A 60,948-nucleotide genomic window follows, 5' to 3' on the forward strand; every position below is an offset into this window, starting at 1 on the left:
TTAGCTAAAACACTTGTGCATAATTATTTTGATTCTTATACATATCCTTCACAGATTTCCACAGATTGTGTGAGGACTCGGAAAAGCTGAAGATTTCAGTGATATGTTTCTCCATCGAGTTGAGAAACATTGACATGACTTGTTGGTCCTTGCACAACCATTCTTCATATGCTTGGGTAGAAAGCTCAGGTGCTTCAACTCTTCCATTGATGAACCCTAACTTTCCTCTTCCACCGAGAGCAAGAAACACTGCTCTAGACCATGGAAGAGAGTTGAATTCATTCAACAAAATTGAGCATAAACGCATATTTGTATTCATCTCAGTATTTGGAACAAAAGAAGGAGAACTTTGTGAGTTTTCTCCCCCAAGGTTTACTAAACTTTCTTCAGCCATAACTGAAGCTTGAAGATGAACAACAGCGGAAAAAAAAAATGGGCAGAGACAAGTCAAGGACGACACTGCTCTGATACCATGTGGAAATTTTAAGTTTGTTTGAATGTATTTTTCATAGATTGATTGAATGTACAAAGGGGGATAAATAATGAGGTAGAAGGTTACAAACAACCCTACCTTGGCAAATCCTACTAACCTGGGAAACCCTAAAGCTGTCACTCCTTAAATTAAGGGAATGCAGCAAGTAGCTAGCACACAACTATCAACAAGTCATCTAGATGCCAATCTTCCTTAAATTAAAGGATTAGACTTAATAGAGAATCCCATGGAAAGAGGGAACATAAAATCTGGCAGCATCAATCACCCCATATCGCCTAATATTACCCTTAAGAAAATTAGAGAATCCTTGTGCTGAGGCACTAGGGTTATAGAGAGTATTGTCAATATGAAAAGTGTGTAGTACAAATCGTAATAACTAAAGTTTCTGATGATTCAAACTGCAGTGGCTTCTAAGGTTGCAGGGATGTTCAAGAGGCAAAAAAGCTTGAAGTTGTTGCACTTTTTTTCAATTGAATCATTCTTCTGGTTAAGATCATCGGTGGTAGTTGGTGGAGGTGGTAGTGTTGAGGTGGTGGACGACCTTTGAACGGTCCCACAGCTAGCTATTTTGACCCCAAAAAAATGTGGTGTCTAATTTGAATTGATGGGATTAGAAAGAAGTAATACTTGCTGATGTTTTGGATTGAAATTTCCCAATAATATATAAGAAAGTTTAGAAAGGGTAAAATACATATATTTATGTGCATACACACACACACACACATGATAAGAGGTCCGGACGGGACTTTTAAAGCATAGTGACGATTACAACGACATTTTTTTGTGTCCAATCTACAAAATGAGAAGTTTGGCGTGACTAGCTTGTTCAACGCATTCTCTTGTTTGTTTCTTCATTTTTGGCTCATTTTTATTGATAAGAATGAAGAAAACAATTGGGAATGAAACAAAATAATATACAATTTAGAGTCTATTCAATAGCTATTTGTTTTTCAATTTTCAATTTTTGTGCTTGAATTATGAAGTATAAATGAGAAAGGGGAGAAGAAGAAGAAGAAGAAAAGTGGTGAGGGAGGGAAAAGAAATAAATTAAATAAATGAAAACAAAATCTTAAAAGTAAAAACAACTTAAAATAGGCACTTTTTGTACGATCAGGAAAAAAAAAATGTTCTAGTGAGATCAAACAATCAAATTATAGTAAATTAGATTAACTAGCATTCATATAACTCCCTTGTTTTCTTTACAACTCAGGTGCTGATACTAAATTTGTTCTATAGCTTATCTTCCATACTGTATTGCATCGTAATAAGCAACATGATTGATGTCATTAGGCTTGACTGTTTTCTGGGTAAGTATCAGGTCTGTTGAGGGGTCGTGGTTGTTAAAGATCTTATAACAATGTATCGATTATCATAGCAAATAAGAGTTAAATTCATCTTTACAAGATTATAGTTACCTCCTCGTCAAAGTCGCGAGCATTAGCAGCCTAGCCAAATTCTATAGATGACATCTTTGTTTCTTACATTTCGATGGACATAAACCTTGGGCTCTTTAACCTAGAGCGAGGATGAAGTAGTTGCCATCTGATTATACAAACATGCAACTACTTTTGTGAAATTATATAGATTCCATACCAATAGAACGGGTGGCAATCCATTTCTCAAACGAACCCGAGTGAAGCCATTTACAGCAAATAGGCACTTGAACCCATCAATGGTAGGATGTTCATTATTATATATGAAATCAGACACAACATAAATGTGACCAACAACAACAAAAGTTTCAAACCTTTTGGTGGAACAACATTGAGGAAGGGAAAAGAATTCATTGGCTCTCATAGGAAAAACTCTGCATCCTGAATGTTGATGGTAGCTTGGGCTTGCGAAATTTGTACACAATCAATCTCAGCCTTCTGGCTAAACAAGGATGGAGGATCCTCGTGAATCCCAACTCTTTGGTTTCGAAGGTTTTTAAGGCCAAGTATTTTCCCAAACTCACCTTCTTTGAGGCTTCGATGAAGGCTGATGGTTCCTACTCCTGGAAGAGCATCTGCTCAACTCAAAATATACTATCTCTAGGTTCCAAGTGGCAAGTGGGTATTGACGCTTCGCTGAAAATATGAAAGGATCCATGGATTCCATTGCCAGCCCATTTTCGAATTTTTACTCCCAAGCCGGTTGCCTCGCCTCTTCGGACGGTTAACGAACTGATTGACCCTATCTCTAAATCATGGAAGCTCGATCTGGTGTCTTCCCTACTCTCTGAGTCAAAAGTCAACGTTATTCAGGCTACCCCTCTGAGTTTCCGCAGCACCGCTGATATGCTAACCTGCCACTATGAGAAGAATGGAAGATTTACGGTGATGAGTGTCTACCATCTCGCGAAATAGTGGTTATATCCGAGCAGCTTGGGATCTTCCTCCTTCTCCAATTCCAACCGTAGATCCATCTTTTGGTCCAAGATTTGGCGTGCCAATGTGCCTCTAAAGGTCAGAGTTTGTATGTAGTGTCTCTGCAACATCATCATCCCCACTAAAGTGAACCTCACCAAGCGCCATATCACGACTGATATATTGTGCGTGATGTGCAACCACCCTGAGGAATCAATCCTCCACTTAGTGAATGACTGCCCTTTCACTAAATGCACTTGGTTATCTTTTCACTCTGGCTGTTTGTTACGGGGATCCTCCCCCCCCCATCCTTCCTCTTTTGGGCCATGGAAATCGCAGAGCTTATCAAACCTGCCGTGTTTGAATCCTTCACAGTGATATGTTGGGCAATTTGGGGCACTAGGAATGAGAAGCTCTGGAATAACAAATGCAATTCACTGGATGCTGTTATGGCACGAGCAATTCAGTGGTGGCTATCTTTCATGACAGCCAATGAAAGAACATCCCCTAGCTCTTAAAAGGGAATCTCCTAAAATCATGGAAATAACCTTTCCACTAGATATCAACAATTCAAATCAGGGTTGACTATCTTTTTATTTACTAGAAGATTGTAACTGAATATTCTTTTGTTAAATGTCTTGTATTTTCTTAATTTGGCCCAATTCAAAAATGTATATAACACATGTAAAATCCCTTTGTGAAATATACAAGAATATACATTCCATATTCACTCTAATTCGGTATACATAGCAATAAAGCTCCATCAAGATTTTTTTTTTTTTTTCCCGATCCTTATGGCTGAATCCACCAACACAATCACACCCCTATTGTCCACCTTTGTCACCATTAACATTGCTGCTCAGTTGCCTCTCTAACTCACACTAACCAACTTTCCTTCATGGCGAGCTCAATTCAATGTCCTACTTCTTGTATATAACTTAATGGATTATATTGATGGATCAAAACCATGTCATGTTGCCTTCTCTGTTGTGTCCTATAATTTTTGGATTTGTCAATATCAGCTACTCCTACACGTTGTTTTAGCCTCTATCTCTAAACAAGTCATATCTCTCATTGCCTCCTCCAAAACCTCCAATGAGGCTTAGGACAAGCTGATCAAGCTCTACACCAACAAAACACGCTCTTAGGTTCTAACTCTAAAAGAGCATTTTACACTCATGTGTCATGATACACAACCTATGTCTGTTTTTCTACAGGCTGTCAAACCCATCATTGATGAGCTTGCCATTATCGATGTTCCACTCTCTGACGATGATATTGTTCTACATGTTCTCAATGGTGTTGGACTCGACTTCAAACAAATTAATGTCGTTGTTCAGGCTAGTTATACCTCCATCTCCTTTGATAATTTGTATGACAAACTCATTGAGCATGAAGCTTTCATCAAACGGGATGCTACAACAGACGATGTCGCTCCTATAACTGCCTTTGTTGCTCAAAATTCCCCTTCTCCCACCATGGCTCAAGATCCACACAAGCCTCCAACCAATATCCAAATAATGCCACTAACAATTCTCACCGTGCTAACCACTACAACAACAACACCAATAATTGGTGTTCTGGCACGGGATATCGTGGCTTTTGTCAATGGTGTGGCACTCAAGAGCATAGTGCCAAACGTTGCCCTCGTCTTTCTCCAAACTTCTCCGCTTCACCTATAGTCAACCACACCACTACCCGCTCATCCACATCTTCTCCTTGGCTGGTAGATTCAAGTACCTTTCACGATGTCACTTCTTATTCCAGGAATATCCTAGATTCCACCTTTTATGATGGCCCAGATGAGATTATTATCGGTAATGAAAAAGGTTTGAGTATTACACATGTTGGTTCCACATCACTCTCCTCTCCCTCTACCACACCTTTTCGATTACATGATGTCCTGTGTGTTCCTTCCATTTCGCGTGATATAATTTCAATTGCTAAATTTAACAAACAAAATGCAACCTCTATTGAACTTTTCCCTGATTTCTTTCTTGTCAAGGATTTAAACACAAGGGCGGCACTTCTTTGAGGCCCGCATAAAGATGATATATATGAATGGCCTTGCTTGATGCCCATATCATAATCTCAAATACAAGCTATGGTGGGTATGGTGGACTCCTCCAATTTGTGGCACCGTTGGCTCGATCACTCCAATCATCAAACTTTTCTCCAAATTTTACGTACCTCCTCCATTACTATGTCTTCAAATCCATCTATTTGCACTTCATCTCATTGTAATAAGAGCCACAAGCTCCGTTTGGTCATTATTCGCTTGTTAGTAAGCGTCCCCTTAAACTAATTTATAGTGATGTTTGGGGCCCTGCCCCTTATTTATCTACTGATGGTTTTTCATACTATGTTATATTCGTAAATCATTTCACAAAATATATTTGGTTTTATCCCATAAAACACAAATCTGATGTTTTCTCAATTTTCACAACCTTTAAGGCTCTTGTTGAAAATTACTTCCACACCAAAACAATCACCTTATACTCTGATGGTGGCGAAGAATATGTTAAACTCAAAAGTTTTTTAGCCACCAATGGCATCACTCATCTCACCACTCCTCCACACTCCTGAACACAATGGTGTTGCTGAACGCTGTCACTAACATGTTGTCAAAACAGGGTTAACATTTCTCTATCAAGCATCCTTACCTCTCACTTATTAGTCATATGTTTTCAAAACTGCTTTGTATCTTATTAATAGGATGCCCACTCACTTTCTCAATAATATTTCTACCTACAAAGCTCTTTTTGGTGATCTTCCTAACTACACTAAGCTTCGGGTTTCTAGTTGCTTATGTTTCCTATGGTTAAGACCCTACAATTTTAACAAGCTTCTTCCTCGGTCTATTCCATGTCTCTTTCTTGGTTACTCCTCTACTCAAGGTGCTTATTTATGTCTTGATTTTTTTTCATGTCATGTGTTTGTTTCCCGTCACATCTAATATGACAAAAACACATTTCCATTTTCTTTTCTTGACTTCGTTGTTCCTCAAGTCTCCCCCCCCCCAACTCATTATCATGGTCTACTATCACTCCCGCCGTCACCATTATTCCTGTTCAGGTTGCCAATGTACCACCACCCACTTCCACTTCTCAGCATGTTGTTACTCATACGTTATTAGAGGTTTCAACGTTGTGCCTCTCCCTCACACCATCACCACATGCTACTACTCACCCACTAAATTCCTCATTCCCTATCTCCTCACTAACACACCATATCAACCTCATCTCCCTGCCAACACGACCTGCCAATCTGACTAACCTACTAGCCCCTGGACCCACCCCATCCTCAACCCAACCCTTTTTGACTACATTACCACTGTCGAGTACTTCCTCCCAACCAACATCACCCACACCTCCTAGCTTCACCTACTCATCCTTACACCACAATTTCACCATACCTGCCAACCCCACCTCTTCATCGTCACCATGCACTCTACCTGTCAATCCCTTACCCCTACCACCACCACCACCAAATAATTTAAACAATCACCCCATATTTTTAAACCTAAACAACTTTGCATTGCCACCAAACATCCACTTCCCTCTCCCATTGAACCAACATGTGCTTCTCATGCTGTCAAATATCTGTTTTGGCGTGCAGTCATGCCAAACGAGTTCAATGCTTTAATTCGTAATGGTACTTGGAAGTTTGTTCCTCCTCAACCCACACATAATCTTATTGGGTGCAAATGGCTATTCCGCATAGAAAGGCATTATGATGGCAGTATTGATAGGTACAAAGCACACCTTGTTGCTAAAGGCTTTCACCAGCGTCTTGGAGTGGATTTCTCGGACACATACAACCCGATTGTCAAACCTACCACAATCCATCTTGTTCTTCATTTGGCTCTTACTCATGGTTGGCCTGTTCGTCAATTAGATATGAACAATAATTTTCTACATGGCTCACTCTCTGAGGATGTTTATATGTCACAACCTCCCTGGTTCGATGACTCTAATTTTCCAAGTTATGTTTGCAAACTTTGCAAAGCTTTATATGGCCTCAAGCAAGCACCTCAATCATGGTATTAGGAGTTGAGCTCTTTTTTTGCTCAGTCAAGGATTTGTTAATGCTATCTCAAATGTCTCTCTCTTGCTCTCTTTATTTTTCGTTGGGATGGTGATGTGCTATTATTTCTAGTTTATGTTGATGATCTCGTTATTACAGGAAATAAAGAAAGACTTCTCTCTACGTTCATGCAAGCCTTGGCCAATCATTTTTCTGTTAAAGATTTGGGGACCCTTTGTTATTTCCTTGGAGTTGAGATGATACCCACCACCACGGGTTTGTTTCTTTGTCAACATAAATATATTCATGATCTCCTAGTTAAAGCTAAAATGGAAGGTGTCAAGGATGTGAGCACACTAATGGCCACCTCTGATCATTTGGTTCTCTCTAATGGCTCTCCCTTCACTGATGCTACTACTTTTCAACAACTTGTTAGAGGCCTCCAATATCTGAGTCTCACCCGTCCTGACATTTCATTTACTATCAACAAACTCTCACAGTTCATGCATCAACCGACTGAATCTCATTGGCAGGCCCTGAAACGTCTCATCCGCTATCTAAAAGGGACTATCTTTCATGGTCTTCTCCTTCGCCATAGTGCCTCATCCCGTCTCTATGCTTTTTTAGATGCTGATTGGGCTGTTGATCGTGAAGACCGTAAGTCCACTACTAGTTATGTTATTTATTTTGGTGGTAATTTAATCTCCTTGTAATACCCAGTATTTAAAAAAAATGGTTATGTATGTGTGTGTGTGTGTGTGTGTGTGTGTGTGTGTTTGTTAGGGGGGGGGGGGTTGGGTGGTAAATTATTTTTATGTAATGATTTTATTAGATTTCCTTTATGTAAGAACCTACTTTCAATATGTAAATTAGTCTCAATATAAAATCCTTTTTGCTACAAGATTATTTCCAAAACTAGCTAGTGTTATTTCATGTTCATTGTAATTAGAGATATTTTTAGTTTGAATTGGAGAAGGAAATTATGATGAGTTTGGCTTATTTTTTTTCTCACAAAGGGCCGAGAGTTTGAGGTCGGACTAAATGAGTAGTTTTGCCTTGATATTTTCTCTCAAAGATGAGGTGGAAAGTTTGTAATCATTAGGAGTTAATGAATGATGATTATTCACCACTCTAAATGTGGAGGTGGGAAGTCTATAGCATGTATACGTTGGCTTATTAGCATGCATGAGGCAATATTTTGTGGTATTAGGAGTGCTTACTCACTAGCCTAGGGGAATCTCAATCATTTGAAAATATTCTCTCTTCAATATTACTCAACCAAGCTTCAAAATACTCCAATGAGATTGGAGTTTTTACCAAACTCCATTTGTATGCTTATTGATTGAAGACTTACCCATGTGTTTTGATGTAGGAATAAAACTTAAGCTAAAGCACAACAAGGCCTTAGATGCTTGTATTCACCTTGCATGATATTGATTAACTTAACACATGTCTCTTTGCCATTTGAACACATACCATTATCAATGATTAGGTTAACATTTGGTTTGTTTCTATTGGAACACATAATAGGGCTAATGATTAGTTTAACATTTGTTTTCTTTCTATTGGACCACATATCATGGTTAATGATTGGTGTGATTCATTCCCCAAATTTGGGGAGGTGGGATTCTATATCCCTTAGAGTTTGGATGTGGCCTTTATGTATTTGTCCACATGCATTGTAATGATGATCAATTACTAATGTTTCCAATGATTGATGTCCAAGTGTTGCAAAACAATTGAAATGTGTCCTTAAAGGCTTAATTGAGGATTCCACTTCTTTCTCCAGAAAGGCAGAGGGAGGAAAGAACACGAAAGGAGGAGAAGACACACCAGCAAGAACTTAGCAACAATAAGAAAGATCTCTCCTTCTCATACCACTCTTCCCACCATCCCTTTCTTTTACCTTATGTAAAGGCTCTAGGTCATCTTCATTGTATTTTGTAAATCTCTCTTACATAGTGAAAATAAAAATGCATATGCAACTAGAGTAGACGTAGCTGATTTGGTGAACCACTTAAATCTTTGTTCATTATTATAATATTTGCAAGTTTTCATTCTCCAAAGTTTTCATTCTCCAAACAAAATTCTAACAAACCAGTATTAATAGAACAATACTGAGTTTCAAAATGAACTACAACTTTATATATAAACAATCCAGGCATGGATGCCTTCTACATCTTTTCACCTTTGTTTGACCACCACCACGATTCAACAACTGCTACGCTTGGCCAATTACACCCACCAATGGCAGCCATGACGAACAAGATGATGGATGATGCCGTTGTGGCTAAGCTCTCATGAGAACCACTCCATGTGTAACATTTGTTCCATCCAAAATGTCTATTACCACACCTTTAACTATGGAGTTGATAAAGGGATGATGATGTTTTTGGAGAAAGAGAGAAGAGGAGGAGAAGGGGGGTTGATTTGTAGAAAATAAAGGAGATAGAAATTTGAAAAAAAAAAGATTAAGCAGTGGTTCTTAAGGGAATAAAAAGGAGAAGCAAAAAGATGATAAAAAAACATAAAAGGTTAGAGTGTTGCATGGGAGGAAGAGGAGAGTCAGGTGATCAGATTTGTGGGTGAGAAAGTAGAGGAAATAAGATAAGATGAAGTAGAAGTGGTGGGTTGAAATAAAAATAAAAATGAGGTTTGGAAGGGAAAAGCTAGAAGTAGAGTTTCATGCCTTGTTGCTTTTGAGATATTTATTTCACTTTCAATTTTCTTCACTAACATGGACGTCTAATTCTTGTCTAAATAATAATAGGTACCAGCCAAACGAAAGTGAACAAGACGATGGTAATTCTATAGAGTGTACATATACATATGCATTGCAAAGCAAGGAAAAGAGTTATGTTGTGTCAAGTTCTCACTTGTGTAAAGTGTTTTGAGTTGTGAAGATATTCAAAGGCTAAAGTTTTCCTTGAATATAAAATAATAAACCTTATATACGTCAAGCATCAGGGGAAGGGCTTGAATACACAATTGGGTGTTGGGGGAAGTGTCTGTATAATAAAGTGGAAATTGAGAATTTAATTACAAAAATTGGGTTTAAGGGATCAACGGGAGTTAACTCATATTCTAAGGTATTCGAAGCCAAGTGGTATAAGCATGGTATCGGACGTGCAGGCTTGGGTGCCTTAGGTATGTGTTAGCAGGATTAGAAGGGAGTGAGTACATTCATCCATCTCATTTGCATATATTTCATGCATTTGAAAGAATTGTTACAATTTAATTATTATTTTGTTGGTACTTTTCGTTGTGAATTAATTTGTGTACTATTCTATTTCCGCTACGTATTCAATAAATTTTAATAATTTTATTTTAATTTTTCCACCATGTCTTGGTCGTAGAATTTATTTCTATAGCTAAGATATGGCGCACACCCTAACTCGTGAATAGTTTTTATTCGCAGGTCGGGGCGTGACACTCCTAGAGTTCTCACAAACAACGTTATGTCGCTCGATCTACGGAAGCAGAATACCGCACTATAGCCTCCACTACTACTAAACTAGCTTGGGTTCAATCCCTCCGCCATGAGCTTGGTGTCTCTTTAATGGATAAACCAACAATTCCTTGCAACAATATTGGGGCTACTTTCTACTGTGTCAATCTCGTCCTTCATTTTCGCATAAAGCACATTGAACTTGATTTTCAGTTTGTTCATGATCGTGTCAATTGCGGCCTTCTTTAGGTGTCACATGTTTCTACTCAGGATTAGCATGCAGATGTCCTCATAAAAGCCCTTCCTCGTTTGCGCTTCCAATTGTTACGATCCAAAATCGATGTCTCTAATGAGACCACCTTCTTGCGGGGACGTAAAGGGGAATCTCCTAAAATCATGGAAATAACCTCTCCATCAGATGTCAACAATTCAAATCAGGGTTGACTATCTTCTCATTTACTAGAAGAATGTAACTGAATATTCTTTTGTTAAATGTCTTGTATTTTCTTGATTTGGCACAATTCAAAATTGTATATAACACATGTAAATTCCTTTTATGAAATATACAAGAATATACATTCCATATTCACTCTAATTGCTCTCCCTTTCAAGCTCCGACAAAATGGTGCTGCCCTCCATCGGGACATCTTAAACTCAACATCGACGGCTCCTGGAACCGAGAGAAGTGCTCTGGGGGTTATGGCTTAATTGTGCGAAATGCAACAGAAGGCTTTTTGGCTGCAAAGTGCGGGAGCTTCTCTGATGTTTCCTCACCGCTCCAGTTGGAAGTTATGGCTGTTAGAATTGGTTTGATCTGGGCGTTCGAAATGGGTTTTTCTAATATCCTATGTGAGTCCAATTCGCTTCAGATTGTCAAAGCTTCGCGAGATCCTTCAATTAACTTGTCGTCTCTTGGACAACTAATCGAAGATATCAAGTCGCTGGCTCCGGCAGTCACTAAAGTTCCTATCACCCACGTTCGTCGTCAAGCCAATGGTGTGGCCCATAGATTAGCTCGTCTCGGTCTCTCTGTAGATCAGTGCGTTGAATGGCTGGGGTCTCCCCCTAGTATTATCATTGATGTACTAGCTGCGGATTGTCCCCCTACTGTGTAATCCTTTATGTTACTCTGTCGACATTGATCTGAATGAAATACACTATCATTTCCTTCAATAAAAATAAAAATAAAAAAAAATAAAAAAAATAAAAAAATAAAAAAAAACAACAACAACAACAATTCAATCAGAGGACATTCAGATTGCCATACATTATATAACATAATTGATGATATATAAAACGACTCATGGCGTTTTATAAACAGATTGCCATACAAAGCTTCTCATCCAGAGCACTCAAACGGTTTGACACTCAAATAAACGGTTTTCTTGGAAACTGTCTTGTTGGCATAAACTCTGGATGGATGGTCAATGTTAAGGCAAAAGCAAAGATTTCTCCTCCAAATACAATCGCACATTTGATTCTCAGACGCAAAGTCAAAAGAGCTGAGACTGTAGTATCCCTAGACATTACACCATGTTCATGTAAAAAGACAAGTACAACTAATCCAAGTACATGGACGATTTTGACATTCACCACTATTAAATTCAGTAGATGATGCACAATCTGATTTTAGCATATAGCGTCGTACCAGGCAGTTTGCAGCTTCATAATATTTCTCCTTTAACCATACCCATACGCCAAATTGACTACAAGAAGAAAACACGAAAATAAGTAAAGGGCGCATGACACATGAATAATCCGTCAGAGTCGATTGATATTGTAATCAGAATGCAAACTAGCATGCATCTAAGACCAAGCACAGTAAGGGCTGCTGAGGTTCTAATCATATAAAAACAAATACAAGGTCATACAAATAATGTTATCTTCGTCTTCTAGTATTCACGGAACTCTTTCTCGTTGTTTTTCAATTCGGAGTTCTATCCAATTGTAATATGTATGTTAACAAAACAAAATGATATATTCTTCTTAGCCCCTCTGTCACAAGAAGAAGAAAAATAAGACCTACTCCTTCCCAACTCTTGTGTTTTCTATTTGTGCCATTTGACCTTTAAGTATTAAAATTACAAACATACAGCGTTTAAAAATCAACGAAAAAGATGCAAAATAACACTTCTCCCCTCCATATCCAGCTCATACCTGTCATGTATATCCCTTTGTACTCTCATGTCAAACTTGTCAAAATGATAAAAGATACATATTTGGAGTATCGAATACATATCTACCAGCAGCAGGTGAACTGAACTAATCATGTAGTAAGAAGCAGAAAGAAGAATTGCAAGACAAAACAAATCGCTTGCAGAGGTTCATTAAATAGCCAGTTTTGAACCAGTAGCTTTGAAAATCTACACCTACAAGGGAAAAAATGCATATGAGAAGTGTTACCTACACCCAAAGCTAGTATATTTGGAAGTGGACGAGTATAACAGACCAAGGGGTGGAACTGAACTGCAGTTACTGTCACAAAGAAAGCTTCCACTTGAAACCCAAACTTATGTCTAACCTTAAAAAATGAAATAAATAAAAGGATTACTAATATATAATTATATAGAGAAGTGTTATTGGCACTCCAAAAATCTCATTCTACACTCCTCACAAGTGTATTTTTCTTTCTAAATATAGAAAGTTTGGAGTGTAGAATGAGAAATTTGGAGTGCCAATAACAATTCCCATTATATATATATATATATATATGTGTGTGTGTGTGTGTGTGTTTGTGTACCTTTCAAAAAACACAACTTAATGACCTGAACAAAATATAAGGAGCATAGTGTAAGAGAAGAAAGCAAGTATAAAACAATAGCATACATGAAGACGAAAGAAGCGTAATGTAGATGATATGATACCACCTAATACCAAACGAACTGGCATACAGCAACTAAAACAATTTAGCAATTGTTAATATGAAACACATGATATAACATAATAAAAAGTTAGAATCATAGAGATTTAAACGGAATGAAAGGGAATTCTCAAATAGGTCATGGTTTCCACCTAATTATCGGCTCCTCATATAGGTTACTGTTCATTTCCAAGTGCCTGATAAGTATACACCGCAGAATGCACAAACAAAGTGCTCTTCAAACAAATCCTCTGTGAGACTAGATGACCTTCAAAATTGTCATTCCAGCAAGCAAGAAGGTCAGCCACAAATCGAACACTGGTCTATATGAAGAGCCGATAGTAAGGTGGAAACCATGGCCTATTTTCTGCCACTCGTAAAACAAAGCTCCAATGAATGTGAACTTTCAAGAAATTTGAAGTACTAACCTGCTAAAAGGCTATAAATCTTTGGCACATGCAACAATCCATTGCTAAAACAGAAGGAGATGCCGAACTTGAAACAAACAATGCATCTAGAAGAATGGCATACGGTACAAATGAGTGACGTTAAACACTTTGGAACAATTAATAATTCATCAACGAATCAGAACAATTTTCAACAGTAATATAAGGATTTTTCCAGCCAAGTTACTTGTTAATATTAACAGCGTAAACTTCACAAACGTACCCATGAAAGTGCGAGGAACCACTCCAGGGAACTCCAAATGATCATACTAGCGGGTACCCATATAAAACTATTAGCCAAAAGGACCAGCACTTTCCAGAGCATAACAGCTTACACAATCTTAAGAAGAAACAGATAACTAAACTCACATTATCAATTCGATGTTGATGATATAGAATATCATGCATTGCCTTTGGCGAGAATCGGACCAAACACCTCTCATTTACAGATGAAGAGGGATATCATTACAACGTAATACTAAGTGGCAGAAATAGTAGGTATTTTTAATCTGAAGTGAAGCATATGGGTCTACTTATGGGCCGGGCCGGAGCGATGTTTTATTGGGCTTGGGCTTTGCGTCAGATCAAAATTTGAAACGAAACAACTTCAGAAGAACCTTGTAACAGCCATAGCCATAGCTGATAAACCATGGAAGCTGTAACAGTAACTTCACCGCCTCTCTCCCTGCACCACTGCTTCCCGCCAAACACCCGCATCGCCGCCAAAATCTCCAACAACTGTAATAAGCACCTCCAAACCTTCAAGCGGAATGCTTTCTCATCTCAGCGGAAATGAAAGACTCCGATTTTCGAAGAAAACGACGCCTTTCCCGACTCCTTGCCGCTCCACACGAAGAACCCACATGCCATCTACAAGGTCATACAGAGCTTCGCAAGGACTAATAAGATCGAGAAGACCCTGGCCATCTTGGACTACCTAGACCAGCAGGGCATTCCGGTTAACGCCACCACATTCTCCGCCCTCATTGCCGCTGCGTCCGTACAAGGTCGTTGGATCACGGCAAGCAAATCCACACGCATATTCGGATTAACGAGCTCGAAAACAATGACTTTATACGCACGAAGCTAGCGCATATGTACACTAGTTTTGGGTCAGTGGATGATGCACAGAAGCTGTTTGATGAAAGTCCTAGTAAGAGCGTGTATTCGTGGAATGCCTTGCTTAGAGGTACTGTCATTGCCGGTGGGAGGCGGTATCATGATGTTCTTGATACTTATTCGGAGATGAGGGCATTGGGGGTTGAGTTGAATGTGTATAGTTTCTCTAGTGTGATTAAGAGCTTTGAGGGTGCTTCGGCGCTTTCACAAGGTTTAAAGACGCATGCCCTTTTGGTTAAGAATGGTTTCATTGATAGCGCCATTTTCAGACGAGTTTGGTTGATTTGTACTTTAAATCTGGCAAGATTAACATTGCCCAACGTGTGTTTGAAGAATTTGGTGATAGAGATGTTGTATGGGGCGCCATGAGTGCGGGTTTTGCGCATAATAGGCGGCAAAGGGAAGCTTTGGAGTATGTTAGGATGATGGTAGATGAAGAAATAAGGCCGAATTCTGTTATATTGACTAGTATTCTTCCTGTGATTGGAGATGTTGGGGCTCGAAAGCTAGGGAGGGAGGTTCATGCTTTTGTGGTGAAGATGAAAAGCTATTCGAGGCAGATTTTCATTCAGTCTGGCTTGATAGATATGTATTGCAAGTGTGGAGACATGGATATGGGAAGGCAGGTATTTTCGCACTCAAAGGAGAGGAATACAATTTGTTGGACTGCCTTGATGTCAGGCTATGTTGGAGGCCTGAGCAGGCATTGCGATTAGTCATATGGATGCAGCAGGAAGGGTTTACGCCGGATTTGATCACGATTGCCACCATCCTTCCAGTTTGTGCGGAATTGAAGGATTTGAAACGAGGGAAGGAGATTCATGCTTACGGTGTGAAAAATTGTTTCTTGCCTAATGTATCTATAATTTCTTCTTTAATGGTGATGTACTCAAAGTGTGGCATCTTTCAGTACTCCATAAGACTATTTGATGGGATGGAGAAGAGAAATATTATTCTGTGGACGGCCATGATTGATTCCTATATTGACAATGGATGCCTCTACAAAGCACTTAATCTGGTAAGGCCAATGCTCTTATCGAAGCACAGGCCAGATTCAGTTGCAATGTCTAGGATTTTGAATATTTGCAATGGCCTAAAGAATTTGAAGCTTGGAAAGGAAATTCATGGACAAATTTTGAAGAAGAATTTTGAGTCCATCCCTTTTGTTACTGCTGAAATAGTGAAAATGTATGGTCAATGTGGAGCTGTTGATCATGCAAAGTCAGTTTTCGGTGCAATCCCTGTCAAGGGTTCTTTGACTTGGACTGCAATCATAGAGGCTTAGGCATCCAACGACATGTATCAAGATGCCATCAATCTTTTCGATGAGATGAGATCGAAAGACTACACTCCCAACGCTTTCACTTTCCAATTGGTTCTATCTATTTGCGATCGAGCTGAATTTGTTGATGATGCTTGTCGTATCTTCCATTCAATGTCCCGTGTGTACAAAGTTAAGGTGTCTGAGGAACAATATTCTCTAATCATTGGACTTCTTGATCGTTTTGGCCGCGTTGAGGAGGCTCGAAGATTTAGAAAATGGAGTTCGTCTCTGTTGTAGCGCGGGATGATTGGACGTTCTTTCTTTCATGTATAAATTCAGTAAGCTCCTGAAACTTCCTTATGATTACGAGTTTTCACAGATGTATAGACCCATTGTATCTTCATGTACGAGTAAAATGGTTAATTTAAATTTACTTCAATGTGATATATTGTTTCCGAGTTGCAGTTTTATTACAACCTCCTTGAATTAAGAACTTGATTAGGAATCTCATCAATTGAATCGAAATAAAATTCCAATCCAAACTCAAATGTGGATTAACGGTTTTCTGTAGTTCCAAAAATCGGAAAATACTTTAAACTCAAATGTGACCAAGAATTTTTGTGGTTTGAGGAGCCTCCTGATGTGATTACAGATGTATTAATTGAGGGGGTTTTTAATTGTTGCATTATTGTTCATTTGAGGATAGGTTTCTCTGTTGTGCGTAACTCTTTTTTCCTGCAACCGTGTTGAAATCCCGACAAGGTTTTTATCGAGGCTCATCATGCACACTATTCTTAGTTTGTTCGTATTCTGAATTGCTTAATGAATATCGTACCTTAAAAAAATAATAAAAAAAAGCATGTACGGTTGGGCTGCAATATTGTGAACCAAAGTACTTCCGACAACGGTGAAATAAGCTCAAAATATCGAAAACTTTCTTAAATAAATAAATAAAAAATAAAATTACAATAACTGAAAAAAATAGTAACTTATTTACTGAGAATCACACCAGTTAAGCTCAAAAAGGTGATTAATGGATCCATCGTCAAGGGGATTTAAAAACACATACATATGTGATCCGTCACGGACTCCATAATCTACGAGCAAAACTCCGTCTACATCGTCATTCATGAGACGGCTACAATGACGATTATCGCTATCAGTGTCGAGAATCAAGGTCAGACGGTCGTAAGGGAGCTTCTGCTGGGCTTCGATTTCCCTTTTGAGGTCAGCAACCGTGGCCTCGTTTCCGACTTGAACATAGAAGATAGTTCCTGTCAAATTCTCCACCACTACCTTCATTCTAATGTCGAAGTTTATTGTTAATTAATACAAATTAAGGTCGCTTTTTTTTCGATTACAAAATTAAGCTCAGTTTATCTAGGCAATATTCATGCAGAAAGTTTGAGAGAGGTGTTCACGTATGCTGCATTCTCGGCAGTTTGTTACATGCACATGCTGACATGATGATGTGTTAGCTAGGCTGATTAATTAGAGTTTTCGGGAGCGAAAATTGCCGGAGCTCGGGACAGGAGAGTTACCAAGGGCTCTCCAACGATCAAGATAGTTGAATATTGTGTTACCTACAAAAAGCGATGAGATGTCGAATGTTCATACTTTTTGTAGTGTGTCTAATTTAGGAGAGTTGATAACGATTTAGGAATGTATTGTGAAAGAAGACATGGTCCATTAATAGAACCCCCTTGATTTGAGGTAAATAAAACTTGATAATTAAGGAAAGAAAAAGTACGGTTAGGAAGTATCAAAACAGATTATAAAAATTGTTTCCAAATAAAAAAAATTAGGAAGTTTAACAAAAACAAATTAGGAAATATGTGAATATATAACTCTTCCTAATTGCTAAACAAATTGTTTGGCTTCTTTCCTAAACAAAAAAAGGCAAATGTAGATGCGCAAAAAAGAAAAGAAAAGAAAAACAAGGCAATTAAGCAAATGTATATTGTACCAATCGAAAATAGTTAGATGGCTTCATTCCCAAAATTAATGACATCAATTGACAATTGATTATCTTCACAACAAACGTCGGGGACAAGATTGTGCACTTGCTTTTGAATTGGATCTCAGTAAGGCCTATGATTGGATGGAAAGGAGTTTTCTAGAGATTATGTTGACTAAGTTGGGTTCTGCTACACAATCGATTGCGGTGGTGATGATATGTGTGAAGTCAATCTCTTACTCCTTTTTGATAAATGGGGAAGCACCGGACTTCGGCAAGGTGATCCGCTATCTCCATACTTATTCCTTCTTTGCATTGAAGGTTCGTCGATGCTCATTGCTAGGAAGGAGTAAACTAGGTACTTATTGCAATTCGGATTTGTGAAGGAACACCGAGTATTCATCACTTATTGTTTGTGGACGATAGTTTCTTATTTGGTAAAGCTAATCAGGAAGAGTGTGCAGTGATACAAAATATTTTGGATGTGTTCTCTCAAGCGTCAGAACAAGAAATAAACTTTGGGAAGAGTAGCATTGCATTCAATGCTAATGTGCTAATGTGTTCTCTCAAGGTTTATTGTTATTTGGATAGATTTTTTTTGTTTATTTTGGAAGAGTCGACACATTGAAAGCTAAACCATTTATAGAACTTCTAGTGAAAACTGAAAAGCAACCTTGTCTTCAGATTGGTAGACACTCGACTGAGAAATGTTCCTTCCTTGGCAGTAGTCGCTCAAGTGCAAAAATCAGCAACACGTTTGACACCACCACCACATCTATTCTACTCGCTCGACTGAGCTCGGTCGCGAGTTGGCATGCCCACATTCACAAGAAGGACATAGTTAGCTTATAGTTACTCAGCACGCGCACCACGTAGACTTTGGAATCTTAGGGTCGACATTTTGGCACGCTCAATAGGACCAAGTGCAAAAAAACTACAAAGTTCGTATAATATTTCAATATTCTAATCCAGCCTTATTCGACTAATTAGACAAGCTCTGAATTCAACATGAGACCAAAAAGATCTTTGATGCACATAAACAGAGCGTGAAATCTTTCTCCCAAATGACAAAAGGGAAATCTCGTAGCACCCTACAAGAACAATGGACAAAAGAAGATAGAGCCCGATTTAATGTGTGGCTAGATGAGCAAACATTTCCTTTTGTTCTTGGGTTCAAATCAGTTCCATTTAAAGTGTGGTTGGATCAAAAGATCAGGGGGACATTTTTTGCTCAACCACAATAAAGCTTCGACCTAAGAAAGGTCAATTTGGCCGAAGACAAAGTTCAGATACCTATTCACTCGGCTGAAACAACGGCCTAGAAGAGAAAGCTAGGCCACTTATTTTTTTGGTCGAGACTGAAATTTTGATTGGCTTAGAAGAAAACGTTTCCGATTATTTGCCAGAGGAATTTTACAATAATAAACAAGGCCGAAACACGAACTCAGATGCAAAAACCATGTCCATGAATATGGTCATTGAAGATAAAGACGATCCCATTCGGCTGAGTTGTTTGAATTAAAAATCAAAGTTGGTTAAGTGATTTAGCTCGGGAGGCATAATAACTTGGCCTATTTTGCAGCCGAATATCAAGAATATTTGCCAAAAGCCATTGTGATTTCATTCCAAACTTGAAACAAAATCTGGTTGGTGACAGTTATACGAAAAAAATTTGTGTGGAATAAAACATCGTTGATCTCCTCATCATTATGGTTCGTCACTTTTATTTTCATTTGCTAGGGAAAAATAATATTTTTATTTCCTCAACCATTCAGCAGTACAAGCTGATACCGGAGGAAATAAAGGGTGGAGAGAAAAAGAGAGAAGGATAATGAGCATTCGGTGGGGATGTGCGAAGGTAATGTGGGCCTCCTTCTTACCGAATTGGCCCAGTTGACCGACCTGAGATATTTGGAATTTTTTCGGTGGAACTGAAAGCAAGGTAGGCACATGTAAATTGCTCGGCCATGGGTTTTGCATTTGTTTTACTTGCCGTTGGGATTTGCAAATTGGGCCCATAATTCTTGGATGGGGTATATTGTTTGAGTCGAGAAAGTTTCAACGACCAGGGTTGAAAAAGTTTAATTTTCTTAGCCATTCAGCTTTATGTACCGAAGCTCAAAAAAATTGGGAGGTAATGTTTGGATCTAATACAGTATCGTCGATTCGTGAAGTCGACGTCATTAAATGAATAGAATTCTAGACCGTTAGCATGAGTAAAATATTAAGATGATTTTCAATTATTTTATATTAGTGTAGTTGTGATAACTATAAAAATTATCTTTCAAATAATTGGAACTATACTGATATTTTGAATACAATCACATTTAATTTAGGATATTGTTTGGACCTGATTTTACACCATCGGCCCGAATAATCGAGGCCATTGAGTGAGCATGGTTCTTAACCGTCAGATAAGAAAGTTAAGATAATTTGCTATTGTTAAGAGATAATATTATGGTTTTTAATCATAATAATTATCTTTCAATAAATTATCTCGATTTTCCTATACAAAATAAATGGGATAAAAATCATAGCCCTAACGTAGAGACAGGCAGAACAGTCTGATTTAATTTGGATTTGTTAGCAGTGTACCGTGTGGATTAGAGCAACTCGGCTTGGATTCTTATCATGCGGCATAGCATGGGATTTGCAAGGCTTGGATAATGGTGAGATAGGAAACCTAAGTAGGCTAGCTTATTTATGGATATTGTCCGAGGCTCAAGTCAGTGGAAGAGTTTTTATAGCTTGGGAGTCTTTATCAGCTTATCAACCAGCGCGTACTCGTCCTTATAAATACAAGACAACGTGCAACATATGAGAACCCCTCCAATTCAACACACAAACTGCCCTGCGCAAACTTTCGCTCAACGCGAAACCTCTCAACAACCTTGAGATTTTTATTTTCTTTTTTCGCCGACACATCTTCAGTTTGGATAAACAGTACTGGAGCCGTAGAATTAGCCGATCAAGGAGCATCTTCAATTTGGATAAACAGTACTGTTTCTCGGCCAACTGGTTACCTATCCAAGTCTCGGTTGAGAAAGATTTTTGAATCCTTATTGGCAGAGGTCCATCTCATTAGCCTTCTTAGCGAAGTGAGGTGTTAAAGGTTACTACATTCGGCACATTGAAAGCCGAATTTGATATTGAACTTTGCAGAACTAGTAGCCTTGTCTTCAGGCTCTAGAACCCAAAGGCCGAGACGTGTTCATTCCTCGGCCGCAGTCGCAAGATAAAGAAGTTAACACGCGACATCAACATATTTTACTCCTCGGCCGACGAGTTGGCACGCCTCACACATAATCGAAGGACGTAGCATGTGCGCCACGTAGGCTTGATAGTTTTTAGGGTCAAGATTTTGGCATGGCCAGTGGGACCAATGCTAAAACTACGAAGTTCACAAGATATATCAAGATATCAATCAGGCTTCAATGGGTGAGATTTGGTGCCTATACAAGGAAAGTGTCGAGAAGCAAGGACAATTCCTTGACTGGATCCTTGAAGCATATGAAGAAAGGCAAAAATCTTTCTTTCAAATGATAAAGGTGAAGGTTCATCACAGCTTACAAGATCAATGGTTAAATGAAAATAGAGCTCGATTTTATGAGTGTCTTGATAAGAAATCGCCTTTTTGTCTTGGGTTCAAATCAATTCCATTTGAAGAATGGTTGAATCAAAAGGCCGAGGGGGGGGGTGCAATTTTTCGCTCTAGCCACAATCAAAATTCGGCCTAAGAAAATTGTCAAGATGGCCGAAGAAGAACCTAGGCCACCTGTTTTTTCGGTCGACACTGAAAGTTTGGTTGGCCTAGTAGAAAAAGTTCAAGTTTCTGAGCCAAAAATTGACTCAGAAAATGATTCATCAAATGAGTATTCTAATGACAAACAGGGCCAACACATGATTTTAGACGCCGAAACCATGACAGTCGATATGGTTATTGGCGATAAAGTCGATATGGAGAAATCTCATTCGGCTAAATTGTTCGAGTTAAAAGCCGAAATTGACGAAATTATTATGCCTAGGGGGCTTCATAATTGTTCAGCGCATTCGGCGGCAGAGAATAAAAAATATTTCGCCAAGTCAAAAGTATTTGGAAGTGATTCTTTATTCGGCGTAAAGCGAAATCAAATTGAAAATTTTGATATAAAAAGATCTCGACTGGGAATAAAGCATCATTGGCCTCCTCCTCTTTAGAGTTAAGCCATTTTCGTTTGCTTAAAAAAAAAAAAAAGGATGAATAAATTGTTTTCTTAACCATTCGACCTTTCAGGTCGATGCATAAGCAAATAAGGGGGCAACATTATTAGTCGTCGGCGACCATTGTTTGCTCCAATTGTTGACTTTGATTGGTGATAGGCCGAGCTGCCATTTTTCTCGACCTCCAAATTTTTTTGAGAGCTACGGCAGCTCTCTCATTTTCTACATTAAATAGAATGCATGTTTGTGCATGGAAGGGGCAAGTGGCTAATTCTCCCGCTTAGATTTTCCACCTTGACAAAAATTAGGACTGGTGGTTGCAGATTTTTTCAATAAAGCGGTTTTCCCATTTTCTTTTGACCAAAAGAAAAGAAAAGTGGGGGATTGGAGGACTATATATATATATATATATATATATATATATATATATATATATATATATATATATAAGAGTCGGCCATGGGGTTTTGTATTGGAAGTTCAGCTGTCAAATCCAAGAGTCAGGATATTTAATAAGCTTCCGTAGGGTTAGGAAGTGCTAACATGTAAGCCACTTCCTAGTGGCCAGCACCATGCTGCATTCTTTCTTAGGATAGATAGGCAGAGAGATTTGATGGTGATTGGTTTTCGCTGAATTACAAGACAAAATTAAAAAGTTCTGTATATTCGGTGAAAGGCAGTGCATAGAGCAAATATGGTGATATTATCGTGACTCATTCGGTGGAATTTGTCGTTGAGGTGTACTTCCTGTTCAATAATCTCTATTCAGTAGAATTATGGAATGCTGTAAAGTTTAATTTCCTTAACCATTCGGCTTACGAGCCGAAGCTCAAAGAAACTGGGGGCCAATGTTTTACACCATCACCCCGAGTAATCAAGGCCGTTGAGTGAGCATGGTTCCTAACCGTTGGATAAGAAAGTTAAGATAATTTGCTATTGTTAAGAGATAATATTATGGTTTTTAATCATAATAATTATCTTTCAATAAATCATCTCGATTTTCTTGTACAAAATAAATGGGATAAAAATCATAACCCCAACGTAGATACAGGCAGAACAGTCCGATTTAATTTGGATTTGTTAGTAGTGTACCGTGTGGATTAGAGCAACTCGGCTTGGATTCTTATCATGTGGCATAGCATGGGATTTGCAAGGCTTGGATAATGGTGAGATAGGAGACCTAAGTAGGCTAGGTTATTTGTGGAAATTGTCAGATGAATTGAGTTAATGATGAACTTGGCCTGCATGTCGTGTGAAAGGCTACCAACTATATAATTATATATATATATATATATATATATATAATTAGTGGCTGTTTAGATGAACGTTATTTGTTCAAATCCAAGCATGCAGGTTATCTTGGGATTCGATGTGATAAGACTAAACACCATTTTTGACTAAGTTCAGAGTCTTGGGAGTAGAAAGGCTTATCCGAGGTTCAAGTCGGTGGAAGAGTTTTAGTAGCTTGGGAGTCTTTATCAGCTTATCAACCAGTGTACTCATCCTTATAAATACAAGACACCTTGCAACATTTGAGAACCCCTCTAATTCAACACACAAACTGCCCTGTGCAAACTCTCGCTTAACGCAAAACCTCTCAACAACCTTGAGATTTTTATTTTCTTTTTTCGTTAACACATCTTCAGTTTGGATAAACAGCACTGTGAAGGCAACCGACGACATCTTCAATTTGGATAAATAGCACTGGAGCCGAAGAATCAACCGATCAAGGAGCATCTTCAGTTTGGATAAACAACATTGTTTCTCGGCCGACTGGTTACCTATCTAAGTCTTGGTTGAGAAGGATTTTCGAATCCTTATTGGCAGAGGTCATCTCATTAGCCTCTTGGCAAAGTGAGGTGTTACAGGTTACTATATTCGGCACATTGAAAGCTGAATTTGATATTGAACTTCGCAGAACTAGCAGCCTTGTCTTCAAGCTCTAGAACCCGAAGGCCAAGACGTGTTCCTTCCTCAGCCGTAGTTACAAGATCAAGAAGTTAGCAACGCACCCAATGGGACATCAACACATTTTACTCCTTGGCCAAGCTCGACTGACGAGTTGGCACGCCCCACACACAATCAAATGATGTAGTTTGCTTATTAATTACTCAGCCTGCGCGCCACGTAGGCTTGATAGTTTTTAGGATCAATAGATTTTAACACAATCTACATTGAGTTGTGGTTGGAACAAAACATAATATGCCGAGGCCACCTAATTAGGAGCCTAATTGGGATTGCATGCCAACATTTCGTTGCTTACTATTTAAATGAAGATTCCATGCAATAAAGATTGTTTTGTTTGGTCAATAAAGTAAGGATGGGATTACATCAAAAGGTTTGCACGTGGTCCCTTATTAGCATGAGATGATTAGCATGCTGGAAGTGAGATAAAGTTTCAGAGACGTCATGCGATCAAAATTGCTTCTACAATTGATTATCCTAGGCTTGTCCTATGAATACATTATTTATGCATAAGGTTTTGAAACGTGAAAGCCCCATTCAACTCAACACAAAAATCAAAACGCTCTACGCGAAAACCTTCGCTTTATGTGAAATCCTTCTCACACTCTTAAGCAAATACTAACTATGCTAACCTTCTTGTCAACATACCTTAAGTTTGGATAAGTAAACAACATTGTATTGACAATTGGTAACATCTTCAGTTTGGACAAGTAAACAGCACTAGAGCCATAAAACTAGACGATTCAAGAGAACCTTCAGTTTGGATAAGTAAACAACATGCTTCTAGTCGGTTGGTTATCTATCTAAGGCTCGACTAGTGAAGAATTCTCATTTCTTTCGTCTAAAGAGGTCACTTCATTAGCTTTCCGGCAAAGTGAGGTGTTAACAGGTTACTTCGTGTTTGGGACATTGAAAGCTAAACCATTTATCAAACTTCTTAGTGAAAAGCAACCTTGTCTTAAGGTTGGCACAACCCTAGGCCAAGAGGTGTTCCTTCCTTGGCCGTAGTCGCTTAATTGCAGAAGTTAGCAGCGTATTGGACATTGCCACCATTTTTGTTCTACTTGCACAATCGAGCTTAGTCTCAAGTTAGCACGCTCGCATTCACAAGAAGAACATAGTTAGATCATAGTTACTCGGCATGCACACCACGTAGGCTTGTAATTTTTAAGGTCAACTGAGAGTTTGAAATGGATTACTTGCTTCATTTTTTTTTTTTTTGAAAAAGCAATATTTTATACTAATTTACACAAAGGGGAGGAGAAGAGTTTAAATGTGGTATACAATGGATTGAAAATGAAGATCCTAACCTTTAGGGCAATCCGTCATTTACATTTTCTTTTTTAAGAGAAACACCAAGAAATGTAAAGGTAAATTATCATTCATCATCCTTAAAAATCATCAACAAATTTTAATATTATCATTTCAAAGTCTATTTGTGCTTAGGGGTTTTGTGTCAAAGACTGTGATGGCTTGTGTTGCAAAGAGACAATAAAAAAATTTCACGTCCCCCATTTGTGAGTTAGCGAGGACTAGGCCCAAAGCATCTTGAAGGAAAAGCAAGTCCTCGTATGCTTTGTTGTTTTTTTAGCAGCTCCTGAATGCTTGGTTTAGCGTTGAATGCTTTCAGCACTGATGAAGTATTCCCTTGGTGATGACAAATTATTTCCCTCAGCACTGACAAAGTGTTTCCCTACGCGCTAATGAAGTGTTTTCCCCTGCTAGCTCCAGCGGCTTGGAGAGGTATTTGTTAAACTAACACTAGAAGTTAAAACAACTAGGCTTGGCATGAGAGTTTAAGGTGTGGGAGTTAAAGACCCATAAGTTTAGCAAATGAGGTGGTGTGATTCGTTTCGGTGTAGTTAGACTGTGATTTTGGAGAAGGATTCGTAAGAGATATCGCGTAGTGGTTGAGCTTTTAGTCATGGTGTCGGGTTGAAGCTTTTAAGGTAGAAGATGAGTGGTGAAAGGTGAAAGCTTAGAGCTGGAGTTGGCTTACTAGAATTTGCAGTAGACAAGAAGAGGTTGCTACAGCAGGAAGAAGGATTTCCTGCGGCAAGAAGAATCTCTTCTTCCCTAAGCATGAGGTTGAATAGACATGTTGGAAGGGGTATGGTTTGTAGAATTGGTATTTTTGCAGTAAATAAAGGAAGACATTGGAGGAAGGAGAATGGAAAACTTAGGGCTAGGCTTGTGACTGGTGCAGGAAGCTTGCAGCGAGCAAAAGTGATTTCCAATAGTTAGGGGAGATGATCGTCCTCATTGCTTGCAGTTGAACATAATGTGTCTCTCCTGACTGTGAATTAGTCTATTCCATTCTTTCTTATATGGGTTTCCAATTTATATTAGGTGATGGTTATCTCTATTTTCTGTTGAATAAAAGGATGTGTTGGAAACAACTTGTCCCTAGCGGGTAAAACAAAGAACTGAAGTTGCATTATGTCCAGTAAACAAAATAGGGCCCTAAAAGTAACTTATTTCTAGCAAATAAAGGGATGTAAAGGTCAAGATGATAAATACACTTTTGGTAGGAAATCATTAGATCTTTCCCTAATGGTGAAAGCCAAGAGTTCATTTGGTGCTTACTTTTTCATTGAGCTAAAAAGTGAAACAGTCCGGTGAAAAGATTGGTTAACAGGAAGACAAGTTTTGGTGCTGGGAAAGGGTGACATACTTTGGTGAGGGAAATAGCGAAATACTTTGGAAATATAAGTTGTTGTGGAGTTAGGCTAATGACAGTGCACAGCTGAAATAACGCCCAGAGATATACCACATTGCTTACCCAGCATGGGATCATTCTAAATTAGGCTTGGACTAAGTAGGCCAAAGTCTCAAATATTGAAATGTTTTCCATGGGCCTTGTGGACCTCTGTAACCTTCCACACCTAAACCCTCGAGTAAGCCCTATTAAGCCACATGTCTAAGGTCCATGTGAGCTTGGTAAATGTTGGGTTTAAAGGAATGTGCTTGGTGCGGCATGTTAATTAAATAAAACATTGCTTAGCATGTTATATAAATTGGATTTGGCATGAAATTGCATGGATCGTATAGAACGTTTAGGCCTTCAATCCTCTTGGGCCTTGCATGATATTTTTTAGCCCCAATAATATCTAACTTATACGATATTATGTGGGACTAATATTATGTGGATTATTGAATTCAGCTAGAATTTAAATTGAGTTTGGGTTGACATGGATGGATAAGGCATGAACCCAACCTAATAAATATTGGGGGTTGAGGTAGGACTGGGCTCGGTCTAGGGTTTACTTAATCTTACATGTCCAATCAAATTTAAAATTGAATTGAGCCTGTATAGAGTTGTCGAGTTGGATTGGTCGAATTTAAGTTATAAACGCACACAATAACATGAGGGTAGCGTTATGAACACACCTATTTTTTACTTCGGATTGTACTATCTACACACTCATTTTTAATTCTCACACCCTTTGTTAATTTCTGTCATTTGATCTTCTTCAATTTATCTGATCCGACGATCGAAAATTAAAAGAGTGTGTGAGAAGTAGAAAAGGGTGTGTGGTTATCACACACCTTTTACTTCTAGATTTCTAATACACACTCCTTACAATGTTTGGGACCAAATAAATTAAAGATCAACAATAAAAATTTAATAAGAATGTCTAAAATGTAAAAATGAGAGTGAATTTTGAGAAATTTTAACAGGTCACATATGGTGATATGGAAGGAAAATGATCCTCGCCGGATCATTTTTTTGTGGATCCTAAGAATCTCATGATCGTGATCGTTCATCGTACACCGTACAATTAGGAATTATTTTAAAATTTAAAATTAAATATAAATAGTAACGAAAATTGATCGTATGTAACAGGATCCAGGAAAAGATCCGGCGATCCTTTTCCATCCCACCATCCCGCACCGATTAACCCTAACCTCTCTCTCGCTTTCTCCTTCCTTCTCTGTCTCCCTTCCCCTTTTTATTTCTTCTCTTTCTTGCGCCAGAATAAGAAGAGCCGACGGCCTCAACGGCTGATAGATCGGGATTGGTAACAGCGGAGAATCCCTGGGTCCCATTTAGTACAAGTAAGAGTGGGAGAGAGAGGAAATTGAAACCAGAAGCTATTCATGGCCGCCAATCCCATTTCTCAGAGACGAGCATTGGCACTCCTTAGACAGCAATTCTCCAGCCCTACCCTCAACTCTCAGCCAGCTTCTCTTCTCAGGTACGTCATCTCAAAACTTCTACTTTATTTTCTTTCCCGATTTTCTCACCAGCCAAACACAAACTTAACATCCTTCTGCAAAACCCAGGTGCCGTTCCTCTCAGAAAACCCAGAACCACAAACACGATGAACAACTGCAGAACAATACCCAACGACCCAAATTGTCAACCCCCAAAACCAAAAGGGCTAAGGATATGGCCAAGCTTATCGACTCCATGCCGTGGTCAACTGAGCTCGAATCTTCTCTCTCTACAATCGCTTCCTCTCTCTCCAAAACGACAGTGCACCAAACTCTCCACCTTATCAAAGCCCCCAGCAAAGCCCTTCAATTTTTCAAGTGGGCGGAGGTAATGGGTTTCTCTCACAATGACCAATCCTACTTCTTGATGCTTGAAATCTTGGGTCACAATCGAAATCTCAATGCTGCTCGAAATTTCTTGTTTTCGATTGAAAAGAAGTCTAATGGGGCGGTTAAGCTCGAGGACCGGTTCTTTAATAGCTTGATAAGGAACTACGGTCGAGCTGGGCTGTTCCAAGAGTCTATAAAGCTTTTTAGTACAATGAAGTTGATTGGTGTTTCGCCTTCTGTTGTTTCGTTCAATAGTCTGCTGTCGATTTTGCTTAGAAAGGGGCGGACCAATATGGCCAAGAATGTGTATGATGAAATGGTTAGTATGTATGGAGCTACACCGGATACTTGTACGTTTAATACATTGATTAGAGGGTTTTGTATGAACTCCATGGTTGATGAAGGTTTTCGCTTTTTCAAAGAAATGTCACGTTTCAAATGTGATCCGGATGTCATTACCTATAATACTCTTGTTGATGGGTTGTGTAGAGCAGGGAAGGTTGGTATTGCCCATAATGTGGTGAAGGGCATGAATAAGAGAAGTGCAGATTTGAATCCAAATATTGTTACTTATACGACCTTGATTAGAGGTTATTGTATGAAACAAGAGATTGATGAGGCTTTATGTGTTTTGGAGGAGATGACTAGCCAAGGGTTGAAACCAAATGGAATTACCTGCAATACTCTAATTAAGGGGCTTTGTGAAGCGCATAAGCTAGATAAGATAAAAGACGTTTTGGAAGGAACGATGAGTGGTGGAGAATTTAGTCCTGATACTTGTACGTTTAACACACTGATGCATTCGCATTGCAATGCAGGAAACTTGGATGAAGCATTGAAGGTTTTTGCAAAGATGTCAGAGCTAAAGGTCCCACCAGATTCAGCTACATACAGTGTTTTGACAAGCAGTTTGTGTCAACGAGGGGATTACAGTAGAGCAGAGGAATTGTTCGATGAGCTATCAAAGAAAGAAATACTGTTAAGTGATGACGGTAGTAAGCCTCTTGTTGCCTCTTATAACCCTATTTTTGAGTATTTGTGTAGTAAGGGGAAAATGAAAAAGGCCGAGGCAGTGTTTAGGCAGCTAATGAGAAGAGGAACGCAAGACCCTGTGTCCTATAAGACTTTGATCATGGGCCATTGTAAGGAAGGTACATTTGAAGCCGGGTATGAACTCTTAGTCTGGATGCTTAGAAGGGATTTTGTGCCTGATGTCGAAATTTATGAATCCTTGATTGGTGGTCTCTTGCAGAAGGGTAAGGCCCTTCTTGCTCAACAGATGCTAGAGAAGATGCTGAAAAGCTCTCATCTCCCTAAAACGTCTACATTCCATTGTATACTTGCAGAACTTTTAGAAAAGAATTGTGCCCTTGAATCTGCCAATTGTGTTATTTTAATGCTGGAGAGAAAAATTAGACAAAATATTAATCTCTCAACACATCTTGTAAGGCTACTTTTCAGCAGTGGGTTGCGTGACAAAGCATTTGAGATTGTAGGGATGCTCCATGAGAATGGATACTCAATTAAAATGGAAGAAGTGGTTGATTTTCTTTGCCGGAGAAGAAAGCTGTTAGACGCATGCAAAATGTTGCAATTCAGTCTGCAGAAGCATCAAAGTGTCAGTATTGATATTTTCAACCAAGTCATCGAAGGGCTTTGTAATATCAATAAACCTTCAGAAGCATTCGGCTTGTACTATGAACTGGTTGAGAATGCAGGCTATCAGCAATTTCCGTGCTTAGGATCCTTAAAATCTGCACTGGAGATTGCAGGAAAATCAGTTGAAGCTGAGTTTCTATCTAAAAGGATGCCAGGAGAGCAGTCGCTGGACAAATCCCAGAGGTTGAGACCTCAACTGTAAGTCCATTGTACTTATTACCCATTAGAGTTAGACAGCCTAAAAGAACACCAGAATACTCTGTCATGCATGGAATGTCATTTTCCGAACTCAGGACTTTGTATCTTGACCCTTTAGGCAGATTTAAGATTGGTGTATGTGCGCGTAATGCCTTCAAAAAAACAAATATCCAAGGATCTCAAACGTTTGGTGGTCTCTATGCATCCTCATATCATACACTAGTGTCCTGTATAAGTTTAGAGTTTAGTATCCATATGCTGTCCATACTTAATGTTTCATATTCTATGAATTCACCCTATTCTTTTGTTGTGCAGAGGAGCATGCTGAACAGAATGAATGTTATTGTTCTCAATATATGGAATGGGCTATAACATGGTTGTATAATCTTATGGAGTTTCCAGAAAATTTCCTTCGCATCAAAAGTTGTGTTATTGGCATGGCACACGAGTTAAACTGCTTATCAAGCCCATCGTTCTGAGTTGCTCGAAGATTCTGGTAATTACTTTTCCTTTCCCGGAACTACTTCTTCCACCAATGTCTATACTAAATGTTTATTTCATCTTCCATCTTTTGGAAACTTATAAAATACAGTGATAGATTGCTTAATCATTTAAACTTAATGGATTTCTCTCATTTGAGCTCCCAAGGATGAAGCATCCTAACTAACAAGGTTTGCAGCTCACTGATTTTAGAGCTTGTTCATTTTCTGAGAAATTTAAATCTCAAGAATTATTGTTTTGTCAGCGTTTAACTTCATCTAAGTTTCCAGTAACTAGAAAATGAATTTCTAGTATCTCAATCCTAAATCCTTTATGCTTCCCTACTGATTCGAATCCTTTCCTCTTGAACTTTCACCTTCCAGAGAACCTATGCACCTAATTTGAAACCCTTCTTTTAAGCAATTGCTTTCTTTCTTTCTCGCTGTATCAACAACATCTCTCTGTCAGGATTACACTTCGTTGTTGACATTGAACAAAACTCAGTCATTGAAGGAAGCTGTTTTTTTCTAAAAATTGAAATAGTTGATCACATTCCCCTACAAAAACTTTACCGCCCAGGCCGTTGACAGCTGGTGAATAAGCCTCTCTCAACAATAATATGTCTGAGACATAATCTCGTAATTAGTGATTATTTAGTTTCTTCATATTGGCTGTTGTCGACATGGTATGTAGAAGCAACAATAACTTGACATGCAGAATCCGACTTTCCTTCGTTTTCATTGTGTGTTTAGGTGGAACATTTTTGTTGCTGCTAACTGGTGGGTTTTTAAGATCATCTCGATCATGTCACAAACTTGTAAATACACTTGTTACCACCCTAGTCCTAAAACATCTTCTCAGCATTCAGCTAACCATTCTCTCTCAATTTCATCCTGACCCCCTGTCTCAACCATCGGCTCACATAGACATATACCATCTATCCACACTCCAAATTGCATTGAACGAAACTCATGCCCAGTTAGAACCGCACCTGCTTGAAAATAAAAACCCACGAACAGTTGGCCCCTCAACGGAAAGTGCAGTGCATACAAAATGGACATGGCCAAGAATTGTGGAGTGAAATCACACAGATTGAGAGGGTGAAGCATGTCCTTGCTTTACTAACCAGAAAGCAGGCTGCAAGACCCAATATTCTTGGTGTTGCATTACGTTGTAAAATCTTTTTAATCCACCACCTTATGTTTGTCAGGAGAAACTGTTAATCTTATCTTTGTTACAGGTGGTTAATATATTTCAACTTTGCATTACCTTATTATAAGAAGTTTGTATTCATGTGTGCGGTTGGACGATTGGGCAAGTTCGCCATTTAATTGCACACACAATCCCACCCCCTTGTGTTTGGTGCTAATGAATGAATGTCTGGCTGGATAGATAATTTGATAAGCCGATGATTTTTTTGGTGCTTCAGAATACAGTTAACCGTGTTAGGGACTGAAGAATTTCTCCCTTGTTATGGGGGCACACGAAAATGCTTTTTTCAGATCAATCTATTTTGATTGTCAAGGCTCTCTAACAAGAATGTACCCAATGGTTCTTCCGAGCAATACCATGCCCCAACTAGGTAAGCAAAGATATCAAAAGTCAAGAGAAACGGTACTAATAGTTCTTCCAAGCAGTACCATGCCCCAACTAGGTATGCTCCTACACCGGGGAAGGCAACCGTCCTTGCATTGGGCAAGTCTTTCCCGAGCCAACTCATCCCGCAGGATTGCTTGGCCGAGGGCCACATTCGTGACACGAAATGTGAAGACGTCACTGTCATGGAAAAACTGGAGCGGCTGTGTAAGCAAACTTGCTTATGTTATATATGTTTTAAGTTTCTTTCTTTACTTGCTTGTGTCTAAATTTCATTTTTGACTAAATCATAGAAGTATTTGTACCATATTTATCAATTTCATTGATGGCTTCATTTTGCACCTCTGCGAGAGATATGGTTAAATAAATGTGGTATACATAATATGTACAGATTAGAAGCGTTATGTGATTATTTATTTATCTGTTTTTTTGGGCAAAACCACTACTGTGAAGACTAGATACACAGTGATGTCCAAGGAAATCCTAGACAAATACCCTGAGCTAGCAACAGAGGGCACAGCCACCATCAAACAGCGCCTCAAAATCGCAAACCCTGCGGTGGTTGAGATGGCTTTGGAAGCCAGCCTGGCTTGCATCAAGGAATGGGGAAGGCCAGTTGAAGATATCACTCACATTGTCTACGTATCCTCAAGTGACATCAGACTCCCTGGCGGCGACCTATACCTCTCAAGCAAGCTCGGCCTAAGGAACGACATTGGCCGCGTCGTGCTCTACTTCCTAGGATGTTACGGTGGTGTCACTGGCCTCCGCATTTCCAAAGACAGCTGAAAACAACCCAGGAAGTCGCGTCTTGCTAACCACTTCCTAGACCACAATCCTTGGTTTCCTGCCCCCCAAAAAGGCGCGCCCTTACGACCTTGTAGTGGCAGCGCTATTTGGGGACGGAGCTGAAGCTGTGATCATTGGTAGCAACCCAATAGCAAGGCAAGAGTCTCCTTTCATGGAGCTCAACTATGCCATCCAGCAGTTCCTCCCGGAGACACTCAATGTGATCAACGGCAGGCTGTTCGAGGAAGGTATTAACTTCAAGCTTGGGAGGGACCTGCCTCAGAAAATCGGTGAAAACATAGAGGTTTTGCAAGAAGCTGGTTGTGGCGGCCAATGCGGAGCTGAGGGACTTCAATGAGCTGTTTTGGGCCGTGCACCCGGGCGGACCGGCAATTCTGAACAAGCTGGAGAGCACGCTAAAGCTGAGCAGTGATAAGCTAGAGTGCAGCAGGAGGGCATTGATGGACTATGGGAATGTGAGCAGCGACATGTGATGGAAAATAATGAGGGAGGAGTTGAAGTTGAAGAAAAAGGAGGGGAGGGAAGAGGAATGGGGACTTGCCTTGGCATTTGGAACTGGGATCACGTTTGAAGGCATTCTCCTTCGCAGCCTCTAGTGGTGCGAATTGTCTCAAAATGCTAGGAGTGTTGTGCATGTTGAACGGGACACGGATACGGATACAGAAATATGATACGCTGTTAGAATTTGGTTAATGAAATGGGGTTGTTTGAATTTAAGTTAATTTGGTCATTTCAATGAAATGGGGTTGTTCGAAGTATAATGAAGATTAGTGATGCTTTTTTCTTTAAACTCTGGTTTTATGTTTCTCTTTTTTTTTTTTTTTTTTTTTGGCTATGGAGAAAAGGAATTTGTGTCCAAATCCGTTGGCTATGGCATGAAGTTTATGAATTCTTCTGCAATTTATAAAAGCAAGAAATGAAAAAGAATACCTCATCCGTAATAATTTTCTGTTTTAATTCTACTTTTGTCTTTTAATTTGACAATTTTATACGTAACACGTTAACATGACTCACAATCTATCACGAATATAAGATCTAACGTTAACACGATTAACATTGCACATAAGTATTCTATATAGAGAAAATATAAATAGTGAAGAAATGATTTCATCATTACTGAATAATAACTTACAGTACATTGATAGGAGCATATTCATGCGACTTATTTAGCTTGTTCTCGTGCATTTATGTTGTGTTTCCTTAGTTATTTTAGTGTTTAAAGTCACTTTTGTGTATTTTCAGATTATAAGGCCAAAGTGTGCAAGAAGATGCAAATTGGAGTCTTTTGGAGCAAAAGAGGAATGAATGAGTTGAAGACTTGAAGAAACGATGAATTCCTACTCCAACGAGGATTCCTACTCAAATAAGGTTTCCTACTTGAAGTAGGAAAGTTAACCCTAGGTTTCCCGTTTTGGTAACCTTTCCTAATCTTAAACGTCCGTATTTTCTAGCCACTTTGAAGGCCTTGTATGCACTTTAGGACCCAAAACGAAGGCCCTAGTCCCCTTAAACACCCTTGCCGTGCCCTTTTCTCTTCTCCCCTTCCCTTGCCGTGCAAGGGGGGGTATTTAGGTCCAACGTTATGCACTTAAACCCTATTTCCCTTCCTAAACTCAACTCTAGCCGCACCTTGCAGCCATCCCCTTTAATTTCTGATTTAATTCCCTAATTCTAGCAGCCTTTAAATTAATTTTAGTTAATAAAAATAAACTAGGGTTTGAATTTCTGAAACCCTAGGTTTTCCACCACCTAGCCGCACCCTATATTCTCTTCTTTGATTCATTCTTTTTATTATTCATCCACAAAATCATCTCAGCCGCAACTCCCATCCATAAACCCTAAGCCTTCTAATCTGAGCTGTGCCCTTTATTCCACCCTAGTCTCTCTTCATTCATTATTATTCATTCTTCATATCATTTAGCGAATATAACCCTATTTTCACCCTAAGCCGTAGCCACCATCCCATTATTCTTCTCTGCCGCAGCCTATCTCCACCATTCCAGCCACTTCCCAACCTTGCCGCAGCCACTCCCTCCATTCCCCACTCCATTCCCAACCTCCATACACCTTCCCACCTCCTTGCCGCACCACCATATCACCCTAAACCCATCTATAACCCAGAAAACCATCCAAAAACACCATAAAACCTCTCTGCCGCAGCAAGAAGAAAGGAGAAAGAGGAGCTTAAACGCGCAGAAATTCAAGTGGATTCGTTGAGAGTTCTAGGTGTAATCAATCTTTTGTTCTTTATGTTTAATTTCAATTTTATTTCTCTTTCTGTGAACATGAGAGGCTAAATCCCTAGTTAGCTAGGGGGTGATTCGAAACCATGTTTATGCTTGCAATATAAATTGATTACCTTTGGTTGGAATTTCATGAGTTTTGGATTCAATTCGTTTAACTGCTTGATTGATAACTTATTTGTGTATGTTTATTGAGAGTGCACGCTTAATTTTCATATATGAATATGATGCTAGAATATAAGTGAGTTTCACCTAATAGTTACAAACTTATATTCACAAGTAGTGGAGGTTGCTTATAAACAATCGCGTTAAATGAATTCTTGGCACTAGTTTCATGCTCATCATAGTAACGAATGTCTCGTCAACACTTATAGTTTTCATGTTGCTTAATGATCTTTGATTGTATCTTTATTGTGCTTTTCACGTAAAGGACTTTTGGAGAATGTTTTGAATTGTGTATGCGCTGTCCCATCCAATTCATTAACTTAAGGAAAACTTGAAGGTTAATTTAAGCGGACCTAATTAACCCGGAGTGTTGAGTTTCATAATTCATCGAAAGACCAACTAAAAATCATCTTGTATGCAAGTGTGACATGTGTGGAGAATAACCTTCTAGCTAGCATTTCATCCATATTTTCATCAAATTCATCTTTACAATCTGTTTTAATTACAATCTGTGCATTTTATTTAATTTCGTCAAAAACTAAATCCCCCTTTACTTTAGTGTCCAATTTAGTTAGAAAGAGTCTTAATTTGTGTTTCTAAGTGTTTTGATTCAAGTTATTACCCAAATTCGTCCAAATTAGTGAAAGTGCTCAAAACTGCCCAGAAAGTGTTTTTAAGGCAATTTTGAGTGTTTTGGGGCTGTTTTGAGTCTTTTGGTTTATTTTAGTTTTTATTGTTTAGTTTTGCATTCTTTGAGTCTAGTTTAGTGTTTTAACTTGTGTTTTACGTTTTTTAGTCAGTTTTCAAGTGATTTAGCAATCTCTCCTAATCCCCGGTCTAGAACGATCCCTACTTATTCATATACTACAATTGTCAAAAGGGGGTTTTAATTTGTGTGCTTATATATTCCGCATCAAATTTTTGTACATCTCAACATTTATAGTTATACACTAGGAAATATGTTTGCACTTTGCTGCGGGAATTGAATGTGTTAGCCTCAATTGCATGAATAAGACATATTTAACATGAATAAATTCAATACAATCATGAATGAACACAGGGATAGATGAGTGAATGGGGTTGGTAAGATAAGCAGCTTGGCTTTTATATACATTCAATTTAGCTGACATGAAAAGACATTGTACAATTAGTAGGACGAAGTTGAATGCTCCTGATTACAAAAGATGTGGTCGCAAAACATACTTTCTTTCCATAAGAAACACAAGAAACAGAAGCAACATGCAGTTCACATATATTTTGACCGTGCAGTTAAGATGACAAAATATATGTCCTGCAAGCCAGTTATCTGTTTTAGCAATTAACAAAAAATATAAAAAGTTTTGTGTTCTTGTTCGAGCAGCTAAGTTTTTGTAAATGTTCAAAGCAAAAAACATGCAGAATGCCTTGCACCAGTTGATCACAAAGACTCTGGTTGTTCACTTTTTTTAGAGTGGACATCTTCCGCACTATAGCAAAAAACATAAATCATAGTTTAATAAATGCTGCCACCATGGATGTTTTTTAGGTGTATGTGTGTGTGTGTGAAAAACAAATTGTAATTTTACATTTGGTTTTTTGGCCTGAGATTTGGTTCTGAGTGTGGCTTGGTGAATTCTCTAGCAATTCTGGCAGAATTGGTTGTCTCAGTTTGTTTGCCGCAAAGCGTTTTGCTGTGAATCAAGGTACAATTTATAAGGTTAAGAAACACGATAAGCTACAAAAGAGTGCGAAAGAGTGATGTGAAAAGATTGGCCATTTTTTCATAAACAGCAAAACATATTCATTATACCCAAGAGAGGCAAGTATATTTATCAAGATATACACATGAGAACATTAATTGAGATGAAAACTTCACCTGTCAAATTTGTTCGCTTGATCAGGGAACAACACTCTCTTTGAAGTCTAGCTAGACGCAACTGATTGGGGCTGATAATTTAGTCATTGGAAAGGCATCAATGGGGCAAGGGTTACTTCACTGATAATCTGTTTTTCGATGGTAGTAGCAGGTGTTTGTGGTTTGATTGAGCAATTATTGGGTTCGAGAGCACTTGGTCTTCAAGCAGTTCATGAACAATAAAATCTGTCTTCCCAAAGTCATTGTTTTGATTTCCAAGAGAGCTAAAACTTTTTTTGTTTCGCCAACCAAATTTTTCAGAGTCAGCAGCAACATGAAAGGATCCTCATATCCGTCATCTATCACCAAAATGTGGCAAGAAACAAGAAGTAGCTTTTTGGCCTGTTTTCCTATTATCAAGAAGTTGTGCTGATTCGTGCTATCTTCCACAATATGATCGATTTTGAACCTATACAAGAGAAGAGGATATTCTTGTGTTAGGCAACCATCACTGCCGCCAATAACAATCTTGTGAGCAATCTAGAAAATATTGTAAAACTACATTAAGTGCCTAGACCATGCATTGAGATACCAGAGCCAAAAAGTACTAAAGTTTTGCAATGCAAAAATTATATATAATTAACCAAAACAAACAAACCCGTATTAGAATTGAAAGAGCCTTTTGGCATGACAAAACTCTCCCCCACTGTGATTGTTGTCTGCGAAATTCTTTTTAAAACAAAGATGACAACGCATATGAAATTCACTTTCATCCATAAGTTGAATAGAAACCCTCAAATCAAATACCACACTATGCAAGATTTTTTCTATTTCAAGCTTCTCTTAGGACTTTTTAAGGCATGACATTGTCGGAAGAGTGAGTGAATTCAGGACATTTTTTTAGACCTTCATGAGCTTTCTTCAAAATATTTTCATTAATTATAGAGGTTTAGAGAATTTGTAAGCAAACTTTTCTCCTATTAAACAAAGTCATTCCAAATTGCGCTTTTTCCATCAAAATTTTCACAGGTTTTCCCTCAAGTCCTAAACACTTTAGAAAGATATTTGATCCCCAAGCAAGGGAATAAAACATGCATTGACTTCAAAGCCATATATCTGAAAAGCAACACTACTACAGGTGCAGTTTCAATTTCATAAGCATGAAGTATAAAGATATATTGAAAGACATTCTTCGACATGGCAAAATTAACAATTCATAAACATAGAAATGGGCAGTTTCATCACATATGCACACTAATCTTCTTATAAAGTCCAACTACATGTAATGGTAGTTTCATCACACATTCAATCTTGTTACATAAAATATGACAAATATAAAAACATTATTAGTCATGAATCTTAGCAACTTAGTATAATCGTAGATGTAAAATAGGTGTAAAAGAACATTACCATGGTTCATATAACTTTTTTTATGAAATCATGTTCATGGAACTCAAACGACCAAGTCGTTTTCTTGATAGCTTTATGTCAAGACAGGCACGACTTGTACCACCAACCCCTAGTTAAATCGAATCCAACAATAGTTGTTTAGCATGCGAAACTTGCATTCTGTTATGAAATCATAGGGTTCTCAAATCATTAAAGACATTTAACCATCATCTCATAAACATGAAGTATAAACAAATAGAGAAACAAACCAAGAGACAATTAAGCAAGATGCATGACGAAAATTCAACTTTTAAAAAAAAGACAATTTTTGTTAACAGGTTGGCGATAACATACTAACCTTGTGCAACGCAGGATCAAGTAAAAGCAACTTGTCAATCGTTTTTAAGTTAAACTCAGCACTGATAGCATGCCTTGCATACATCTCAACTAAGGTGGGTAGGATTTGAACATATGATTTTATATGCTCAAACTTGTTTTGTGCATGTTTAGGGTGAGATAGATTAATTGAAAAAATATAAACGTGAAAGTTATTAAAGAATGGTTGTTGATTTACTTTTGTTTGTATTCGGAGAGCTGTGCAATGTCTGGCTTGAAAACAGAAACGGTTGATCCTGTGCTTCCGAGAACAGGTTTTCCTATAGATAAAACATAACAATCAACAAACTGAAATTTGAAGTAGCTAAATAAGGTATATTGGGGTATAACTTTGGTATTACTTTACTTTGAGGCCAGTCAAAGTAACGAATATGGGTGGCAAAAGTGATTGTATTCTACTGTCCTCAAAACTTGTTGCAGTCTCTCCCCATAAGGTGATCCTTACTGTTTTGCCTATGTGATTAATAAAAAAAAGCGATAGTTTTCTATATGTCATCAACACGGTGTTACATTTGAAAATTGCAATAAGAATTTAACGAAAGCACAATTTCCTGATATTTTGCAGGTTAAGATTTCTTTTCTTCACAATTCTTGTGTTCTAGATAGTGAACTCTTCAGTCGGCTGTACAACCGTTAAGCAACCAAATACATCTATAGATGATATTTAGTAGCAAGAATGACACTAAAGTCAACAAATTTAAAATGATCATCTCAGATTTTGTAGCAACACTTAAACTAAATTTGTTTACTGTATGCTCGGCATCCCTGTCAATTCTCTTATGAAGTTGATTGAACTCAATTAAATTGAACCACCGCGTTGGGATTTCTTGGCTTGTTTTGTCAACATGAATGATTATGGTTTTCTTGTTTAATTCAACTATGACAACATGAGGGACAACCTTGCTTGATGTCCTGTTGTAAACGACAAGAATTTGCTGATTTCGTACGCATGACCGACTCTCAAATGGTAAAAAAAAAGAGGATGTCTTGAGTGTTCATGGTTGAGTGAACTGCATCCCCTTGTTAGAAGGAAAAAATCAAAATTAGATAGAATATTAAAATAGCAGGAGAATATTCAACACTGATTCTTTAAGAATCATGTTAACAATAAGCATAGTATAGTCGTGGCTACAGAGATGCGTTTAAGATTATATGCAGGACAACAGTGGAGATTGATTTCAGAATCAAATTGGCAACAATCGAAGTAACTTTGTAAAATCAAATTTAGTTTTATTTCTAGAGGTCAAAAAACAAAGAAACCAACTTAAGGAAAAAAAAATTGATAATTCATACTTGGTTTCATTTGTATAGTTAAAAAAAAAAAATCTTCCTTAAATAGAACAAAATATAATCTTTCCAGTGAAATCCAAAGAGAGTAAAAGTGTCCATGGCCAACTTTGAATCTTTTCTTTTAAGAACAAAATTTATTCCAATTCGTGCTATTATGTGGAGAAAATGGATTTTTAATTTGTTTTCCATCTGCATGAAAATGTTAATCCAGCATAAAAATTAAGGTTGAGGCCCAAGATTGAATCTAGCAAAACAATTAACTAGGCAAATGTTAATTATTTGTAGGCGAGATAGAATTGGGCAACGAAATGCACAAAGTAGTTTGTTTATGAACTTTAGGATATGTTCGATTACAAAAGTTTGTTGTACTAAGAACATAGTGTGCACATTTGAAGACATAAAAATGCTACTATCCAACGATAAGTAAAAAAGTGTAAAAATCTTACTTGTTTATCAACGAACACACAATCAAGACTTGTAGGCTGAGGATCATCTTCGATGCTCTTTGTCACCCATGTTTTGCAGTGTGTTTCCTAGATGGTACGACCTCAGAAAACGAATTGGCATTGTCTTCATCAATATAGAGAAATGAAAGAATTCGGAAGGAAATTAAATTCAAAATTGAATAAGCTCATTTATCAAAGAAATGGTTGACTCATATTTACAAAAATAAACAATGGACAAAATAATAACTCAAACGCATACCTTCATGTAAATGTTTCAAAACATCATCACTATCTTGAGCAATAATAATTTTGAGACTTTTTTTTAAGGTGATGCTGCACAACGCAACATATAGTTCTCTATGAGAAAAAACAGTCTGTGATAGAAACAGCCCAACAATTTTCAAAGATTGTCCTTGTCTTTTGTTCATCGTCATTGCATGACAAATTTTCAGAGGAAATTGTCGTCTTCGCAGAATAAAAGGATATTTATGCTAAGATGATTCAATAATTACCGATGTTGCTTCCCATTATGATTTTTGCTTCTACAATTATGTTGCTTAACTGCATCACACCTAATCGTGTTCCATTACATAACCTATGACTTTGATTTACATTTCTAATCAACATCACTGGGGCACCAACTTTTAAGTCAACTTGTGGTGTGGTAAACCAGGTAAATCAAGTTGGTTCAAAAATTCTATCAAATTAAGAACATCTAAATTTTCTAAATTTTCGTTGAAGAAGACACTGAATCAAAACTGAGATAGGTACGACTTTTACCAGCCACCATACCCAACATAAATCGTTTAATTCAGTCGTTGTATCATTTCACAGTGTCACAACAGCTCTTTCTTTCAAATACAACACATCTCAAAAATTGGTTTCAAAATTCGTATACATAGTTAAAACCATGGGTTTGATGGGATCTTCATCAAAACAGATAAGGAATTGTTTTGAAATCTTACCCTAAGAGCTTTCTTCATTAACTGAAGATATAGATCTAGCAGCATTACCATTTCCAATTTCTAATATCCAACTTGCAAAATCAGCGAGTTCTTGTTTTTCCACTTCATTCGAACCTGTTTTCGAAAGCCTCATGTTTTGCTTGAGAAAAAATATAGTTAAATAAGATCAAATGTATGAAATTGTCGATGAAGCTTCAACAATGTCAGCAACACTTCCGTTTGGAACAACAAGAAGAATTTGCGAAAAATTCCTTCCGAAAAGAATTGGTTTACCCCCAAATGGCAAATGGTTAAAACCTAGTTTTGACCTTTAAGAATGTCACGAAGAGACCTATCTAGAGTTTCAAAACATCGTTTATGATTCATGGGGGCTTCATCCCAAACAATGAGAGCAGCATCAGTAATTAGTTTTGCATGATGAATTTAGTTTTTAATTTCACAAGCCAAACAATTTGTAACGTTAATAGGAATTTTAATTCTAGAGTGATTCGTTCTTCCACCAAAAAGCAAGAGGGAGGCAATTCCAAATGAAGCCACCGCTAAAACAATTTGATTTTGTGATCTAATTCTAGCTATGATGGTGATCCACAAAAAAGTTTTGTCTGTTCCACAATGACCATGCACAAAAAAAGGTCAAATTTGTTGTTCTTAAGTATTTCCATGATGATGTTATAAACATATTTTTGCTCTTTGTTTAAATGACCAATTAGGAGCAAGTGCTTCTGTTTCAGTGACTTAATGTCGTAACTCAACGCTTCTCCAAAACTCCTATTCTTAAGCATATCCATCATCAAATTGTTTGGTTGTGATAGATGATGCTTCGACATAGAACTATTTTAAATGGCAAACAATTTTTCTAACTTATAAAAAAGAGAATTTCTAAGTTCATCTTGGTATTTAAAGACATCTTGCAAACCAAAAGCATTAAGCATGTTTTTGGAAATGTCATCGCACATAGTCTTTCAATGTGCTTTAAATAAAGGTGATGGATCAACAACATCACAAAAGAGAACCAATGTGACAAACAATTATCTCAATTGAAAGGATGATGCAGTGATAACCGCTTCTAACATTGCGCTATGCCATTCTCTATCATCTCCCAACAAACCAAGTGAGGTGCATGCAACTTGGAATGTAGGTTCAAGAACACATTTAACCGTCCTCAAATGATCAAAACTAAAGCTACCTTTCTGGTAATTCAGCAATAACCTCAAATACTATAATTCACCAGCAGCAGGGTGAGCATACACAACCTTACCCAGAGATCTACCACTTTTTTCTAGAGGTCCACTGTTTCTTATAATTTTTCCAAACATACTTAGTAGGAAATTCAACATAAGATAATTTACGTGCATCAGGGTCTTGAGCATTGGTTTGAAACTGTTGTGTTAACATTATGCTTTCAAGATTAGGGTGATTAACAACATTTTTTAGATCATCGGTCTTGCTGAAAACAACATTTTGGTCAGATGGAATGTGCATAGACAACCTCTTAAATGATGGTTCTTTAAAATGAATGTGAAACTATAACAATCTCCAATCTGCTTCATAAGGGCATAAATATTTGCAATTTAGATAAGCTACAATCTCATCAAACTCTTAATCCTAAAAAATAGCTCTAGTCCGATCAATACCTTTAGTTAGGTACTTAAAAGATACTTAATAAGTGTTGATTGACAACATTATTCAACATTTATATGTGTTTGATACTTCAATAATAGCTCATGATTGTAAGGGACAACAAATGCATTATCAAACTTGTTTCCATTATTTGGAATAAACAGATTTTCTATATCTCGGCGCTTATATGCAACGAAACCATCAGCAGAAAATGTGGTTTCACTTGTTAAAGGTTTAGAAAAAAATTTCTAACACTTTTTTTTTTCTTTCATGCAAGGCGACAATTGATTTTCAAGACCACATGGCACGTGGATCATGTACTGCGAAATGGCATCATACCCAGCCTTGTCACATTTTTCATCGGGAATCACATCCGAAATGATAGAATCGACATCATAGGAAGAATGACATTTATAATGTTTAATGACCTAAAGCAAGATATGACAATCAGGAATACCTCTTTTATTTTTTATTTTTTTATTTTTTTTATTTTTTGGAACTGAACCATGTAAATCATTGTTTTTAAAAAAAAAGAATGTAGAGACATCAAAACAAAACACTTTGGACATGCAATGAGAAAACAGAGAAACAAATAAAGAAAAAAAAATTTGGTCAAGAGTAATGAACTAACCAAATTCGACATTGCCAAAAGGTTTTCCTAATCTGATGTATTTAATCGTGTGGTTAAGCTTTGCTTTAAAAATTCTGAAAATTATATCAAGCTTGTCTTCAACTCTACAATTAGGTTTATCACACAGATTTTCAATAATTTCAGGCCACTTAGCATTGCAGGTGAAAGTGATACATAAATCAGGATTTCCGAAGTGACAGCATAAAGTCATGGCATCTTAATAATTGTTTATCATATATCTAACACTTCCAGTAAACGAAGTTTGCAAAATGACCCTCTTGTCAACAGCAGAACTGCTTGCATTTCCTACTTCGAGCGCTTCATGAATTCCTTTAAGACCTTCCGCTCTTAAAAAATCTTGATTGACCGTGATGAAATCTAACTTATCTTCTTCAAGCATCGCATATGCACCAACTAAATATTGTTGAAAAACTATACCGCCTTTCAACAGGGTGTCATTGTGTCCTAGTCTATCCTAACCCAAAAATGCCCTCATTGATACTTCCCCAGTCTTTGGTTTTTTCCCTTTAAAATTTGGATTCCAAGGAAGGCCTTTCTTATACTCATCTTCTCCGTATGGGAAAAGAAGAGGAAATTGGAAAGCCATGTACTTAGGATGTAACTTTGTGATTCTCTGTAGACCATCTGTCCTATGTTCCACAATAATATCTCTTTTGGTGTGAAATTGGCCAATATTCCTAACTATCAAGCCACATATCCCGTCACACGCTAGCAGTTTATACTGCACATCATGGTTGCCATGCGCATTGTACAAACACAAACATAAATGCCTTGTGGACCCTTTATTAATCCTATCTCTGGCAAGCTTAAAAAGTTGAACAACCTCATTACACTTGTCTAACATTTTAATTAGGCCATCAACAACATGTTGATCAAGTTTTTGAGACGCTTCTGATCCATCAAAACAACTGATACAATTACTGACTTCATTTTGAGTGTCATAAATGTACAGTTGTGCAAATTTAGGATTGTCACCATCTAAAGGCAACAAAGAACCCATCAAATGATACACCTGGCCATCAATCTTAGAAACATAAGGACTCTGACCCTTGATGATCGACATATCAACTTTTTCCTCCCATCGAAGTTAACGCCATCATTGAATTATACGATCTAACATTTGTTTTTAAAGCAAACAGCTTTGAGAATTTGTGGGATTTAACAAACGATCCAAATAAAAGGGGGTGGGTTTAGCTCGTGGGAATTTCTTAAGCCAAAGTCAACATATTTTGGATCAATTCTTATAAAAACAAAGATTAACAAAAGCATCCATCAAAACAACGGACAAAAGTTAACTAATGGAGAAAAGTTAAATTTTGAAATCAGCAAGAAAATGCAAAAAGAATTATGTCGAAATATTGCATACTCTTTCTTTTTCTTTTATATAGGTGGCCTGCCCAGTTATGAGCGGGTTTAACAGAGTGATTGCACAGTGGCATGATCAGCAAGAAAAATCGGCACAACAATCTGATGAGAATTTGTCCCAGCTGCCATATGTAGGCTAAAAACACCACTAACGGGAATATTTTGTTCAAAAATTGATGAAATTTCAAATGTCTGATGAGGGCTGTTTTCGTTGTTTAAAAATAGTAAAGAGTTTGAAACATTATTATATTCATCGTCATAAGTGGTGGGAACATCTTGTAACACCGAATCACTGAAATTAACATCTACAACAGATGCAAGAAAATCGGCACGTTGAATTCTAACAGCCCTCCTAGACATAAAACTACATAAACGAAAAAAAAACATGTAAACAGTAGGGGTTTACTCTCTAATAAAAGCAATGCACCGACCAAACAATCATCTTAACCATATGAATTGAGCAGTGAACCATAACTCATTAGAGCAATAGGTCATTAAAAACACAAACACACCGTAAACACAATAGTAAAAACACAATCCTAATCTGATTAGATTAGAATGAAGAATATAGACAGTTAATTTGTAGTTGTTTCCTTACACAGTGTCGCTTTTCTGTGCAGAGGGAAAAAAGTACAGATAAAGCGAACGACAACTGCTAAAAAATTGTGATAAAGGAAATCAACGTAAAGATCAAATAACGATGCATCCATAATCCCATAAAGCATTTATCGACGATTGCTTGTGCAAGGCCACAAAAAAGCAAACAAAAATGAAAAAGGTGATAGTTCTTTAAAGGTCAAGAAATCTAATCGATATGGAGATGAGAACGCAGCCGTGTGCAAATGCTACGAGCAATAATACAGGATCCCAACAACCAAAATATAACCTACAGAAAGGGGGACAAAATATATACACATATACAATTAGAGAGAAGTTAAAAAGAGAGCAAATATTCAAAGGCCAAAACTAATGCATCGCCTAACACCATTAATATTGCAAGACATACATAAATAATTTTGACAAAAGATACAAATATTATTTAGGTTTAATTCACTTTACATCAACAAACTATGCATAATGAAAAGAACATATTTAAAAGTTTGAGTTAACGAAACATGCAACAACAAAATATATTGGTTTTATCCCTCAATCCCACAAAACAAAAGCATAAATAGAAATGATGGTTTCCAAACTCTGTTTCAATTTAAGTTTTATGCGTTATTGTTTCCTCTATATAATCTAATTTCTGCTGTCCTACTTTATCCTACATTATACAACAAAAAGAAGGTTACCTAAGGATTCATGCATTCATCTTATAAACATGCAACAAAAAAGCACTCATGCATAGAAAAAGGTAGAAAAGGATACACGAAAAATAAAATAGATGAACATAAATGTTAACAACTAATCAAAGAAGTATCAAGAGACAGAGATCATTCACGAGCTTGGTTTTAGTTCTTTTACATTCGATTGTATGTTCATAAAACATCACAAAAATTAGAAAATGCACCAAAATACACAACAAACACCTTAAAAAAATCAGAGAACACAGCAAATATAGGATCACTACTACAATAACAAACAACATAACCATGAAAAAAAATAGACAAAACACATATGGTGTGATTTTTCCAGAGAAACTGTAAAACTCTAAAAGCAACACATTAGGAAGAAAAAGAGAAAGTGAGAGCAAGGTAGTAGCCAAAAAACAAAACAGAGTTAACAAATAGAAATCAGCACAAAATATCTTCCAACTCTCATAATTTAACAATTTAACATCATTTCTTGAACTTCTAACCAAAAGGTGGAGTATTGAACCACAATCGAAGAGTGAACAAACCATAAAAATAAAGAAATAAAAAAATCTCTCCAATTAGGATCAAAAGATAAGTAATTAAAGAAGGACAAAATTAGTTCAAACAAGCACTTATCTTTTCAACAAAACGAAACTGCCAGGTGGGGAGAAAACCTCATAAATTGTTGTGGAAAGGACTTCCAGCTAGAACAAAAATTCCAAAACCAACCCTACTCCTCATCCTCCCTCCTTGCTTTCACTATCTCTTCGTGTACCCCTCACCAACAAAAAACATAATCAGCCTTTTGGGCACCCTTACCCTTTGCTTTGATCATACTACCATTCCCTTTCTCCTCCTATCTCTGGCATGTATGCACGTATACCTGGCATTCGTGTCGTGTTTTTCGTGTTCGTGTCATTTTCGTATCATACCTGATATCTTAACAGGTAGTGTCATGTAACACCCGTTAAAGTAAACAGGTAATATAACCCTACTCGAAATCGACCAGTTAATATTATTAGGTAATATCACTTTCTAAAAATCACGGCGCTAGGTGGTTAGCCACAGCCCCAATTAATGCATATGTGTTTGAAAATTAAGAAATGACGCCTAGACAAAAGCAAATAGAAAACATCGCTTGGGAAAGCCTCACGACCTAGCGGTTGTCGTAACAACAATGACATTTGTCAATATGCCACCGCCGAGGTGCTTGCCTAGCCTGCGCAGACCCGCCTAGGTCGCGACTTACTTCAACAAAAAATAGATAACTTTCATTTTATTTTTCATTTTTGTCAATAAATTGTAAAAGACTTATTGCATACTTAATTAAACACACATTATATCATTTTCCCCCATGTTTTCATTGTGTTCCAATACTTCATAATATATTTGTCATTCTATTTTGTAGTTTATGATGAAATTATCTATATTTTAAGTATAAGTAGACACTTATTTATATGAAATATAATAGATTTATTTAAATCCGCCTCGGCACCCACCTAGCTGCCTAGGCGTTAGGCCCCAGTTCGTCACTCAACTAGCGCCTAGCGTCTTTTAGAACCTTGGGTAATATGTGTCACATCCCAGCCCGGGCCCCCATCACATCCTGGGCTCAACTCCACCGTAGCACGATATTGTCCGCTTTGGGCCTCGACCACGCCCTCACGGTTTTGTTTCTGAGAACTCACACGAGAACTTCCCAGTGGGTCACCCATCCTAGAATTGCTCTCGTGCGAACTCGCTTAACTTCAAAGTTCCTACGGAACCCGAAGCCAATGAGCTCTCAAAAGCCCTCATGCTAGGTAGAGATGAGAATACACATATAAGGCTTACAAGATCCATTTCCCTGGGCGATGTAGGATGTTACAATCCACCCTCTTTAGGGGCCCGATGTCCTCGTTGGCACACTTCCGGCTAGGGATTGGCTCTGATGCCAAATTGTCACATCCAGGCCCGAGCCCCCACCACATCCCTCGCTCGACTCCACCGTAGCACAATATTGTTCGCGTTGGACCCTGACCACGCCCTCACGATTTTGTTTCTGGGAACTCACACGAGAACTTCCCAGTGGGTCACCTATTCTGGGATTGCTCTCGTGCGAACTCGCTAAATTTCGGAGTTCCTACGGAACCCGAAGCCAATGAGCTCCCAAAAGGCCTCATGCTAGGTAGAGATGAGAATATACATATAAGGCTTACAGGATCCACTCCCTTGGGCGATGTGGGATGTTACAATATGACCCGACCTGTTACCTGTTAAAGAAAATATATTTTAAATCGATAAATAATGAAAAACATAATTTGACCCAAAAAAAATAGAAAACATAATACTAACTTAGTATATGCATACCACATTGTCACATAAATATTACTTCAAAACATAAAAAAATAAAAAAATAAACATTTGTCTTTCAAGTATTACATTCTCCAAAATAAGAACCTAATGAAAAAACATTAGTACATTACTATAAAATACCAAATGTTCAAGGATATGCAAGGGAGTTGCATTGAGGAACCTTGCACATTTATATATGCTTTCACATTTTTTTAGACTTGTACATTAATGATTATGAATTTTATTTATTTTGAACTCCCTTAAAAAAAATGGCATGGCCGTAAATAAAGTGAAATTCACCCTAAGCCACTGTTCATTGTACAGTGAAATTGAAAACCTTACTTTAGACTAAAGTAATTGGGAAAAGCTTAACAACAAAGGAAATGTTACAAACAGAAATTACAATTAGTAAAATTTTTCTTACTTTTTTTTTTATTGTTTACTTTATTAACATGGCCTTATCTTGAATATTCTCATCATTATATTCATGAAAAATCGCATTTCTTTATACTATTATTTTCTTATTCAATTGGCTTGTTAATCAACATGTGAGTCAACACGAAGACGATAAAACCTACAAATGTGTCGGCATGACTGTTCTCTCATCTGGGTATTTTCGTGATCTCATACTTCTCAACTTCTCGAGAAATGTCTTAGCCTTGTTTAGGTAGAGTCTCATGGTAGGGTAATGAACGACATAGTTCCCGTGACCTGATTAACTATGAGCATCGAGTCACAATGATTAGTAATGCTTTTACCCAGAGTTCCTTTGGGACTCTGAGTTTGGCTAGGAGGGCTTCGTACTCTGCTTCGTTGTTGTTTGCTTTGAATCCGAATTTCAGAGCTTTTTTAGCATAGATCTATTCGATGTTTGTAGCACCTTTCCTGCTCCGGCTCCATGAATGTTGGACAACTCGTCCACATAAAGTTTCCAAATACGACGGTTTTCTGAGGGCTTTGAGAACTTGTTGCCTCTATGATACTTTACGGTGCAAAAGTGAATGCTACCACAAAGTCTACTAAGGCTTGGGCTTTTATTGATGTCTTAAGATGGTATATTATTTCGTGCTACCCTAGTTCAATAGTCCACTTTGTGACTCTATATGAAGTGTCAGAGTTGTGTAGGATAGATTTGAGCGGGTACTCTATCATGCAGACCACTCTGAATGATTGGAAATATAGTCGAAGCTTCCTAGTTGCTATTACTAGCGCTAAGATAAGTTTTTCCATCTTTTAATATCTTGTCTCTGGTTCGAGTAGAGCTTTTGATATCTAGTATACCGGTTTCTGTTCCCTCAAGTCTTCTTAAATCAGAGATGCACTTACCACGCAGTCAAATATAGCTATGTGCGAGTACATGTCTTCCCCGTCAATAAATTTGGATAACAACGGGGGTTTGGAAAGGTACTTTTTGAGTTTCACGAAGGTTTCCTCGCACTTATCTGCCCATATAAGGTTCTTGTTTTTCTTGATTGCTGTAAAAAATGGTTTGCAATTGTTGATAGACCTTGAAAGGAATCTACTAAGGGTTGTCACTCATTTGATCAAACTTTGTATTTCCTTCATAGTTCAGGGTGACCTCATCTTTATGATGGCCTTGATCTGATCTAGGTTAGCTTCGATTCCTCGCTTAGTTACTATGTATCCGAAGAATTTTCCCAATGCTACTCTGAAGGTGCATTTTTCCAGATTCAGCTTCATGTATACTTTTGGAGCAGGTTGAACGATTCTTGGAGGGGCATTATATGGTCTTTCTTTTCTTTGCTCTTGACAACCATATCATTTGCGTAAACTTCCACTGTGTCTCTGATCTTCTCCTTGAAAATTTGGTTCACGAGTCGCTAGTACGTTGCCTCTGCTTTCTTGAGTCCGAAGGGCATGACCTTGTAACAGTAGGTACCTTGATCAATGACAAAGGATGTTGCTTCCATATCTAGCTCGTACATCCTTATCCAATTATAGCCTAAGTAAGCATCCATGAAACTTAATAGTTCGTGCCCCGTTGTTGAATCCACTAGAAAATTGATTCGTGGAAGATGATACGAGTCTTTTGGCTAAGCTTTATTCAGGTTCGTGAAATCCACACACACTCTTCACTTTTCGTTCTTCTTTTGTACTAGCACAACATTCGCCAGCCAGTCTAGATGGTTGACTTCAATGATGAATCAAGCATTCTTAAGTTTGTCTATTTATGCCTTTATGATCTTACTGCATTCTGCAGTGTGGTTTCGTTTGCGCTAGATAACTGGTTGGGCAGCTGGGTCTAGGTGGAGACGGTGACAGACTACATAGGGATCGATTCGGGGCATGTCTTCCACTGAACATACCAACATGTCTCTGTTAGCTCACATGAAGTCGGTAAACAGCTCATTCTCACGATCGGTTAGTTTTGAATCAATCCAGGCTTTTCGTTTTGGTTTTTCAAGGTCGAGACTGATGTAGACTGCATCTTTGTCTACCTTTAACTTTGGAGTAATGTCATCTTAGGGGTCAAGATCCAAGTCGAATTCTTTGTAGCTCGCATGTTGACCCTTTGATTGTGATTGTTACGCTAATTTGTCCACACGTATGCTAAAGCTTCGTTCTTCTTTTCTAATCATATTCATGATTTCAACGGTGCAACAACGTGCCGCCACTGGTCCCCTTTTATCTCTTTTACTCCAGTGAGCCTCAGATAACAGAGTAAATGTTGGTAGCTGGAAAAGATGATCTTCATCTTGTGTAACCAGTTTCGACCGATGATGGCGTTGTGAGGGGTTGGGCAATCCATCACATGGAAGGTTACAAGGTTGTTGTAGGGCTCGACCTGGACAGCCAGCTTTACAGTTCCTAGTAAGCACACTAGTACCTCATTTAAGGTGTGAAGGGTTGTCTTCCCTTTGTTGATATTGTCAAGAATCCTTATTTTTCATACGACATCTTTGAAGAGGACACTAACTCTTGAGTTGTTGTCAACTAGGACGTGGCTTACTAAGGTGTTTTAAATCTGGACCTTGACGATGAGGGCATCCTTATGAGGTGAGTGGACGTCTTCCAAATCTCAATCAGAAAACATCAGGATGTTGGAGTTGATAACCAATGGCTTGTTGATGTTGGCCACCAGCTTTAGTTTCTTGTAAGCAGCCTTCATTTCTCTCCTGGTGTTTCCCAGGTATTATTGTTCCCCATATATGCAGTTAATCCCGAAGGACACCATTATTCATAGGGATTAGACTGGGTGGAGCCCCATAAACCTTCTGCATTTTCTACATTATTTTTCTAGGATGGAATGTCGGGATAACCCTCCAGACGTCAGATCAATCACTTTCATCATTTGAGTAGCCAGTTCTTTGAAGCAAGAAAAAACTTCTTTGAGATCTTTGATTTATCTCGGCTAGTTAGGCTGGTTTTTTAGCTAGTGGGCTCTGCGGAACGCCTTCTAAAGACAAACAAATATTCATGACGTCTTCCCACATCTCATCCATGCAGCGACATCGTTGTGCCCATGGTGGGTATCATATGGGAAGATGGTTGGGCTGACGTTGTTGACTGAGCTTTTTGACATCTGAACCGGTAGAGTGATCTGGTCGAGAGGAATATGGGTTCTCTCTCAATAAAAGCACCATGGTTAGAATCAAATTTGGGCACCTCCATGAGTGGGGGTTGAGCACATATCCGAGTAAACCTGAGCAACATACAAAACAGTAAAACAACAAAGCAAGCCTTAGATCAAGGGGAGGTGTTGGCCAAAGGCTCTCTAACGGTCAAGTTAGTGAATGATTTTAGACTCAAGCAGTGAGCAAAAGAATTGAAGTGTATGTATTGCATTACCATAGATGAACCTTAGGTGAGTGTATTTATACCTTGGGAGAAAAACCTTTTTAGGATAGAATCCTCGTTCTAAGCGATGAGAATCCTAGAAGATATCTAGTAAGTAGATATTGCATCATTTTAGGAGTTGTGATTACTTGTGGTGTAATCTTATAGTAGAATGATGGTGGCATCCTGCTCCGTCTGATACAGCTCCGCCTGGAGCTAGTAAGTTCATGACTGGACTTCTGAGGTAACATTATTCGAATTAGACTTACTCTAGCCATGGAAAATCATGGTCCCACAGTACTTAATACTTGAATATATATATATATATATATAATAACTTTTTTAATACTGTTCTTCAAGTAATTTTTTTAAACAACTAATATTATCTATATTAAGCGTAAGGAAGTGGTCGTAACCTCACAATAGGCTAGCAATAATATGGTTCAAATTCGCTTTTGGCGAGAATCAAACTTAAGACCTCTCACTTATAAGTAAAAGAAATACAATAAACCTTTACTCCTAAATGTTCTTCAAGTAATTAAAAAGTCTAGAACGTAACGAGAATAATTTTGAAAATCGTATGCGTATGCGTATGCTTACGCATAAGTGTGTTTACCACTAGCAGTATCTATCTTAGGTGTGAGTAAATTCACCCAAGCAAGTGCTTTTGGGCGGTGCCGCGAAAACAACGACAAGGCCACGCGAAACGACGTAGCTTCGATCCGTTTCTGGTCTTATCGCTTTGCCGCGAAGCCATTCTCTCTCTCTCCAACGCTCTGCTGCAGAATATAATTTGATGATTTCAAATTTCCCAAACCCTAATTCTACTTCAATTCTGATTTTTTTTCAATTCGTCCAATATTAATGTGATTCTGAACAATCGCAGTAAGAATCCTGGTCAGTTAATTTCACCGATATCTCTATACTTGTCGGTATTTCAAAAAATTTGGGGGTTTTTCTTTTCTTTTCGTTTCTTTTCAAGCACATGAATCTATACGGTTTTTGCTTGAATTTTTCAGAAATTGAGGTATCCAATGCAAGATGGAAAGCCCAATCCCACCGAAACGACGACGTTGATGGTAACCTATCTATCATTCAACGTGTTTCCTTTTGCAGCTGATTTAATTAATTAATTAACATTTAACATTCAAAAACTTACATTTTGAAATATTAGGGCATGTTTTTTGTGCTGTAGCCACTTAGGTAATGAATTTTATGAGGTGAACGTAGTTGCTTTCTAATTAGTAGTTAAAAATGGAGTAATGATATCAGTTTTTCTATTATTAAGGTGTTGCTCAAGGTATAAAATGATAGTGATGATTAGATTGCGAGGTTTCAATAAACTATTTTGGCGCACATGGTTTTGCAGAAATTATAGGATTAAGTGCCTAATGAATTTTATGTGGTGACCAATGTTTGCGTTACTCAAGCCGACATTCTCGCTTCCGCTTCGTCCACCGCCGCTCGCGCGGGTGCTTCCCTCTAGGCGGAACGCTCCCCTACCGATGCATTTTTACATCCCACAGCTTCGGCAGATCGCTTAGCCCATAGTTGCTTTCTAATTAGTAGTTAAAAATGGAGTATTGATATCGCATTGCATCGGATTTTTCTTGAGATTATTAAGGTTTTGCGCAAGTTATAAAATGATAATGATGATTACTTTGCGAGGTTTCGATCAACTTTTTTGGCGCACATGGTTTTGCAGAAAATATAGTATTGTTTCTCAGTTCAATATTAGTTTCGAGCAAGCTCGGTTATTGGAAACCAGGGCACCAGTTGCTGCTTGTTATGAATCTCTATTCTTTAAGCACTCTTGTTATGTATTTAGAAATGACAAATTTGGATGACGCAAGTGCAACTGGTTGGCTTTTGTGGCCGGAATCTGGTTGTGTATTCCACTTTTGGTGTTGTCCTCTGTTAATTGCACTATTTATATCGCATTGCTCCATAAGAGAAAAACTTCAGAATTTCAGTCCTTGATCATTTCTTTAATATATTAACAACTCTTTTTTTTTTTTTTTCAGCCTCAGAATTATACTTTAAGAAATGACGGGGTTATCCCTCAGCTGTTTACTTCAGTACCAACTCTCAATGATGCTGCCACGTATCTTTCTCAGACAACTTCATTATTTACACGCTGTTTCACTGATGATTCTGGTAATCATTCTTATTCCATAACGAGATTGTTTGAGTTTCTTATTCTCTAGTTTATCCTTCTTTAAGTTTTCTCAACCTATAGTGGGAGTGGAGAAGGTGGAGATAGGAGTTGGTTATGAACTGTGGTGCTATTACTGTATATACCTGGAGAACTTATTCATTTGCTGCAATAGCTTCCCTCTGTACATTCCCATTAGTTGGATTTTTTTTTTTTTCTTTTGGTCTTGTCGTGAGTACGGTTCTCTTAGTGTTACTTGTGCTGCACCATGCCAATATTTGAAAATATATATCATGGAAAATCAAGCAAACTACCATGTTCTTATAATTCCTCTGGAAAATGGAATTATATTTTGTACAAATACATGCAGATAAGACATTTGACCCACTGAGTCTGTATTTATGTTCAGGCCTTAGCATGGCTCTTTTTTATTCGCAAAGCGGGGAGTCGTGTTGGCTTGGGTGGCCCTTTTTTACCTTTCCTAACATCTTAGTCACTCCTTGAAACTTGAAGTAGAGCAGAGTTCTAATTTGGCGTTTGATCAAATATTGTAGTTGATCCATGTTCATCCCTTTCAACCTTGTCTCATGTCTGAGAATAATTCAATAATGCAACACGTTTGGAATAAGTTTGTCAAATGTACCTTTTGTATTTGCTTTCACATTTTTCCTTACCAGTTATTATTATAGTGAAATTTATATTTTACTTGAGGGTGCTTTTTTTCTGAGTTGTCATAAGGTATGGATCTTTGATTGATTGAGGTAAATGTTTCTGCTGTTTTGCAGTGGAACCTTCTTCTAGTGATTCAGGGGTTTCCAATGGAAATGCTCAAGAATTGGTGACATTTTGGTCTCGGCCAACTTGGGCCTCCCTTGCTACATCTAGTGATGACATGTCATCTAGTGGAAACCATTCATCGACCACAGAGTCATCTAGTACTGCAACAGATGCTCCCTCTGTAGTTGATGGAACAGCGAGAGGCTCTGCAGGAGATTCATCTCGGAACTCTAGTTCTCTCATCAAAGCTACTAATGGTGGCCAAAGTGGTATTCCTATCTTTCAAGGGTATTTGTTCCTCCTAACATACTACTTATTGGTGACCTATCCTTGTAAAATTAATGTGAATGTAGAATCTTTCTTGAACTGATTGTGGTAACCATTAACCAACATATTATCTGAAAAGAATACTTAGTAGACGAGAGGAACATTCTACTGCATTGCTTAAGGTATCTGTGTATGGAGGACTATATAGGACTCCAAAGCAAGAAGTCAGGAATACAAGTTAGCTCAACATTCCCTAGTGGACTCAATCTCGAGAGTTTATATTAACAATCCCCAGCTTTCCACAAATAGAGTTAAAGTTTCAAAGAATGATTTGGAAGAGAGCATATATGCTAACCACCTGCACGATCCCTCCCCAAATAATTAATAAATAATCTAACTGAGAAATAAGAAGCTTGACCTGGAAATTTCTGTATCTTGATGGCTATGGCACCACAAGAAGCTAACAAAACTTTTACATGGAATTGTGGAAAATGCATTCTGGTTGTGATTACAGCAAGTATAGGTAAGAATAACACTAGCAAAGAAAGAAAGTCAAAAAATAAATTTGTAGGCATCAGTGCTTTTTGAGAAAGCTACATAGCCTTAGAAACCATGAAGTGTCAATAGTATGGGATAGCCTATCTTGCAGCTAAAAGCTTACCTCCTCCAGCAACTTCCCAACACAATGTAGGAATATGATTTATTGCCTGTTACTAGAGTATCCTATGGGGGATGTGTAGTGGGCCTCTTATTGGAACCAAGCCATATATTTGTCAGTGATATATCTTTAAGCTTGTATTTCTGTGAGCTTTTTATTTTTTGCGTCATTCATGCTTTTCAACTTCAATGGTGATTATTGTGTTGCTTTCAGCCTTATTGACTGGGTGTGAAAAACTGTTCGTGGGTCGGCAGATGATATAGGATGGCTACAGCGTGATCCAACAGTGCCACCCATTGAAGACGGTACTGAAAGGTTCATGGAGATTTTGGGGGATATCAGGTGTAGTATACTGTATTTTATTTTTAGTTTGCATATTATCTTCTTATCATGTTGATGCCAGAATTAATGGAAATCTTTCTCCCCTTCCCAGGCATGGTGTTCACAGATTGTCAAACTCGATGGTTTGTTTGTTGGTTCCAGGTATAATTTCTTCAAATAAACACAAAATGATAATAGTACTTTAGTCAGGGAACAGATAAGGAGAAAAAACATCTCCATCCCCATCCCATTTCTGCCCTAATGTGGCTTGCTTGTATGATGTGGATGGTGCATTGCGCAGCATTTTTGGTTTTTTTTCTTTGTCAAATTTGTGCTTTTCTTTTCAATCCTATATACGTGGTCTGGAGATTGGACTTCCAGAGTATTTTATATCTTTTTGGTAAAAAGAGTATTTTATATCTTCATTTTGCTTATAGTTATGCACTTATGAAGCTTGGTTACTTTTGTAATCATTAGGCCTTTTCAGCACCCATGGACCACTGTATTTTGTAAACACAAAAATGAGTTTATCAAAGCTGGGTTTGCTCTGTTATATAGCAAAGATTCATAGTGAGGTATTTTTTATTTTTAAAGAAAAATCCTTTTTCACATTGTTATTATATTCTCTACTAAGTGTTAATAATCAACAATCAGGCTTCAGTTGAAAAAAATGCTCGGGAGATAAAAGAATACATTGAGGAACTCCATTGGGGTTCCGAAAAACGTGTCTTGCTTCTGGGACATAGCAAAGGGGGAATAGATGCAGCAGCTGCTCTATCATTGTATTGGCCTGATTTGAAAGATAAGGTTGCCGGTTTGGCGTTAGCACAAAGTCCATATGGAGGTAGCCCAATAGCTACAGATATCTTGCAAGAGGGACAGCTTGGTGATTATGTGAATTTACGACAGCTAATGGAGATTGTGATCTGTAAAGTGATTAAGGTATGCAAGGAGTGCGTGCGTACATGTGACTATCTGGTGTTAAGGAAAACAACGGTAAAGAAAAATAGTTTTTTCATTGTTCCAGAGTCATTTTCATGTTGAGATTTCTTGCCTCTGTTATTGTATTTTCTTTCAGCTCCTGTGTTAGGGTGCATTTGTAGGTGTAACTCTTAATATGCATATATTATTGACTGAGGTGTTTGGCTTCACATGAAATTTTGTTGAAGTCACAAGTGCTGCTAGGACTGATGGCCATACAAGATGTGGGTGATGGGGGTTAATTTTGTATTTCTCGTGGTGGGGGTTGAATGGTGTGAAGGACCCAATTTTTGTGCTTTCACACGCTAGCGGAGGTATGATAGTTATATTAATCTTCAGTTGTGATATCCGTGGAAGAAACAATAGAAGTCAAACATATTTTCAGTGTTATGGTATTTGTACTATCATTGTTTTATTCCAAGAATGTTTCTGTTACCATTAAACGTGTATTGTAGGTTATTTCTGTGAAGCATTTTTCATTTGGTTCCTAGACAAAATTATCTGAAATACCCTGTCATCTTCTTCTGTGAAGGGTGATTTGCATGCCCTGGAAGATTTGACTTATGAGAAAAGAAGAGAATTTTTGAGGAAACACCCATTGCCAAAGGAACTCCCCGTTGTTTCATTCCACACGGAAGCTGCCATTTCTCCTGCTGTTTTAGCTACATTGTCTGGTGTAGCGCATGCCGAGCTACCTGCCGCTCTTTCTGCAGGCCAAGCAGCAAAACTTCCAGTGGTAATGCCCCTTGGTGCAGCTATGGCTGCCTGTGCGCAGCTTCTGCAGGTTAGATATGGCAAGAAGAGTGATGGACTTGTCACATGCTGCAACGCAGAAGTTCCTGGATCTATTGTTGTGCGGCCGAAGCGTAAATTAGACCATGCCTGGATGGTTTATTCGTCGTTGTCAGACAACCCTTGTGAAGCAGATGCTTGTCAAGTTTGTGAAGCTCTTTTGACATTGCTTGTCAAAGCTGGGCAGAACAAGAGACACGATAATGGGACGAAAGATGAATGAGGCTTTTATATCCTTGCAGGGCATGGTGCTCAGTTTTGTGTATATTTGTGCGGCACTCAGCGAATAGTTTTCGAGGTTTTCCTTTTTTCCGTCTTATTCTTTTGATTCAATTGTGGGAAAGTTGAAGACCTTTTAGGCATGGACATGGGTAGAAGGGCAAGCTCGTTTGTTTTGTTCTTTTCTGTTACTGTGGTAAAAACAAACGATATTGTTACTCTTGTATTAAACTACCAACAATCAAAATGGTAGAATTTAAAGATCACAGCTCATACTACAAATCACTTTTCTTTAGATGTTGTAAAGCTTGGATGTATATTGTAGCCAACTTGAAGACCCTAAAGTCTGTTAGAATTATATATTTTGTTGGTTAATGAAATGCCTATAAAATATTCTTTAGGGTTTGGGTGAGGGACTTCTAAATTTAAAGTCATTTCTCACATGTTTTTTGTAATGTTTTTTTTTTTTTTTTAACAAACGATATTATTTACACTAAAAGAGAGGGATGCGCTTAGCCTTACAATGTGTTAGCAATAATGTGATTTAAATTTGCCTTTGGTGATAATCGAACCTAAGACCTCTTACTTACAAGTAAAGAGAAATATTACTAGACCGTAGTACTATGTGGCATGTGACTTTTGTAATGTTACGCCGTGCACTTTTATTCCTTTGTATCCAACTTTTTATGATCCATTTTTTCATCACTATGCCTAATATTTTTTTTTTTAAATTTGAAAGTTTCTCACCCCAAACATTAATGTTAAGTTATTTTGTGAAATCAAGTGAACCAATCAACGGTCTAGGTTTTTCGGCAAAAAAAAAATGAAGAAATAAAAAATGTTACTGTTGGACCCGTGTCAAAATCTAGGCTGTTGGATTTCAATTTTTTTGTAATCCAACAGTCCAGATTAATTAAGTTAATAAAAAATTACTAAAAATATATAAAAATAAAAAAAAAATTATATATATATATATATATATATATTATAAATACCTAACTATTATCTTCCACCTTACACCACATTTCAATATTTTCAATACTTTTCACTAATCTTTCTCTCAAAGTTTTCATATACTTTTGTTTACAAAAAAGTGGCTAATCAAGCATGTTCGAATTGCTCAACCATTGAAGATGTTATGTTGTGGGAATGTTGGGTTCAAGCTACTTATGACCCAATTACGGCTAATGAGATGCACTTGCGAGAAGTTTGGAAGACCGTTCATACCTTGTTTTCTGGAAAGCTTGGCCCCATAAGAATGGATCAATCTCTTCAATGTCATTGGAAAACACTTAACCAATCGCTTACTTATTGCAAAGACGCCCTTGCTCAAGCTACTTCTAATCTTCGAAGTGGCGAAAATTTAGCGGATCGAGCAACAATATTTTATTTATTTATTTGTATTACACCCAACCCAAATTGACATTATTAGTTTGATTATAATATTGTCTTCTCCCACATTTTATAGACACTTCAAGCACAAGATTCCTACAATGCAAAAAACAAAAACAAATCATTCAACTATCGGGAATGTTGTCAAAGAGTGTCCCAATTACAAAATTGTGCTAG

At 37.8% G+C, this 60,948-nt stretch overlaps 2 protein-coding genes and 2 pseudogenes across 9 annotated transcripts; all 4 read left to right on the forward strand.

Moving 5' to 3' along the window:
* Window positions 1-14,077: 14,077 nt before the first annotated feature.
* LOC148698489 (pentatricopeptide repeat-containing protein At1g71460, chloroplastic pseudogene) lies at window positions 14,078-16,448 on the forward strand (annotated as a pseudogene).
* Window positions 16,449-27,967: 11,519 nt separating this feature from the next.
* On the forward strand, window positions 27,968-34,207 carry LOC148698490 (Tetratricopeptide repeat (TPR)-like superfamily protein). 4 transcript variants are annotated; one of them, XR_015955522.1, is made up of 5 exons: window positions 27,968-28,325; window positions 28,414-30,531; window positions 30,847-31,027; window positions 31,764-32,814; window positions 33,061-34,178. XR_015955522.1 is itself a non-coding variant. In XM_088683790.1 (3 exons), the coding sequence occupies exons 1-3, from the start codon at window positions 28,228-28,230 to the stop codon at window positions 30,857-30,859; spliced, it is 2,229 nt and encodes a 742-aa protein (XP_088539916.1). In that variant the 5' UTR covers window positions 27,968-28,227; the 3' UTR covers window positions 30,860-31,178. The 4 variants fall into 4 exon arrangements, 2 of the variants coding, with proteins under 2 accessions (XP_088539916.1, XP_088539921.1); XR_015955521.1 differs by having other exon boundaries at window positions 31,764-34,207; XM_088683790.1 differs by lacking the exons at window positions 31,764-32,814; window positions 33,061-34,178 and having other exon boundaries at window positions 30,847-31,178.
* Window positions 32,485-34,178, forward strand: LOC148698491 (type III polyketide synthase A-like; annotated as a pseudogene). The gene is made up of 2 exons (XR_015955529.1): window positions 32,485-32,814; window positions 33,061-34,178. The product of XR_015955529.1 is annotated as a type III polyketide synthase A-like (transcript).
* Window positions 34,208-53,928: 19,721 nt separating the features above from the next.
* On the forward strand, window positions 53,929-59,652 carry LOC148698492 (uncharacterized). 4 transcript variants are annotated; one of them, XM_088683813.1, is made up of 9 exons: window positions 53,929-54,106; window positions 54,229-54,288; window positions 55,234-55,366; window positions 56,150-56,410; window positions 57,280-57,408; window positions 57,500-57,549; window positions 57,865-57,962; window positions 58,042-58,329; window positions 58,901-59,652. In XM_088683813.1, exons 5-9 carry the CDS (start codon window positions 57,386-57,388, stop codon window positions 59,381-59,383), a joined length of 942 nt encoding a protein of 313 aa, XP_088539939.1. In that variant the 5' UTR covers window positions 53,929-54,106; window positions 54,229-54,288; window positions 55,234-55,366; window positions 56,150-56,410; window positions 57,280-57,385; the 3' UTR covers window positions 59,384-59,652. The 4 variants fall into 4 exon arrangements, with proteins under 4 accessions (XP_088539939.1, XP_088539936.1, XP_088539928.1 ...); XM_088683810.1 differs by having other exon boundaries at window positions 53,967-54,106; window positions 56,150-56,429; XM_088683802.1 differs by having other exon boundaries at window positions 53,967-54,106; window positions 56,150-56,429; window positions 57,321-57,408.
* Window positions 59,653-60,948: the final 1,296 nt, after the last annotated feature.

The sequence above is a fragment of the Pyrus communis genome, chromosome 2 (genome assembly GCF_041283825.1).
Source record: "Pyrus communis isolate YQ-2024b chromosome 2, ASM4128382v1, whole genome shotgun sequence".
NCBI lineage: Eukaryota > Viridiplantae > Streptophyta > Magnoliopsida > Rosales > Rosaceae > Pyrus > Pyrus communis.

What these genes read in the sequence shown, in the direction of transcription:
- LOC148698490 (XM_088683790.1), top strand. Translation starts at nt 28,228, where the DNA reads ATGGCCGCCAATCCCATTTCTCAGAGACGAGCATTGGCACTCCTTAGA. An exon ending in CAGCCAGCTTCTCTTCTCAG is followed by an intron (nt 28,326 to 28,413) that starts GTACGTCATCTC and finishes TGCAAAACCCAG; the next exon opens with GTGCCGTTCCTCTCAGAAAA.
- LOC148698492 (XM_088683802.1), top strand. Translation starts at nt 56,330, where the DNA reads ATGGAACAGCGAGAGGCTCTGCAGGAGATTCATCTCGGAACTCTAGTT. An exon ending in GGTATTCCTATCTTTCAAGG is followed by an intron (nt 56,430 to 57,320) that starts GTATTTGTTCCT and finishes GTGGGTCGGCAG; the next exon opens with ATGATATAGGATGGCTACAG. An exon ending in TAGCAAAGATTCATAGTGAG is followed by an intron (nt 57,963 to 58,041) that starts GTATTTTTTATT and finishes ATCAACAATCAG; the next exon opens with GCTTCAGTTGAAAAAAATGC.